The sequence below is a fragment of the Procambarus clarkii genome, unplaced genomic scaffold (genome assembly GCF_040958095.1).
Source record: "Procambarus clarkii isolate CNS0578487 unplaced genomic scaffold, FALCON_Pclarkii_2.0 HiC_scaffold_863, whole genome shotgun sequence".
In the NCBI taxonomy this organism is placed as follows: domain Eukaryota; kingdom Metazoa; phylum Arthropoda; class Malacostraca; order Decapoda; family Cambaridae; genus Procambarus; species Procambarus clarkii.
The window spans coordinates 1-72,089 of NW_027189895.1; the positions used below are offsets into that span (position 1 = coordinate 1).

The window sequence follows — 72,089 nt, forward strand, 5'->3', positions numbered from 1 at the left end:
TGCTGTAGCTCTCCTTCCTCCTGCGCTTCTTTTTCTTATCGCCCTTGGCAATGGCCTTCTGGGCCTTTCCGGCCTTCTTGGCAGCCTTTCCAGATGCCTTGGGTGGCATGATGATGCTCGTGCTGGCTGGCGTTGCAGTACAATAATGAACTTTTGCGCGAGTCGAGCTTTCCTTTTATATCCCGCTCGCGACTCAGCTCAGAGCGGGTCGCGTGGCGGAGCGCGCTGATTGGTCAGTGGCGGACTCCCTTGATCCTGAGCGGGGTATATAACACGAAGCTCGATCTGCGGGCCGGCATTAAAACACCACAAACCCACAACAGCAGCAGCAATGTCAGGACGCGGCAAGGGAGGCAAAGTGAAGGGCAAGTCAAAGTCTCGCTCCAGCAGGGCCGGACTTCAGTTCCCCGTGGGCAGAATTCACCGTCTGCTGCGTAAGGGCAACTACGCCGAACGCGTCGGTGCTGGCGCTCCTGTCTACCTGGCAGCCGTCATGGAATACCTCGCTGCCGAAGTTCTCGAGCTCGCCGGTAACGCCGCACGTGACAACAAGAAGACCCGTATCATCCCACGTCACTTGCAGTTGGCCATCCGCAACGACGAAGAACTCAACAAACTTCTGTCTGGCGTAACCATTGCACAGGGAGGTGTTCTTCCAAACATTCAGGCAGTTCTTTTGCCAAAGAAGACAGAGAAGAAGTAAGCACTTCTGCCACCCACCGCGACAAATACCATAACCAGGCTCCATCCGGAGCCACACACACTTTAATAGAGAGATTCAAGTAGACAATCAACTTTCAAACATTAATAATAACATTTATATTGATTTCATTTGGAATGTGTACATAACAAACAAACAAAACAAAATTATAGGGGATATTCAGCATCACTTGGAATATTAACCAATCATATAAATCCAATATATATTTTATATTTTACTTTAAGCGAGGAATTCATATTCTATCCATTTTAATCATACAAATGAACAAAAGCAATTCTTCACTAGACGTAATGAATGAATAAATGATCAAGGTTTTAATGTGTTTCATGAATATATATATATATATATATATATATATATATATATATATATATATATATATATATATATATATATATATATATATATATATATATATATATATATATATATATATATTAATACTTGTGAACCAGAATATGTTTGAGCAGCAGCGATCGTGCCTGCCATTGGCCGAAGTGCAACAATTCAAATAATTAAAGGGCCTGCTCGGGTATATAAGAGAGGCTGGGAGACTGGGGCCGGTGGTGGGTGATGGGTGATGAGTGATGGTGTGGTGTGGTGTGGTGTGGTGTGGTGTGGTGTTGTTAAGAGTTGATTTACGGCCAGCCAGCCAGCCAGCCAGCCAGCCAGCTGCAGCCAAGGCAGGGCAAGGCAAGGCAAGGCAAGGCAAGGCAGGCAGGCAGGCAGGCAGGCAGGCAGGCAGGCAGGCAGGCAGGCAGCCAGGCAGCCAGGCAGCCAGACAGGCAGGCAGGCAGGCAGGCAGGCAGGCAGGCAGGCAGGCAGGCAGGCAGGCAGGCAGCCAGGCAGGCAGGCAGGCAGGCAGGCAGGCAGGCAGGCAGGCAGGCAGCCAGGCAGCCAGGCAGGCAGGCAGGCAGGCAGGCAGGCAGCCAGCCAGCCAGCCAGCCAGCCAGCCAGCCAGCCAGCCAGCCAGCCAGCCAGCCAGCCAGCCAGCCAGCCAGCCAGCCAGCCAGCCAGCCAGCCAGCCAGCCAGCCAGCCAGCCACTCCCACTTTGTATTTATATGCATTCAATTTATATTCAAACATTATATATGTTAAGGGCCTTGTTTTAGTGTTTATTTTAAAAATGACAAACATCGAGTCATTTTACCAGTCCTTTAGCGTTAACGGTGATGCATTTTAAAACTGAACATAAATCGCCTTTTCTGGATATATCAAATATCGAATCCGCTTAATGTGCCTACAATTCAATCATTCAAAAAATACATAATTTACATCAAGCCTTTTCATAGAACAGACAATAAGATTTGTACATGCAAAATAAAAAAAAAAATCCTTTAAGTTATCAATACAATGTGAGAAAACTTTACTTTTATAACTAAAGTTGCACAATTATACCAACTCTATGGTGGCTGGGTTGTAAGGTGTGTGGCTGGTGTTTTGGAAGTCGCGAGTTCAAACGACCCAATGGGAATAATACTTTTTTTTTTTTGCCATACAATCTTCCTAATACTATTATGTAGGTTTGTGTGTGTGTTTTTTTTATTCATTCTTTGGTTTTATAGATGACATACATATTGACTCCTTTTACCGGTCCTTAATTAGGCTCTGGGGAAGCAATGGTGGTGGTGGTGGTGGTGGTGGTGGTGCATTTAAAACTAAACCAAAAATCACCAGTTCTGGACGCGTCAAATATCATATCCGCTTAATGTGTCTACAACCTAATTACTTAAAACTACACTATTTAATTCATTCATATCATGTGCATATTGGTCATTATGCTCATACAACCGACATCAAAATTTATTTTCATTATTAGAATCATACATTTCATCAAGTAATACAGATACAAAGAGATTTTCTTTCTGAGAAGACCGTTAGTATTGGCTTGCAGGCAGGCAGGCAGGCAGGCATTTGAGGGTTATTATTTCGCCTGTTGATTGGGGGGAGGGTTGATGTGTTAGGGGGTTTTCGGTTAGATGTGGTGGTGGTGATTGGTGGTGGTGGTGATTGGTGGTGATTGGTGGTGATTGGTGGTGGTGGTGGTGGTGGTAGTAGGTGGGAGTTGGGGGTGGGGGGGTGGGGGGGGGGGTGGGGAGGGAAGGGGAGGGGAATGATGGTCTGTGGATTCCTTCTCCGTACCCTTTACATATAAGCAAAAATATGCCTTCTTGTGGGTATAGAAACATTAACACAAATTATATCAGTAACTGATATTGTAGCCTTTTAAACAGAAAAGATTTGTACATACAAATACTTTTTAATTATCATTTATTTGTGGAAATGGCATTTACGTCATTAAATTGATACCTCAGCATCAAGCTAGTGTCCTGCAGCAGTGGTCCAGTGGTAAAGTGTATATAAGTGATGCGTATTCTTGGAGTTGCGAGTTCAAACCCGGATTAAGCTATATATATATATATATATATATATATACAACATGTTTTGTTTTGGTTGTTTGTTTTTGTATAAAGCCTCACACAATATCTATATTAAGCGAGTTTGTTTTAAACATGACATACATATTAATTCATTTTACCAGGCCTTATTCCACACAACTCCGTGAATTTCCCGTGGAGCCAGCCATTCAAACAAAAACAAACGAAACAAAACAAAACAAAACAAAAAACATTATTGCCAACAGCATTTGGTGTTCCCAGGCGGTCACCCATCCAAGTACTAACCAAACCCAACGTTGCTTAACTTCGCTGATCGGACGAGAAGCGGTGTTCTCAACGTGGTGTGGCCGTTGGCATGAGACTGCCTACACATTGTGGCTAATAACCAACTCTTTTAAGTCATCGCGGCAGGATACGGACCTGCTTGTGGTGTCTTAATGGTAATTGTATCCTAACATATTTTTGTCTCCTTGGCATGGATATTTAACATCGTTTATTCAGTCTTGGGTTTATGTTCTTTCGCCATTTACAGACATTTTACATCTACCTACTTCCTCAGCCTGCCCTGCCAATTTCTAATGAATTTGTGGATTTTCTTTTGTAATACAAACATGTGTGTGCTCATCTGCTCTTCAGTTTTTATGATATTTGTCTCATCTGTCCTGCTTTATGATACTTTTACAAAGAACATGAACAAATGCTTCTATTTTAGAGAAGATATGGGATCCAGGTTTCGGAGCCGTAAAACCAACCGTCGTGATTGGTGGACGAGTTGCCAGGTTGCAGCTTCTGTACCGTGCCGGCACATAAATAGGTTCGGCTCAAGCGGCGGCAGCATCATTCCCCCGTGACTGTCTGAGCGTCTCTCATCACCTTGGTTGGTTCATCATCATCATGGTAGAAGCAAAGCCTACCAAGAAGGCTGCGGCTGCTGCTGCTGCTGTGGTGGCCACCACCAGGAAACCTCGCGTCCAGGTTGCTCACCCGAAAACTAGTCAAATGGTTCTAGCCGCGGTCGCAGCACTCAAAGACCGTAAGGGCTCGTCTCTACAAGCAATCAAGAAGTACGTTGTTGCCAACAACAAAGTCGAGGCTGCCAAGATCGCCATTTACATCCGAAGATTTCTCAAGAAAGCAGTGGCTGACGGCATTCTTGTTCAGACCAAGGGAAGTGGAGCTAGTGGATCATTCAAGCTGGCCGTAGCAGAGAAGAGGGCCGTTCTAACTCCCAAGAAAGCCACCACAACCAAGAAACCATCTACAGCAGCAAAGAAGGCCGTGGTAACTCCCAAGAAAGCCGCCACAAGCAACAAACCACCTACAGCCTTGAAAAAGAAGCAGCAGCAGCAGCTTGTTGTTGGGAACAAAAAGCCCAAAATAAAGAGAGCTTCAAAATCTCCCAAACCACCCAAGGCAAAGAAAGCTGTCAAAAAAACAACAAAGGCAAAATAAACGACGACATGCAAGCAGCATGAATACACATGACAATAAACATCCAGGCCTCCCCCCCTCAGTGGAGGGGCCTCATATGATTCCAAAAAAGAGTTTAGTTTTGTAGACAAATAAATCATTACTTTTGGGGTAGATTTACTCTGTATATTATATATATATATATATATATATATATATATATATATATATATATATATATATATATATATATATATATATATATATATATATATATATATATATATATATATATATATATACATACATACATGGGTGAGGTGATATGGTACCAAAGTTTTGGGTAAGGTGATTGACATTTACACAAGATAAAACACGAACCAATGGGAATAAAAACATAAGAATGGAAGTAACTGCAGAAGGCCTATTGGCCCATAACACAAGCACTTCCTCTTGATGCTTCTATATTGGTTCAGAGTCTTGAAGCTATAATAATATATATATATATATATATATATATATATATATATATATATATATATATATATATATATATATATATATATATATATATATATATATACACACAAAACTAAATAGTCTTGTTAGACAAATTGCCCCTATTAGAGGCAAGTTGACTAACAAGCCGAATGACTGGCAATTGTTTTGAATTTGAGTTAAATCTAACATAGAAATGTAATCAAACCTAACCTAACCTATGCTAACCCAAGCTAAGCTAACCTAACCTAACCTAAGCTAACCCAAGCTAAGCTAAGCTAACCTAACCTAACCTAACCTAACCTAACCTAACCTAAGCTAATCTAACCTAACCTAACCCAGCAATTCATGATCTTAATATAATACTGTTAATTGGATAAACCAATTTGGAAAGAAATGTTCGAAAATAACAAAATTAACTGTGCTTGTTAGGAAAATTGGGCCTTGCATACTTGTCCCAATAGTGTGGTTCTCGCTTTTAGGTACGACATAAACGTATACCTAAGTTGAGAGAGAAAAAGATTCTCACTCAAACATGCATATCGATTGCCAGTCCTGAATTCTGGGTAAATATTCGTGTCCTCCCTTTTCATTTACCATCATTTGGATACTATCAAAACAGCTCTGAGAAGGATAAAATGAATAAAACGGGTAGCTCCCTCATGTAAAAAGGAAGAGTTGGGAAAGATCTCTCTCTCTCTCTCTCTCCCCCTCACACCCCCCCCCCCCCCCCACCAATGATCCTGCTCTGCTAGTATATAACGTAACAAACCTTCCCCCCCCCCCTCCCCAATCAGAGTCCCTTTAAGCATGCGAGGATAAAAAATAGATTTCATAAGACCCAATGTGCTAGCTGATATCAAAACAATTTATGTTATCGTCTATTAAGCCCTTCAGTAAAAAAGTATAGGGACCTAATTAGGTCCCGTTTTGAGGTGGTGGTGGGTGGAATCGATGGATTAGCCAAGCTCTTATCCGCCGAATCCGTAGAGGGTACGACCCTGGCGCTTCAGAGCGTACACCACGTCCATGGCAGTGACGGTCTTCCTCTTGGCGTGTTCCGTGTAGGTTACAGCATCACGGATGACGTTCTCGAGGAACACCTTCAGGACGCCACGGGTCTCTTCGTAGATGAGACCCGAAATACGCTTGACGCCGCCACGACGAGCTAAGCGACGAATAGCGGGCTTGGTGATGCCCTGGATGTTGTCACGTAGCACCTTACGATGACGCTTGGCGCCACCCTTTCCGAGTCCCTTGCCTCCCTTGCCGCGTCCAGTCATGGTGTTGTAGTTGTGTGAATCGAATTGATCGAATGCCCGCACGATTTCCCGACTATATCCCATCAAGCGGACGTACTAGTAGCATTGCAACTCCTGCCTGCCCTTACTTTACGCTTGTGGTCGAGTAGACACGGCTTTCTCACAACGCTTTCAAAACTGCAGTTGCCTACTCGTCTGTTTCACGTCCCTGTGAAATGACTTTTGCACAAATCCAAAAAATAGAGCAAAATCAGCGATAATAGTGATTGAGGTGAGCCGCCTGTTGGCTGCAGCCAGAGGAAGGAGGGGAGGGGCAACGGGGTGACGTAGGCGAGTCGAGCAGCCAATGGCGCTCGAGCAAGCGCCTCGAGACGGCGTATATAAGCAAAAATTTTTCGGCGCCGGCCATCACAAACCACAGTTGTTCACCATGGCTCGCACCAAGCAGACTGCTCGCAAGTCCACGGGAGGCAAGGCTCCTCGTAAGCAGCTGGCCACCAAGGCAGCACGCAAGTCTGCTCCTGCCACAGGGGGTGTGAAGAAGCCTCACCGTTACAGGCCCGGAACGGTCGCCCTGCGTGAGATCCGTCGTTACCAGAAGAGCACCGAGTTGCTCATCAGGAAACTTCCCTTCCAGCGTCTGGTGCGCGAGATTGCCCAGGACTTCAAGACCGATCTTCGCTTCCAGTCGTCTGCCGTCATGGCTTTACAGGAGGCATCCGAGGCTTACCTGGTCGGTCTCTTCGAGGACACTAACCTCTGTGCCATCCACGCCAAGCGTGTCACCATCATGCCAAAGGACATTCAGCTTGCTCGCCGTATCCGTGGAGAGCGTGCATAAGCTAAATCGACCACCCTAGTATACACCAAACTCGGCCCTTCTCAGGGCCAAAATATCCTTCTAAGGAGATTTCAGACATTCCTAGCATCAGTCATATGAATTAACCTTCATCTACACATATAATAAATAAATAAATAAATAAACAAATACACTAATTTAGGTGTCATACATACACGTGATATCAATAAATCAAGTCATTTGTAGTACAACCTGTTCTCTTACAAACAAAACGCCGTCGCTTTTCGCTCTTATGCACTGTCAAGGATCACCCACCCCCCCCCCCCCCCCCCCCCAAAATAAAAATTGTCATACTGTACTAGAAATAAAAGCAGCTTGTATAAGTGACATACTGTCCAGTCCTGTTTTATTCTGTTTTCGGTCCTCTGGCTTAATCTGTTAAGTTAGGAGATGACATTTTAAATTAACCGTTTTCTTGACATTTTCAAACCTAAGAGGGTGGCCTGCATAGTAATCCTAATGTGGAACATAACAATGAATCTCTAATCTCTAGAAAAAAGATACCGAGTGCTTATATGTGTTGAGAGAGAGAGAGAGAGAGAGAGAGAGAGAGAGAGAGAGAGAGAGAGAGAGAGAGAGAGAGAGAGAGAGAGAGAGAGAGAGAGAGAGAGAGAGACAGACAGACAGACAGACAGACAGACAGACAGACAGACAGACAGACAGACAGACAGACAGACAAGACAGACAGACAGACAGACAGACAGACAGACAGACAGACAGAGACTGAGAGAGAGAAACACACACAGACAGTTTCATAAATATTCTCATTTTATAGCTATTTGCTTTCAGTGACAGAGGTTTTTGTTATAATAGTATTGGTGTCTAACACTCACAATCTCTTTAGAAATTAAAGTGTGGCTCCAATGGAGCCGAGTTTGTTGGTTTGAGGCCAAGCCACCACCACAGGGCAGTAAGTAAGCCGTTTACTTGGAGGAGGTGTACTTGGTGACGGCCTTAGTGCCCTCAGAGACGGCGTGCTTGGCCAGTTCTCCGGGCAACAGGAGCCTTACAGCCGTCTGGATCTCCCGACTGGTAATGGTGGAACGCTTGTTGTAGTGGGCCAGGCGAGAAGCCTCGGCGGCGATGCGCTCAAAGATGTCGTTCACGAACGAGTTCATGATCGACATGGCTTTGGAAGAGATACCAGTGTCGGGGTGGACCTGCTTCAGCACTTTGTAGATGTAGATGCTGTAGCTCTCCTTCCTCCTGCGCTTCTTTTTCTTATCGCCCTTGGCAATGGCCTTCTGGGCCTTTCCGGCCTTCTTGGCAGCCTTTCCAGATGCCTTGGGTGGCATGATGATGCTCGTGCTGGCTGGCGTTGCAGTACAATAATGAACTTTTGCGCGAGTCGAGCTTTCCTTTTATATCCCGCTCGCGACTCAGCTCAGAGCGGGTCGCGTGGCGGAGCGCGCTGATTGGTCAGTGGCGGACTCCCTTGATCCTGAGCGGGGTATATAACACGAAGCTCGATCTGCGGGCCGGCATTAAAACACGACAAACCCACAACAGCAGCAGCAATGTCAGGACGCGGCAAGGGAGGCAAAGTGAAGGGCAAGTCAAAGTCTCGCTCCAGCAGGGCCGGACTTCAGTTCCCCGTGGGCAGAATTCACCGTCTGCTGCGTAAGGGCAACTACGCCGAACGCGTCGGTGCTGGCGCTCCTGTCTACCTGGCAGCCGTCATGGAATACCTCGCTGCCGAAGTTCTCGAGCTCGCCGGTAACGCCGCACGTGACAACAAGAAGACCCGTATCATCCCACGTCACTTGCAGTTGGCCATCCGCAACGACGAAGAACTCAACAAACTTCTGTCTGGCGTAACCATTGCACAGGGAGGTGTTCTTCCAAACATTCAGGCAGTTCTTTTGCCAAAGAAGACAGAGAAGAAGTAAGCACTTCTGCCACCCACCGCGACAAATACCATAACCAGGCTCCATCCGGAGCCACACACACTTTAATAGAGAGATTCAAGTAGACAATCAACTTTCAAACATTAATAATAACATTTATATTGATTTCATTTGGAATGTGTACATAACAAACAAACAAAACAAAATTATAGGGGATATTCAGCATCACTTGGAATATTAACCAATCATATAAATCCAATATATATTTTATATTTTACTTTAAGCGAGGAATTCATATTCTATCCATTTTTAATCATACAAATGAACAAAAGCAATTCTTCACTAGACGTAATGAATGAATAAATGATCAAGGTTTTAATGTGTTTCATGAATATATATATATATATATATATATATATATATATATATATATATATATATATATATATATATATATATATATATATATATATATATATATATATATTAATACTTGTGAACCAGAATATGTTTGAGCAGCAGCGATCGTGCCTGCCATTGGCCGAAGTGCAACAATTCAAATAATTTAAAGGGCCTGCTCGGGTATATAAGAGAGGCTGGGAGACTGGGGCCGGTGGTGGGTGATGGGTGATGAGTGATGGTGTGGTGTGGTGTGGTGTGGTGTGGTGTGGTGTTGTTAAGAGTTGATTTACGGCCAGCCAGCCAGCCAGCCAGCCAGCCAGCTGCAGCCAAGGCAGGGCAAGGCAAGGCAAGGCAAGGCAAGGCAGGCAGGCAGGCAGGCAGGCAGGCAGGCAGGCAGGCAGGCAGGCAGGCAGGCAGCCAGGCAGCCAGGCAGCCAGACAGGCAGGCAGGCAGGCAGGCAGGCAGGCAGGCAGGCAGGCAGGCAGGCAGGCAGGCAGCCAGGCAGGCAGGCAGGCAGGCAGGCAGGCAGGCAGGCAGGCAGGCAGGCAGCCAGGCAGGCAGGCAGGCAGGCAGGCAGGCAGCCAGCCAGCCAGCCAGCCAGCCAGCCAGCCAGCCAGCCAGCCAGCCAGCCAGCCAGCCAGCCAGCCAGCCAGCCCAACCTGTCCTCTTAAAAAGAACGTCAACATTTGCCGTTTGACTCTACGGCTGTTTTTGGACGTTATTTTGTGTTAAACTACGTCTATTTTCGCTTCCATGGACTATCTCTTGTTATACAATGAAATACCACACTCTTATTATTCTATAACTCACTGACTATGCTCTGATATTTGTTCTTCAAGTAAAAATATATATATTTTTGCCTTAATTAGGCCATAATCCAGAAAATTCCAGCCTATCGATCTTTATATTTAGGAAAACATCTAATAAATTTGGAAATGAATTTTTCGTTCGCCAACAGTTGCCTGTTACTATTTAACCCTCCATGCTTTAATGTCGCTGGTCATTGTGACTTTCCCAGGATTTATATATGTTTTGTAGTAGCATTTAGTCAAACTACAGTAATTTAACTAATGGGAAACCTCTATAGTTGTCGTAAATTAATAATAGTCATTTATCAAATAATAAATTAGCAAACATATGCAACATTTTATGTTACGACTTTTCGGGTAGGCCGTTCTGTTTGTTTACAACCCCAATGGTTCAAAATACACAATACTTTTAATATATAAGTGACTAAGTATGCTCTAATGTATGGTCCTCAATGAAAATTATCGTTTTTTTTTTGTTAATTTGTCCATAATGAATAAGATTCCTTACTGTTGATCTTTATATTAAGAAAAACATCTAAACAAATTGGTATTGTGTTTTCGTTCAGATAAAGTTTCCAGATACTATTTCCTAGTTATCAATTAATGTAGGTGGTTATTTTAATTCGCGGCTACCAGGGGCTTTCTCCCATTATACAATATAAATGTACTCACTAACTATTCTCTGGTATCTGTTCTTCAAGTAAAATTACCAATTTTTTTGTTTAATTAGTCCATAATTCATAAAATTCCTTCAGGTCGATCTTTAGTTTTAGAAAAACATCTAATCAATTTGGAATTTAATTTTTCGTTCACCTACAGTTACCAGCTACTATTTCATTGTTATATTTTATGTCGCTGGTCATTACGATTTTCCAAGAATTTAAACAGCTAAACAGCAAGTAGCATCTTGTTAGAGTACAGGAATTTACCTATGGAGAACCTCGATAGCTGCCGAAAATTATTAATGATTATATATGGAATTTAAAATAATGAATTATATACCATTTCTTATGTTACGTCTTTGGCGGGTAGGCGGTTCTGCGGGTTTACAACCGAATTGTTTAAAAATCACACTATTTTAAATGTATGAGTCACTAGTATGCTCTGATATATGTTCTGCAATGAAAATAAAGATTGTTTTGTTGTTAATTACTCCATAAATGTGTAATGTGTTAATTCAGTCTAAAATCTTTTTGCAACGTTTATATGCGATATACGTAGCTGGAAACTACCTAATATTTAAAAATAATAGTTACAACATTCTATTAATATATAATGTTGAAATAAATATCACACAAAGTCTGTATATCTGTTTTTAGATGTCTTATAATTTTTTTTTAAAATAGTATTAATGATTTTTATGAATCTTGCGTAAAAATTATGTTAATTATTATTAATCTAATTGTTATTATTTTAAGTAAAAGAATTGCAAGTATTCGAATAACCACGGGGTCTCTGTTTGTGTATGAATGCACGGATTTGTTTTTGTTATGAGATGGACGCCTTAGAAAGCATAGTGTAGGCCACCTGTGGCTCGCATCCGATCCCACGATCGTCGTCGCCCCTAAATCAACACAACAGGTATTTAGTATTTACGATTATAATAAGTAATATTTCTTTTATAATAATATTGCAGCAGGTGGTGTAGTGGTAAGACACTCGCCTAGCGTTCCGCGAGCGCTATGTCATGGGTTCGTATCCTGGCCGGGGAGGATTTACTGGGCGCAATTCCTTAACTGTAGCCTCTGTTTAACGCAACAGTAAAATGTGTACTTGGATGAAAAAACGACTCTTCGCGGCGGGGATCGTATTCCAGGGACCTGCCCGAAACGCTACGCGTAATAGTGGCTGTACAAGAATGTAACAACTCTTGTGTAGATCTCAGGTTAGGGGCTAGGCATTTACACTCTTAGGTCAGCAAACTAGCTAGAAGGTTAGACCATTAGACTCCACTCGTCAATCGGGGCCCTGCATGACACAGCTTATCCTAACCTAGCCCAGCTTAAACCATCTTAGCATAGTTCATTCTAGCTGTGCATAGTGTTTGCACAGCCTTGCTTATCCTAGTTTACCTCTTCCTAGCCTACCGTAGCCAAGCCTATCCCAGTATACCCTAACCTAGTCTTGCCTAGCCTAACCCTGCCTTGCTTTTAAACATGACCAGTCCTTCCTACCCTAGCCAAGCCCTGACCAGCTTAGCCAAGCCCTGACCAGCTTAGCCAAGCCAATCCCTGCCTAGATTTAGCATAGCCTTGCCTTTTTATTAATATATAGAGGGTACCACCTCTGGTTGAGTTTGTAGGAACCCTCCACTTATAGGGTTGAGGGTTCCATATATATATATATATATATATATATATATATATATATATATATATATATATATATATATATATATTGGTGTATACTGGCAGCAATATAATATATATATATATATATATATATATATATATATATATATATATATATATATATATATATATATATATATATATATATATATTGGTGTATACTGGCAGCAGGTTTTCTTTCAAACATGTTTCATTGAATATGACAGCATATTCTGTATGAATTATTTTCTGGTTTAGGGCTTCTATCCCTCTAACTATTTTCTTAGCATCAGGGCTTAATTGAAATAGGAGTTCTCCAAAACTCATTTTCGTACTTTTAAGGTGAAGAAAAGAAGTGATTTACTATAGAGTGTATTACACTTATTTGTATAATTTGCACGACGTTTCGAACCTCCATGGTTCATTCTCAAGTGAACAGATCTTGCAATACTAGTTGATTTTATACCCGCATTAGGTCAGGTGATAATACAATGAAGGTGAAAACGTGGGGGGATACATAAGGGATAAACATAGGGGCTGCAGAAGGCTTATTGGCCCATACGAGGCATCTCCTATCTAAACACAAAGATTAATCCAGTGTAATTGGCCTGTTATGTTGGACATTGTCTTCTGTGTTGGCATCGATATGTTCTTGTCTTGTCCTTACTCTCATGGTGGGTAGAGTAAATAGTTCCGTGATTTGGGTGTTCATGGTAGGTCGCTTAGAGGGATAGTTAGAGGGATAGAAGCCCTAAACCAGAAAATAATTAATACAGAATATGCTGTCATATTCAATGAAACATATATATATATATATATATATATATATATATATATATATATATATATATATATATATATATATATATATATACATATATATAAATAATATATATATATATACATATATATTTATATATACATATATATTTATAAATAATTATATATATATACATATATATAAACTGAAAACTCACACCCCAGAAGTGACTCGAACCCATACTCCCAGGAGCAACGCAACTGGTATGTACAAGACGCCTTAATCCACTTGACCATCACGACCGGACATAATGAGGTGATAGCCGAAGCTATTTGAACCACCCCACCGCCGGCACTCGGATAGTAATCTTGGGCATAGCATTTTACCAAATCACCTCATTCTTCGGGGCACACGTGAGGAACACAAATGCGAACAAGCCTGAATGGTCCCCAGGACAATATGCAACTGAAAACTCACACCCCAGAAGTGACTCGAACCCATACTCCCAGAAGCAACGCAACTGGTATGTACAAGACGCCTTAATCCACTTGACCATCACGACCGGACATAATGAGGTGATAGCCGAAGCTATTTGAACCACCCCACCGCCGGCACTCGGATAGTAATCTTGGGCATAGCATTTTACCAAATCACCTCATTCTTTGGGGCACACGTGAGGAACACAAATGCAAACAAGCCTGAATGGTCCCCAGGACAATATGCAACTGAAAACTCACACCCCAGAAGTGACTCGAACCCATACTCCCAGGAGTAACGTAACTGGTATGTGCAAGACGCCTTAATCCACTTGACCATCACGACCGGACATAATGAGGTGATAGCCGAAGCTATTTGAACCACCCTCCGCCGGCACTCGGATAGTAATCTTGGGCATAGCATTTTACCAAATCACCTCACGTGTGCCCCAAAGAATGAGGTGATTTGGTAAAATGCTATGCCCAAGATTACTATCCGAGTGCCGGCGGTGGGGTGGTTCAAATAGCTTCGGCTATCACCTCATTATGTCCGGTCGTGATGGTCAAGTGGATTAAGGCGTCTTGTACATACCAGTTGCGTTGCTCCTGGGAGTATGGGTTCGAGTCACTTCTGGGGTGTGAGTTTTCAGTTGCATATTGTCCTGGGGACCATTCAGGCTTGTTCGCATTTGTGTTCCTCACGTGTGCCCCAAAGAATGAGGTGATTTGGTAAAATTCTATGCCCAAGATTACTATCCGAGTGCCGCGGAGGGGTGGTTCAAATAGCTTCGGCTATCACCTCATTATGTCCGGTCGTGATGGTCAAGTGGATTAAGGCGTCTTGTACATACCAGTTGCGTTGCTCCTGGGAGTATGGGTTCGAGTCACTTCTGGGGTGTGAGTTTTCAGTTGCATATTGTCCTGGGGACCATTCAGGCTTGTTCGCACATATATATAAATAATGTGTGTGTGTAAACATGCCACGTGTGTGTAAATCACAAAAATTAACATTTGATGAAAAATGTGACAGTGTCAGACCACGGAGGAAGAATTGAAACAGGAATTTCCTTAAATACTTTCATATATTAATACATCTTCAGAAGGAATAATTTTTTATATAAATTAAATTAAAAAAAAAATCATTCCTCCATGGTCTGACACTCATATATATATATATGTATATATATATATATGTATATATATATATATATATATATATATATATATATATATATATTTATATATATATATATATATATATATATATATATATATATATATATATGCGAACAAGCCTGAATGGTCCCCAGGACATATGCAACTGAAAACTCACACCCCAGAAGTGACTCGAACCCATACTCCCAGAAGCAACGCAACTGGTATGTATAAGACGCCTTAATCCACTTGACCATCACGACCGGACATAATGAGGTGATAGCCGAGGCTATATGAACCACCCCACCGCCGGCACTCGGATAGTTATCTTGGGCATAGCATTTTACCAAATCACCTCATTCTTTGGGGCACACGTGAGGAACACAAATGCGAACAAGCCTGAATGGTCCCCAGGACATGTGCAACTGAAAACTCACACCCCAGAAGTGACTCGAACCCATACTCCCAGAAGCAACGCAACTGGTATGTACAAGACGCCTTAATCCACTTGACCATCACGACCGGACATAATGAGGTGATAGCCGAGGCTATATGAACCACCCCACCGCCGGCACTCGGATAGTTATCTTGGGCTAAGATATATATATATATATATATATATATATATATATATATATATATATATATATAATGTGTGTGTGTGTGTACTCACCTAGTTGTGCTTGCGGTGGTTGAGCTCTAGCTCTTTGTCCCGTATGTATGTATTCATATATATATATATATATATATATATATATATATATATATATATATATATATATATATATATATATATATATATATATATATATATATATACATATATATTATATATCCTGCCTGAAATGCTGCGTGTACTAGTGGCTTTACAAGATAGTTCTTATAAAGATAGCATTTTGTGGTTATTCTCTATATCTGGTTCACCTAACAGTAAATAAGTACCTGGGAGTTAGACAGCTGCTATGGGCTGCTTCCTAGGGATGTGTGTGTGTGTGTGTTTGTATTCATGTTGAATTTTACAAAGTAGGAAGAGATGTTTGTAAAAAAAAAAAATCAAATATTTTTTAAAGTATAAGTAGATTTGATATTTTTCTTTAATTGTTTATTTCTGCTGTCTCGCCTCCTTTATAAAATGGCATCATTTTTGCTGTTTTAAGGATATCAGGAAAAGTAAGGCACTCCAGAGATTTGTTAACTCCTTCCTAGTGTTGCCTAGCCCAGCCCAGCCTAGACAAGGCAGGCTGGGCATCCTAGCCTCACGCAGCTTAGCCGCAACCTACATGTAGCATCCCAGTCCATCCTAAGTGATCATTATCTTACTGGCTGTGTTTTCTCTTCAGCCCAGAATGTAATGTGGTGGAACATAAGCAGATACATATCAGGTCTTAGAGAATCTGTACTTCATACATTTCTTAATAATGTCTCACAAATATTTAAATAATTAAAAAAAATTGTATAATAACTTCATATTATTCTTGCAATTTATTTTTGCATTTTTTTTATACAAAATTTACATTTTAAAAGATTACCTCTATTTTTAGATTGATGACTTGAAGACTACAGTGCCATCCACAGCAAATCATGATCTTAAAATATCTCCTAGCAATGACGAGACCAATTTTCACAGAGATCAAATTTTTGCTAAGCAGTAGTCACAGGTAAATATATATTATATATATATAATTAACTACTTCATTGCTCAAAGCACCTTTAGACATTCTGAGAGTTGTGCTATTTTGTTAATTAATTAATTAGGCTATATTTTAATGTTTTGTAATGTTTTCATTACTTTTTTTGTTTTGAAATATAAATTGTTGAGTTTTGAAACATTTTGACATTAACTATACCTGAATATTTATAAACAAAAAAATACCAGAACTATGTCCTTGACAATTGCACTAAGAAGTCTTTGCCAAAATCAGGTGCTCAGTGCAGTAGTTAAAAACTTAAAAGTTGTACCACCTCTGGTGCAAGATTAGGGACCCATAGCCTCAGAGAAGAAAATAGAGAGTACGCAGAGAAGGCCTTGAATAATAGGCAGGCTGTTTGTGTGTGTTTCGACGGTAAGCTTGCTGACACCATATGTAATTACCTAAGTGTAGTTACAGGATTAGAGCTACGCTCGTGGTGTCCCGTCTACCCAGCACTCTTTGTCACATAATGCTTTGAAACTACTGACGGTCTTGGCCGCCACCACCTTCTCACTTAACTTTTTTTTTTTTTTTTTTTTTTTGAGATATATACAAGAGTTGTTACATTCTTGTACAGCCACTAGTACGCGTAGCGTTTCGGGCAAGTCCTTAATCCTATGGTCCCTGGAATACGATCCCCTGCCGCGAAGAATCGTTTTTTCATCCAAGTACACATTTTACTGTTGCGTTAAACAGAGGCTACAGTTAAGGAATTGCGCCCAGTAAATCCTCCCCGGCCAGGATACGAACCCATGACATAGCGCTCGCGGAACGCCAGGCGAGTGTCTTACCACTACACCACGGAGACAACTTGTTCCAACCGTGTACCACTCTGTATGCGAAAGGAAATTTTTGTATATTTCTTTGGCATCTTTGTTTAGTTAGTTTAAATCTATGACCTTTTGTTCTTGAAGTTCCAGGTCTCAGGAAATCTTCCCTATCGATTTTATCAATTCCTGTTACTATTTTGTACATAGTGATTTTATCACCTCTTTTTGTTGTCTTCTAGTTTTGGCATATTTAATGCCTCTGACCTCTCCACATAGCTCTTGCCCTTTAGTTCTGGGAGCCACTTAGTAGCATGTCTTTGCACCTTTTCCAGTTTGTTGATGTGCTTCTTAAGATATGGGCACCACACAACCGCTGCATATTCTAGCCTTGGCCGAACAAAACTCGTGAATAATTTCTTTAGTATTTCCCCATCCATGTATTTAAACGAAATTCTGAAGTTAGAAAGCGTGGCATAGGCTCCTCACACAACGTTCTTTATGTGGGCCTCAAGTGATAGTTTTCTATCTAGAATCAACCCTAGACCTCTTTCTTTTATCAGAATTATATAAAGATTTCTCACATAATTTGTAGGTTGTGTGGGATCTATGTTCTATTCCACATTCCATAACATGGCATTTATTCACATTAAATTTCATTTGCCAAGTGGTGCTCCATATACTTATTTTGTCCAGGTCTTCTTGAAGGGCATGACAATCATCTAAATTTCTTATCCATCCCATTATCTTCGCATCATCAGCAAACATGTTTATATAATTCTGTATTCCAACTGGTAGATCATTTATGTAGACAATGAACATTTCTGGTGCATGTACTGTGGTACTCCACTTGTGACACTTCTCCAGTCCGATTGCCTCTGATTACTGCCCTCATTTTTCTATCAGTCAGAAAATTTTTCATCCATGTTAGAAGCTTACCTGTCACCCATCCAAAATTTTCTAGTTTCCAGAACAACCTCTTATGTGGAACTCTGTCGAAAGCCTTTTTTATGTCTAGATAGATGCAGTCGACCCAACTACCTTTTTCCTTTAAAATCTCTGTGGCTCAATCATAGAAACTGAGTAAATTCGATACACAGGATCTTCCAGATCGAAAACAATACTGTCTGTGTGATATTATATAATTTCTCTCCAGGTGTTCTACCCATTTAGTTTTTATTATTTTTTTATTTTTCAATCTTTTCACTATTACACTTGTCAATGATTCAGGTCTATAATTGAGAGGGGTGGGGTCTTCCCTGTTGCCACTTTAGTAGATTGGAACTATGTTAGCCTTTTTCCACATGTTTGCTATGACTCCTGTACACAGGGATGCCTGAAAGATCAGGTGAAGTGGAAGGCTGAGCTCAGATGCACATTCTCTCAGAACCCATGGTGAAACTCCATCTGGACCAACTGCTTTGTTCTTACTTAGCTCCTTTAGCATATTTTCCACTTCATCTCTAGAGACCTCTATACGCTCTATGATGTTCTCAGAAATTCTTATTGTGTCTGGTTCTCTTAAGATTTCATTTTGTATAAACACACTTAGGAACTTTTGGTTTAATGTTTCACACATTGCATTATCATTTTCTGTGAATCTGTTTCCTATTTTCAACCTCTGGATATTATCCTTTACCTGCAATTTGTTGTTTATGAATTTGTAGAATAGGCCCAGTTCTGTTTTACATTTATCCATTATCCCTTTTTAAAAATATCTTTCTGCCTCTTCCCTTACTGCTGTATAATTGTTTCTCGCATCTTTGTATCGCTGGTATGATTGGGGGTTTGGCTTCTTTCTATATTGATACCTGCTTGATGGGGTTCTGCTCTTCTACTCCCCAAGCCCGGCCCGAGGCCAGGCTCGACTTGTGAGAGTTTGGTCCACCACGCTGTTGCTTGGAGCGGCCCGCAGGGCCACGTACCCACCACATCCCGGCTGATCCGGAACTTCTCTTAGAAAACAGTCCAGTTTTCTCCTGAAGATGTCCACGGTTGTTCCGGCAATATTTCTTATAGTCGCTGGGAGGACGTTGAACAACCGCGGACCTCTGATGTTTATACAGTGCTCTCTGATTGTGCCTGTGGCACCTCTGCTCTTCACTGGTTCAATCTTGCATTTTTTTCCCATATCGTTCACTCCAGTACGTTGTTATTTTACTGTGTAGATTTGGGACCTGGCCCTCCAGTATCTTCCATGTGTATATTATTTGGTATCTCTCTCGTCTCCTTTCTAGAGAGTACATTTGGAGAGCTTTGAGACGATCCCAATAATGTAGGTGTTTTATCTCGTCTATGCGTGCCGTATATGTTCTCTGTATTCCCTCTATTTCAGCAATCTCTCCTGCTCTGAAGAGGGAAGTGAATACTGAGCAGTACTCGAGACGGGACAACATAAGTGACTTGAAGAGTACAACCATTGTGATGGGATCCCTGGATTTGAAAGTTCTCATAATCCATCCGATCATTTTTCTGGCCGACGCAATATTTGCTTGTTTATGCTCCCTGAACATTAGATCGTCGGACATCATTATTCCCAAATCCTTGACATGCTGTTTTTCTACTATGGGAAGATTCGATTGTGTTTTGTACCTTGTATTATGTTTCAGATCCTCATTTTTGCCATACCTCAAATTTATCACTGTTAAACATCATGTTATTTTCTGCTGCCCAATCGAAAACTTTGTTGACATCTGCTTGTAGTTTTTCGGTCTTTCATTCCATTTTTGTGTCTTTTGGTCTGTGGCCCTCTCAATTTCTGTTGAACCAATCCTGTTTTCTGGCCCTGCATCTCTGTTTTGGTATGAATGTTTGTGTGCCTTCATTGTATATTTTGCAAAATTTGGCATACATTTAATTTACTTCCCTGTCTAGCAACAAGTCTGCCTAATTACTTATTAAAAAAATTTTGAAGTTCCCCATAGTGACCTCTCTCTCTCTTGAAATCAAGTTTATCAACTGTTTCAATGTCCCCATTTTCTGTGTGTGTGTGTTTGGAGGCTAAGCTTGCTGATACCATGTGTGTGTGTGTTTGGAGGCTAAGCTTGCTGATACCATGTGTGTGTGTGTTTGGAGGCTAAGCTTGCTGATACCATGTGTGTGTTTGGAGGCTAAGCTTACTGATACCATGTGTGTGTGTTTGGAGGCTAAGCTTGCTGATACCGTGTGTGTGTGTGTGTGTTTGGAGGCTAAGCTTGCTGATACCATTTGTGTGTGTGTGTTTAGAGGCTAAGCTTGCTGATACCGTTTGTGTGTGTGTGTGTGTGTTTAGAGGCTAAGCTTGCTGATACCATGTGTGTATTTGGAGGCTAAGCTTGCTGATACCATGTGTGTGTGTGTTTGGAGGCTAAGCTTGCTGATACCATGTGTGTGTGTGTGTTTGGAGGCTAAGCTTGCTGATACCATGTGTGTGTGTGTGTGTGTGTGTTTGGAGGCTAAGCTTGCTGATACCATGTGTGTGTGTGTGTGTGTGTGTGTGTTTGGAGGCTAAGCTTGCTGATACCGTTTGTGTGTGTGTGTGTGTGTGTTTGGAGGCTAAGCTTGCTGATACCATGTGTGTATTTGGAGGCTAAGCTTGCTGATACCATGTGTGTATTTGGAAGCTTAAGCTTGCTGATACCATGTGTGTGTGTGTTTGGAGGCTAAGCTTGCTGATACCATGTGTGTATTTAGAGGCTAAGCTTGCTGATACCATGTGTGTATTTGGAGGCTAAGCTTGCTGATACCATGTGTGTGTGTGTGTTTGGAGGCTAAGCTTGCTGATACCATGTGTGTGAGTGTGTTTGGAGGCTAAGCTTGCTGATACCATGTGTGTGTGTGTGTTTGGAGGCTAAGCTTGCTGATACCATGTGTGTGTGTGTGTTTGGAGGCTAAGCTTGCTGATACCATGTGTGTGTGTGTTTGGAGGTTAAGCTTGCTGATACCATGTGTGTGTGTTTGGAGGCTAAGCTTGCTGATACCATGTGTGTATTTGGAGGCTAAGCTTGCTGATACCATGTGTGTGTGTGTTTGGAGGCTAAGCTTGCTGATACCATGTGTGTGTGTGTATTTGGAGGCTAAGCTTGCTGATACCATGTGTGTTTGGAGGCTAAGCTTGCTGATACCATGTGTTTATTTGGAGGCTAAGCTTGCTGATACCGTGTGTGTGTGTTTGGAGGCTAAGTTTGCTGATACCATGTGTGTGTGTGTGTGTTTGGAGGCTAAGCTTGCTGATACCATGTGTGTGTGTGTGTTTGGAGGCTAAGTTTGCTGATACCATGTGTGTGTGTGTGTGTTTGGAGGCTAAGTTTGCTGATACCATGTGTGTGTGTGTGTTTGGAGGCTAAGTTTGCTGATACCATGTGTGTGTGTGTGTGTTTGGAGGCTAAGCTTGCTGATACCATGTGTGTGTGTGTGTTTGGAGGCTAAGTTTGCTGATACCATGTGTGTGTGTTTGGAGGCTAAGCTTGCTGATACCATGTGTGTGTGTGTGTTTGGAGGCTAAGCTTGCTGATACCATGTGTGTGTGTGTTTGGAGGCTAAGCTTGCTGATACCATGTGTGTGTGTGTTTGGAGGCTAAGCTTGCTGATACCATGTGTGTGTGTGTTTGGAGGCTAAGCTTGCTGATACCATGTGTGTGTGTGTGTTTGGAGGCTAAGTTTGCTGACACCGTATGTGTACTCACCTGTTTAAATAATAATAGGGGTGTGTACCACCTCTGGTGCAATTGTAGGGACCCACAGCCTTGAAGAAAATAAAGAGTATTCAGAGAAGACCTTGTGGATTCTCACTGAACACTAATCTTTTCTTCTCCTACCACCCCTCTTATTTTGTTTTATGCTGTATTCTATTATATATCATATAAATACATAGCCAAATGGCAATATTTATTATGTCTATACAAAAAGAAGACATCCACTTTATTTTTTTTCTCTCCTTTGTTTCTATGTGGATTTTGTTGTGACTAATGATTCTCCTCCTTTCCCATCAACAGGTCTTCCTCACTGGGCTTGCTCGGCTTTTGTGTTACTGTGAGGGTGCCATCATCGTTTACCCTTCAAGACTGACTCATGCTGGCATTGCATTTGTGGACTTCCCTTCACAGTAAACAGTCCTTCTCCATATGGTGATTGTCCAGGGCAAGCAGGGTGTGACTGCCATCTTGGAGAAGCAGGGTCTTTTAATATGAAGAATCTTCCGTCTTCTCTACTTACGCCAGCCTTGCATTCTTGTTACTTCATGGCCCTTGGGCCTTTTTTATTTATTTTATCTAATAAATTTTGTTATTAATACCCGTGTTTCACAAGAGATCCTTAACATTTTAAGCACCAATTGTATTGACTAATGTACGTCTTGTAACCTTTAAGACATAAACAAGACATAGATAAATGAGTGAATAATACTGAGTGACTAGGATAGGGCGAGGAACATAGTACAGTGTCTGACTTTGGAAGAATGCCTACTGTTTTAGAAACCTTATTGCCATGATCATAATCGTATGGGTTAAAAAGCATTTATTGTCACTCCTACACTGTGGCTTGTTGAACTTAAAACCTTTGCTCCTTGTTCGTGTTACATCTGACCTTTTGAAGAAATTGTATGAATCGATATCCTCCAAATTGTTCAGTATTTTAAAGGTTTCGCTCTATTACTCTCTCATTTGCATATATCTAAGCATATAGATTTAGATTAGATTTTTTATTCAGGTAAAGGTACATACATTGCAGATGAGTTACAAAGGGAAAGACAATGACTAGAGTTCACTAGCTCTATTGGAAGAGAAACGTCTGCAAGACAAGTGTGGGCAAAAATTAAGGTAGCTAAGGGGAGCAGAGCCCGGCCTGCGGCTCACAACGACCCCCAGGGTACGGCTGAAGAACTAATTCACAAGTGGAGTGATGCAGCATCATCCTCCTCCCTCCCTGCAGAAGTAAGCAGGGAACAGCTCCTCCGACATAATGACAGAAGGATTACGATAAAAAGAGCACAATCTAGTTATGACGAGTATGGGGAACCAATTACAGCCAAGGAAGTAAAGGGGGCTATGAAAAGGGTAAAAGTACAGCACCTGGTGAAGATGGCATCACCTACGACATACTCAATGCACTGTGTGAAGTGTCTGGCAATCCACTACTCCACCTGTTTAACAAGTCATTCCTATGTGGAGTGTTGCCCACACAATGGAAACATGCAATAATGGTCCCAATACCGAAACCCAATGACCCTGGCAATTACAGACCTATCAGTCTCATGTAATGCACTTGGAAGATGCTTGAAAGGATCATCCTAAACCGACTATTGCACAAAATAGGCAGGTTAGGGGAGGGGTCAATGGATTTGTTAAAGGACGGAGCACAGCAAACTATAGTTAATTACCTTGCTAAGGATACAGCTAAGTACTCCCAATAAACTCGCTCCTCGGGGCAAAATTTTAAAATTTAAAATACAATACCTAAAGCCACTAATACGCATAGCGTTTCGGGCAAGTATATACGAAGTAAAACCCAAACAAAGAACTGACTCCGTAGGACCCAAAAAAGATGAGACTAACAATTTTAAGTTGTATGATAAAAGGGCGGCAAACACTCTCAATGAATACCTAACATCAGTGTTCACACTAGAAAGCTTGAATGACATCCCATCACCAACACAAATGTTTGTCGGAGGTAAGGAGAATGAATTAAGAGAAATACCAATTACACGCGACACAATCAGGAAGAGCATTGACAAACTAAAAGACTCAGAAGCCCAAAGTGTAAATGGATTTAAGTCCCAAGTCGTAAAGGAACTGGCAAATTAATTGGGTGGTTGTAGGTAGGAGCTGCCTCGTATGGGCCGGTGGGCCTTCTGCAGTTGCCTTTGTTCTTGTGTTCTTGTGTTGAGTAGCAACATTTGCAAATTTGCAGATGATACAAAAATAGGTAGGGAAATTAACACGGAAGAAGACTCACTATCACTTCAAGTTGATCTTAATAGGGTTTTGAAATGGTCAAAAGATTGATAGATGCAGTTTAATGCTGATAAATGTAAAGTTTTGAGACTAGGTAATGATGATAGTTACAAGATACGAGCTAGATGGTGTTGAGATTGCGAAGTCGGATTGTGAAAGGGATCTGGGAGTTATGATAAGTAAGAATTTAAAACAAAAGGATCAATGCATGAATGCTCGTATTAAGGCAAATAGGACACTGGGATTTATTAATCGAAGTGTTAGTAACAAGACACCTGGTGTGGTTCTTCAGCTATATCTTGCTCTGGTTAGGCCCCATTTACATTATGTAGTTCAGTTTTGGTCGCCATATTATAGAATGGATATAAATTCACTTGAACGTGTCTAGAGTAGGATGACTAAGTTAATTCCCAAAAATAGAAATCTTTTATATGAAGAAAGATTAACAAAGCTTAAATTGCATTCACTGGAAAAGCGAAGAGTTAGGGGTGATATGATAGAGGTTTAAAAGTGGATGAATGGACATAACAAAGGGGATATTAGTAGGGTATTAAAAGTATCAACACAAGACAGAACACAAAACAATGAGTATAAATTGGATAAGTTTAGATTTAGGAAAGGACACCATCTGGTCACCACTTGGTCTGGGAGACATCTCCCGTCACGCAGGGTGCAGTCGCGCCTCCACAGATCTCCAGTATCAGCTCTTGATACTGGTAATGGCTCAAAAGGGCCACCACTTACGGGCTATTCATGCCCGTGCCACCTCTTGGGTGGCTTAATCTTCATCAATCAATCTTCATCAAGAAGATATGCCACACTTGGTCCGGGAGACATCTCCTGTCACGCAGGGTGCAGTTGCGCCTCCACAGATCTCCAGTATCATCTTTTGATACTGGTAATGGCTCGAAAGGGCCACCACTTACGGGCTATTCATGCCCGTGCCACCTCTTGGGTGGCTTAATCTTCATCAATCATTTAGGAAAGACTTGGGTAAATACTGGTTTGGCAACAGGGTTGTTGATTTGTGGAACCAATTACCGCGTAACGTGGTGGAGGTGGGGACCTCGATTGTCTCAAGCGTGGGTTGGACATGTATATGAGTGGGTTTGGGTGGTTATAGATAGGAGCTGCCTCGTATGGGCCAATAGGCCTTCTGCAGTTACCTTTATTCTTATGCTCTCAATTCACTATGCTTGCCAGTGAAACTCCTTTTCAGAAAATCGCTGGACCATGGAATAGTTCCCCTAGTAATAGTTGAAGGTGATGTAGTGATCGAGTAATCCTTATACTCCATTATCTCATCATCATAATGGCATAACTAATTACACAAGCATTAATCCTATCCCTATTTACAGGTAACGGTTTTCCACCCTTCTATATCTTACTGTGAGGTGTCATCACCGTACATAAGCAAGCGACTTGAGAATAGCACACACGGGAGGCATCTCCCGTCACGCAGGGTGCAGTCGCACCTCCACAGATCTCCAGTATCATCTATTGATACTGGTAATGGCTCAAAAGGGCCACCACTTACGGGCTATTCATGCCCGTTGACCAGACCACACACTGGAAATTGAAGAGACGACGACGTTTCGGTCCGTCCTGGACCATTCTCAAGTCGATTGTTGATGCCCGTGCCACCTTTTGGGTGGCTTAATCTTTATCAATCAGTCGAATAGCACATTACGGGCTATTCATGCCCGTGCCACCTCTTGGGTGGCTTAATCTTTATAAATAAATCAGAATAGCACACACCATTTGGTCCGGGAGCCATCTCCCGTCACGCAGGGTGCAGTTGCGCCTCCACAGATCTCCAGTATCATCTTTTGATACTGGTAATGGCTCAAAAGGGCCACCACTTACGGGGTATTCATGCCCGTGTCACCTCTTGGGTGGCTTAATCTTCATCAATCAATCGAATAGCACACAGTACAATCTCCAGTCAAGAATGTAGCACTCGGCGTGTACAGTTCTAATCGACCCAAGACGCTACAGCCTCGACACAGAGCAGACAGCAGACTACGACCGTTGTTCAGGTCCAAGTAAACTACATCTACCCGAAGTCCTTCGTCTGAATAGCCAGTTACCAGTTACAGGAGATACTTTTTCACCCACAGAGTTATTAACTCATGGAACCGCCTACTCACCGAAGCGGTACGTGGCAAAACTATGCTGATTTTCAAAATATACCTGGAAAAGATCATTCCTCCCTACACCTGGGGGGTACCTTCGTTAAAGTAAAAAGGTATACAGAAATAACAAAGAAAATAGATACGAATACTATTACCTTCGATGTTAGTAGTAGTTGTGCAAGTGAGGAGAAAGAAAAAATATTACGGAGTTGGAAGGAAGTTTCTAAGGTACTCTCGTATCTCATGGAATGTGACGGACAGGGCAAAGGTAGTTTTATTATTAATCATGGATGAAAGTAGATTGATAATATTATCTTGGAACGTTAATGGATTAAAAACTAGAGCGGTGGATGTACACTATTATACTCTTAGAGAATATTAACATAGTAGCACTCCAGGAAACTGGGGATAGGGATGGTAACATTCTGAACATGAAGATGCACATGTTGAACATGAAGATGTTCAACTGCTGGGCGAGCCCTCTCCTACTCATCTGAGGGGAGGGAGATTAGATTATGCTTGTTTGATAAATGCTGAGGGCATAGAGGAGAATTGTCTTACTGTGGATGAAATGCTAAGAGATTTTGCATTACAAATACAGCTTAAACTAGATAAAAAGCATGCCTGCCTTCAGAGGAAAAGCTTAAAGTTTAATAAGGGAGAATTAAGGGGTCTTGTTGGTCATATTAAGTCTTGGTATGATACTTATAAGCCAGTTTCGGCAGAAGCATTTTATTAAGATTTAATTAAGGAGGTAGATGTATTTAATGCAACATTAAACTGGAAAACATCTGGTATAGAAAAGCATCCCCCCATAAAAGTGTGCGGAGAAGAGAAAGGAAATTTGGAGCAAGTATTGGCAGGAGTTTGCAGAGAAAGTTAGGAGTAACAAACTTGAAGGAAATCTGGCAAGACATAAATGAAATAAGGGGTAAAAAGCATAATTTTGTTGCACATCCTGACCCGAAAGGAATTGCAAATGGGCTCGTAAATTAATGGGCGGAAGCTGCCAAACTTAGTTCATTTAATTACCCGCTGTAACGAGAGTCATTAGATTCTTGGAAAGATCTAAGAAAGGATTTTATACTTACAGCAGGTAACAGTGGTGATGTCACTTGCACAGGTATTACCAGAGAAGAACTAATAACGGCGATTAAAGTTGGGAAATCTACCGCCCCCTGGGGAGGATGGAGTAACTTATGAAATACTTAATGAACTTGCCATTATGACGAAAAGCCCACTTTTAGACCTCTTTAATATTAGTTATAAAGAGGGCAGAATTCCAAGTAAATGAAAAAGAACTATGATCATCCTTATCCCTAAAGCCAATGGAGAGTACAGACCTGTGTCTTTAACCTCGTGTTTTTGTAAAATGATGGAGAGGATCATTTTAAATAAACTTTTGTATATAATAGGTGATCAGCTGTCTAATAATTTTTCGGGTTCCTCAGAGGAAAAAGTACCTCTGACTGTATTATTAAATGTCTAGCTAATGGTAATGATTATTATACAATTTTTATTGATTTATAAGGAGCTTTTGATAAAGCCAACAAAGAGGTTATTTTATATGAATTAGCTGGTCTTGGTGTTGAAGGGAGATTATTGCGCTGGATAGGGGATTATCTTCAGGAAAGGAAGGCTCAGGTGTGGTATCAAGGTTGTATGGTTCAAGGTATCAAGGTCAAGAACTCTGCACACCTCAGGGAGGAGTGTTGAGTCTCACCCTGTTTAATGTACTAATGAATAAGATAGCATCTGAGAAATACTCAAATTGGATAACTCCAATCATATATGCCGATGATATTTTGTTTCAGGGCAGAGATATTTCAAAGGTTCAAACAGTGTTGGACAATTTCGGAAACCAGTGTCACCACATGGGACTAGTGGTTAATGAAGACAAAACTAAAGTTTGAATGTAGAAGTCGGAGGCCCATTATATTGGAAATAAACGGTAAAAATATAGAGAGAGTTAATATATATAAATATTTAGGCATATATGTTGGATATACCCATGAGAGTTTGGAAACTGAGATGAACAGACTGTTGAGTCAATGTCGGAAGAGATTACAACCTCTGAAGGCCTTGGCATGCTGTGGAAAGGAGTGGGAGTCCAAGTGCTACGTATGATGTACTTGAGTACTGTGAGATTTCTTATTGATTATGCTGCACCTGTCATTTCTTGTTTTGGTAAAGGTAGGATGGGCAAGTTGGAGAAGATACAAAATGAAGCCGTTGGGGGTCGTTGTGAGCCGCTGCTACCTTAATTTTTGCCCACACTTGTCTTGCAGACGTTTCTCTTCCAATAGAGCTAGTGAACTCTAGTCATTGTCTTTCCCTTTGTAACTCATCTGCAATGTATGTACCTTAACCTGAATAAAAAATCTAATCTAAATCTATATGCTTAGATATATGCAAATGAGAGAGTAATAGAGCGAAACCTTTAAAATACTGAACAATTTGGAGGATATTGATTCATACAATTTCTTCAAAAGGTCAGATGTAACACGAACAAGGAGCAAAGGTTTTAAGCTCAACAAGCCACAGTGTAGGAGTGACAATAAATGCTTTTTAACCCATACGATTATGATCATGGCAATAAGGTTTCTAAAACAGTAGGCATTCTTCCAAAGTCAGACACTGTACTATGTTCCTCGCCCTATCCTAGTCACTCAGTATTATTCACTCATTTATCTATGTCTTGTCTATGTCTTAAAGGTTACAAGACGTACATTAGTCAATACAATTGGTGCTTAAAATGTTAAGGATCTCTTGTGAAACACGGGTATTAATAACAAAATTTATTAGGTAAAATAAATAAAAAAGGCCCAAGGGCCATGAAGTAACAAGAATGCAAGGCTGGCGTAAGTAGAGAAGACGGAAGATTCTTCATATTAAAAGACCCTGCTTCTCCAAGGTGGCAGTCACACCCTGCTTGCCCTGGACAATCACCATATGGAGAAGGACTGTTTACTGTGAAGGGAAGTCCACAAATGCAATGCCAGCATGAGTCAGTCTTGAAGGGTAAACGATGATGGCACCCTCACAGTAACACAAAAGCCGAGCAAGCCCAGTGAGGAAGACCTGTTGATGGGAAAGGAGGAGAATCATTAGTCACAACAAAATCCATATAGAAACAAAGAAGAGAAAAAAATAAAGTGGATGTCTGCTTTTTGTATAGACATAATAAATATTGCCATTTGGCTATGTATTTATATGATATATAATAGAATACAGCATAAAACAAAATAAGAGGGGTGGTAGGAGAAGAAAAGATTAGTGTTCAGTGAGAATCCACAAGGTCTTCTCTGAATACTCTTTATTTTCTTCAAGGCTGTGGGTCCCTACAATTGCACCAGAGGTGGTACACACCCCTATTATTATTTAAACAGGTGAGTAAAAATAGGTGAGTACACATACGGTGTCAGCAAACTTAGCCTCCAAACACACACACACACATGGTATCAGCAAGCTTAGCCTCCAAACACACACACACATGGTATCAGCATGCTTAGCCTCCAAACACACACACACATGGTATCAGCAAGCTTAGCCTCCAAACACACACACACACATGGTATCAGCAAGCTTAGCCTCCAAACACACACACACACATGGTATCAGCAAGCTTAGCCTCCAAACACACACACACACATGGTATCAGCAAGCTTAGCCTCCAAACACACACACACATGGTATCAGCAAGCTTAGCCTCCAAACACACACATGGTATCAGCAAGCTTAGCCTCCAAACACACACACACACATGGTATCAGCAAACTTAGCCTCCAAACACACACACACACATGGTATCAGCAAGCTTAGCCTCCAAACACACACACACACACATGGTATCAGCAAACTTAGCCTCCAAACACACACACACACATGGTATCAGCAAGCTTAGCCTCCAAATACACACATGGTATCAGCAAGCTTAGCCTCCAAACACACACACATGGTATCAGCAAGCTTAACCTCCAAACACACACACACATGGTATCAGCAAGCTTAGCCTCCAAACACACATGGTATCAGCAAGCTTAGCCTCCAAACACACACACACATGGTATCAGCAAGCTTAGCCTCCAAATACACACATGGTATCAGCAAGCTTAGCCTCCAAATACACACATGGTATCAGCAAGCTTAGCCTCCAAACACACACACACATGGTATCAGCAAGCTTAGCCTCCAAACACACACACACACATGGTATCAGCAAGCTTAGCCTCCAAATACACACATGGTATCAGCAAGCTTAGCCTCCAAACACACACATGGTATCAGCAAGCTTAGCCTCTAAACACACACACACACACACACAAACGGTATCAGCAAGCTTAGCCTCCAAACACACACACACACACACACACACACACACACACACACACACATGGTATCAGCAAGCTTAGCCTCCAAACACACACACACACACACACACACATGGTATCAGCAAGCTTAGCCTCCAAACACACACACACACATGGTATCAGCAAGCTTAGCCTCCAAACACACACACACACATGGTATCAGCAAGCTTAGCCTCCAAACACACACACACATGGTATCAGCAAGCTTAGCCTCCAAATACACACATGGTATCAGCAAGCTTAGCCTCTAAACACACACACACACACACAAACGGTATCAGCAAGCTTAGCCTCTAAACACACACACACAAATGGTATCAGCAAGCTTAGCCTCCAAACACACACACACACACACGGTATCAGCAAGCTTAGCCTCCAAACACACACACACACATGGTATCAGTAAGCTTAGCCTCCAAACACACACACACACACACACATGGTATCAGCAAGCTTAGCCTCCAAACACACACACACATGGTATCAGCAAGCTTAGCCTCCAAACACACACACACATGGTATCAGCAAGCTTAGCTTCCAAACACACACACACAGAAAATGGGGACATTGAAACAGTTGATAAACTTGATTTCAAGAGAGAGAGAGGTCACTATGGGGAACTTCATATTTTTTTTAATAAGTAATTAGGCAAACTTGTTGCTAGACAGGGAAGTAAATTAAATGTATGCCAAATTTTGCAAAATATACAATGAAGGCACACAAACATTCATACCAAAACAGAGATGCAGGGCCAGAAAACAGGATTGGTTCAACAGAAATTGAGAGGGCCACAGACCAAAAGACACAAAAATGGAATGAAAGACCGAAAAACTACAAGCAGATGTCAACAAAGTTTTCGATTGGGCAGCAGAAAATAACATGATGTTTAACAGTGATAAATTTGAGGTATGGCAAAAATGAGGATCTGAAACATAATACAGGGTACAAAACACAATCGAATCTTCCCATAGTAGAAAAACAGCATGTCAAGGATTTGGGAATAATGATGTCCGACGATCTAATGTTCAGGGAGCATAACCAAGTAAATATTGCGTCGGCCAGAAAAATGATCGGATGGATTATGAGAACTTTCAAATCCAGGGATCCCATCACAATGGTTGTACTCTTCAAGTCACTTATGTTGTCCCGTCTCGAGTACTGCTCAGTATTCACTTCCCTCTTCAGAGCAGGAGAGATTGCTGAAATAGAGGGAATACAGAGAACATATACGGCACGCATAGATGAGATAAAACACCTAAATTATTCGGATCGTCTCAAAGCTCTCCAAATGTACTCTCTAGAAAGGAGACGAGAGAGATACCAAATAATATACACATGGAAGATACTGGAGGGCCAGGTCCCAAATCTACACAGTAAAATAACAACGTACTGGAGTGAACGATATGGGAAAAAAATGCAAGATTGAACCAGTGAAGAGCAGAGGTGCCACAGGCACAATCAGAGAGCACTGTATAAACATCAGAGGTCCGCGGTTGTTCAACGTCCTCCCAGCGACTATAAGAAATATTGCCGGAACAACCGTGGACATCTTCAGGAGAAAACTGGACTGTTTTCTAAGAGAAGTTCCGGATCAGCCGGGATGTGGTGGGTACGTGGCCCTGCGGGCCGCTCCAAGCAACAGCGTGGTGGACCAAACTCTCACAAGTCGAGCCTGGCCTCGGGCCGGGCTTGGGGAGTAGAAGAGCAGAACCCCATCAAGCAGGTATCAATATAGAAAGAAGCCAAACCCCCAATCATACCAGCGATACAAAGATGCGAGAAACAATTATACAGCAGTAAGGGAAGAGGCAGAAAGATATTTTTAAAAAGGGATAATGGATAAATGTAAAACAGAACTGGGCCTATTCTACAAATTCATAAACAACAAATTGCAGGTAAAGGATAATATCCAGAGGTTGAAAATAGGAAACAGATTCACAGAAAATGATAATGCAATGTGTGAAACATTAAACAAAAAGTTCCTAAGTGTGTTTATACAAAATGAAATCTTAAGAGAACCAGACACAATAAGAATTTCTGAGAACATCATAGAGCGTATAGAGGTGTCTAGAGATGAAGTGGAAAATATGCTAAAGGAGCTAAGTAAGAACAAAGCAGTTGGTCCAGATGGAGTTTCACCATGGGTTCTGAGAGAATGTGCATCTGAGCTCAGCCTTCCACTTCACCTGATCTTTCAGGCATCCCTGTGTACAGGAGTCATAGCAAACATGTGGAAAAAGGCTAACATAGTTCCAATCTACAAAAGTGGCAACAGGGAAGACCCCACCCCTCTCAGTTATAGACCTGAATCATTGACAAGTGAAATAGTGAAAAGATTGAAAAATAAAAAAATAATAAAAACTAAATGGGTAGAACACCTGGAGAGAAATTATATAATATCACACAGACAGTATTGTTTTCGATCTGGAAGATCCTGTGTATCGAATTTACTCAGTTTCTATGATTGAGCCACAGAGATTTTAAAGGAAAAATGTAGTTGGGTCGACTGCATCTATCTAGACATAAAAAAGGCTTTCGACAGAGTTCCACATAAGAGGTTGTTCTGGAAACTAGAAAATTTTGGATGGGTGACAGGTAAGCTTCTAACATGGATGAAAAATTTTCTGACTGATAGAAAAATGAGGGCAGTAATCAGAGGCAATCGGACTGGAGAAGTGTCACAAGTGGAGTACCACAGTACATGCACCAGAAATGTTCATTGTCTACATAAATGATCTACCAGTTGGAATACAGAATTATATAAACATGTTTGCTGATGATGCTAAGATAATGGGATGGATAAGAAATTTAGATGATTGTCATGCCCTTCAAGAAGACCTGGACAAAATAAGTATATGGAGCACCACTTGGCAAATGAAATTTAATGTGAATAAATGCCATGTAATGGAATGTGGAATAGAACATAGATCCCACACAACCTACAAATTATGTGAGAAATCTTTATATAATTCTGATAAAAGAAAGAGGTCTAGGGTTGATTCTAGATAGAAAACTATCACTTGAGGCCCACATAAAGAACGTTGTGAGAGGAGCCTATGCCACGCTTTCTAACTTCAGAATTTCGTTTAAATTCATGGATGGGGAAATACTAAAGAAATTGTTCACGAGTTTTGTTCGGCCAAGGCTAGAATATGCAGCGGTTGTGTGGTGCCCATATCTTAAGAAGCACATCAACAAACTGGAAAAGGTGCAAAGACATGCTACTAAGTGGCTCCAGAACTAAAGGGCAAGAGCTATGTGGAGAGGTCAGAGGCATTAAATATGCCAAAACTAGAAGACAACAAAAAGAGGTGATAAAATCACTATGTACAAAATAGTAACAGGAATTGATAAAATCGATAGGGAAGATTTCCTGAGACCTGGAACTTCAAGAACAAAAGGTCATAGATTTAAACTAACTAAACAAAGATGCCAAAGAAATATACAAAAATTTCCTTTCGCATACAGAGTGGTACACGGTTGGAACAAGTTAAGTGAGAAGGTGGTGGCGGCCAAGACCGTCAGTAGTTTCAAAGCATTATGTGACAAAGAGTGCTGGGTAGACGGGACACCACGAGCGTAGCTCTAATCCTGTAACTACACTTAGGTAATTACATATGGTGTCAGCAAGCTTACCGTCGAAACACACACAAACAGCCTGCCTATTATTCAAGGCCTTCTCTGAGTACTCTCTATTTTCTTCTCTGAGGCTATGGGTCCCTAATCTTGCACCAGAGGTGGTACAACTTTTAAGTTTTTAACTACTGCACTGAGCACCTGATTTTGGCAAAGACTTCTTAGTGCAATTGTCAAGGACATAGTTCTGGTATTTTTTTGTTTATAAATATTCAGGTATAGTTAATGTCAAAATGTTTCAAAACTCAACAATTTATATTTCAAAACAAAAAAAGTAATGAAAACATTACAAAACATTAAAATATAGCCTAATTAATTAATTAACAAAATATCACAACTCTCAGAATGTCTAAAGGTGCTTTGAGCAATGAAGTAGTTAATTTTATATATATAATATATATTTACCTGTGACTACTGCTTAGCAAAAATTTGATCTCTGTGAAAATTGGTCTCGTCATTGCTAGGAGATATTTTAAGACCATGATTTGCTGTGGATGGCACTGTAGTCTTCAAGTCATCAATCTAAAAATAGAGGTAATCTTTTAAAATGTAAATTTTGTATAAAAAAAATGCAAAAATAAATTGCAAGAATAATATGAAGTTATTATACAATTTTTTTTAATTATTTAAATATTTGTGAGACATTATTAAGAAATGTATGAAGTACAGATTCTCTAAGACCTGATATGTATCTGATTATGTTCCACCACATTACATTCAGGGCTGAAGAGAAAACACAGCCAGTAAGATAATGATCACTTAGGATGGACTGGGATGCTACATGTAGGTTGCGGCTAAGCTGCGTGAGGCTAGGATGCCCAGCCTGCCTTGTCTAGGCTGGGCTGGGCTAGGCAACACTAGGAAGGAGTTAACAAATCTCTGGAGTGCCTTACTTTTCCTGATATCCTTAAAACAGCAAAAATGATGCCATTTTATAAAGGAGGCGAGACAGCAGAAATAAATAATTAAAGAAAAATATCAAATCTACTTATACTTTCAAAAATATTTGATTTTTTTTTTTTACAAACATCTCTTCCTACTTTGTAAAATTCAACATGAATACAAACACACACACACACACATCCCTAGGAAGCAGCCCATAGCAGCTGTCTAACTCCCAGGTACTTATTTACTGTTAGGTGAACCAGATATAGAGAATAACCACAAAATGCTATCTTTATAAGAACTATCTTGTAAAGCCACTAGTACACGCAGCATTTCAGGCAGGATATATAATATATATATATATATATATATATATATATATATATATATATATATATATATATATATATATATATGTATATATATATATGAATACATACATACGGGACAAAGAGCCAGAGCTCAACCACCGCAAGCACAACTAGGTAAGTACACACACACACACACATTATATATATATATATATATATATATATATATATATATATATATATATATATATATATATATATATATATATATATATATATACATATATATATATACATATATATATATATATATATATATATATATATATATATATATATATATACATATATATATACATATATATATATATATATATATATATATATATATATATATATATATATATATATATATATATATATATATATATGGAACCCTCAACCCTATAAGTGGAGGGTTCCTACAAACTCAACCAGAGGTGGTACCCTCTATATATTAATAAAAAGGCAAGGCTATGCTAAATCTAGGCAGGGATTGGCTTGGCTAAGCTGGTCAGGGCTTGGCTAGGGTAGGAAGGACTGGTCATGTTTAAAAGCAAGGCAGGGTTAGGCTAGGCAAGACTAGGTAAGGGTATACTGGGATAGGCTTGGCTACGGTAGGCTAGGAAGAGGTAAACTAGGATAAGCAAGGCTGTGCAAGCACTATGCACAGCTAGAATGAACTATGCTAAGATGGTTTAAGCTGGGCTAGGTTAGGATAAGCTGTGTCATGCAGGGCCCCGATTGACGAGTGGAGTCTAATGGTCTAACCTTCTAGCTAGTTTGCTGACCTAAGAGTGTAAATGCCTAGCCCCTAACCTGAGATCTACACAAGAGTTGTTACATTCTTGTACAGCCACTAGTACGCGTAGCGTTTCGGGCAGGTCCCTGGAATACGATCCCCGCCGCGAAGAATCGTTTTTTCATCCAAGTACACATTTTACTGTTGCGTTAAACAGAGGCTACAGTTAAGGAATTGCGCCCAGTAAATCCTCCCCGGCCAGGATACGAACCCATGACATAGCGCTCGCGGAACGCTAGGCGAGTGTCTTACCACTACACCACCTGCTGCAATATTATTATAAAAGAAATATTACTTATTATAATCGTAAATACTAAATACCTGTTGTGTTGATTTAGGGGCGACGACGATCGTGGGATCGGATGCGAGCCACAGGTGGCCTACACCATGCTTTCTAAGGCGTCCATCTCATAACAAAAACAAATCCGTGCATTCATACACAAACAGAGACCCCGTGGTTATTCGAATACTTGCAATTCTTTTACTTAAAATAATAACAATTAGATTAATAATAATTAACATAATTTTTACGCAAGATTCATAAAAATCATTAATACTATTTTAAAAAAAATTATAAGACATCTAAAAACAGATATACAGACTTTGTGTGATATTTATTTCAACATTATATATTAATAGAATGTTGTAACTATTATTTTTAAATATTAGGTAGTTTCCAGCTACGTATATCGCATATAAACGTTGCAAAAAGATTTTAGACTGAATTAACACATTACACATTTATGGAGTAATTAACAACAAAACAATCTTTATTTTCATTGCAGAACATATATCAGAGCATACTAGTGACTCATACATTTAAAATAGTGTGATTTTTAAACAATTCGGTTGTAAACCCGCAGAACCGCCTACCCGCCAAAGACGTAACATAAGAAATGGTATATAATTCATTATTTTAAATTCCATATATAATCATTAATAATTTTCGGCAGCTATCGAGGTTCTCCATAGGTAAATTCCTGTACTCTAACAAGATGCTACTTGCTGTTTAGCTGTTTAAATTCTTGGAAAATCGTAATGACCAGCGACATAAAATATAACAATGAAATAGTAGCTGGTAACTGTAGGTGAACGAAAAATTAAATTCCAAATTGATTAGATGTTTTTCTAAAACTAAAGATCGACCTGAAGGAATTTTATGAATTATGGACTAATTAAACAAAAAAATTGGTAATTTTACTTGAAGAACAGATACCAGAGAATAGTTAGTGAGTACATTTATATTGTATAATGGGAGAAAGCCCCTGGTAGCCGCGAATTAAAATAACCACCTACATTAATTGATAACTAGGAAATAGTATCTGGAAACTTTATCTGAACGAAAACACAATACCAATTTGTTTAGATGTTTTTCTTCATATAAAGATCAACAGTAAGGAAACTTATTCATTATGGACAAATTAAAAAAAAAAACGATAATTTTCACTGAGGACCATACATTAGAGCATACTTAGTCACTTACATATTAAAAGTATTGTGTATTTTGAACCATTGGGGTTGTAAACAAACAGAACGGCCTACCCGAAAAGTCGTAACATAAAATGTTGCATATGTTTGCTAATTTATTATTTGATAAATGACTATTATTAATTTACGACAACTATAGAGGTTTCCCATTAGTTAAATTACTGTAGTTTGACTAAATGCTACTACAAAACATATATAAATCCTGGGAAAGTCACAATGACCAGCGACATTAAAGCATGGAGGGTTAAATAGTAACAGGCAACTGTTGGCGAACGAAAAATTCATTTCCAAATTTATTAGATGTTTTCCTAAATATAAAGATCGATAGGCTGGAATTTTCTGGATTATGGCCTAATTAAGGCAAAAATATATATATTTTTACTTGAAGAACAAATATCAGAGCATAGTCAGTGAGTTATAGAATAATAAGAGTGTGGTATTTCATTGTATAACAAGAGATAGTCCATGGAAGCGATAATAGACGTAGTTTTACACAAAATAACGTCCAAAAACAGCCGTAGAGTCAAACGGCAAATGTTGACGTTCTTTTTAAGAGGACAGGTTGGCCAGCCAGCCAGCCAGCCAGCCAGCCAGCCAGCCAGCCAGCCAGCCAGCCAGCCAGCCACTCCCACTTTGTATTTATATGCATTCAATTTATATTCAAACATTATATATGTTAAGGGCCTTGTTTTAGTGTTTATTTTAAAAATGACAAACATCGAGTCATTTTACCAGTCCTTTAGCGTTAACGGTGATGCATTTTAAAACTGAACATAAATCGCCTTTTCTGGATATATCAAATATCGAATCCGCTTAATGTGCCTACAATTCAATCATTCAAAAAATACATAATTTACATCAAGCCTTTTCATAGAACAGACAATAAGATTTGTACATGCAAAATAAAAAAAAAAATCCTTTAAGTTATCAATACAATGTGAGAAAACTTTACTTTTATAACTAAAGTTGCACAATTATACCAACTCTATGGTGGCTGGGTTGTAAGGTGTGTGGCTGGTGTTTTGGAAGTCGCGAGTTCAAACGACCCAATGGGAATAATACTTTTTTTTTTTTGCCATACAATCTTCCTAATACTATTATGTAGGTTTGTGTGTGTGTTTTTTTTATTCATTCTTTGGTTTTATAGATGACATACATATTGACTCCTTTTACCGGTCCTTAATTAGGCTCTGGGGAAGCAATGGTGGTGGTGGTGGTGGTGGTGGTGGTGCATTTAAAACTAAACCAAAAATCACCAGTTCTGGACGCGTCAAATATCATATCCGCTTAATGTGTCTACAACCTAATTACTTAAAACTACACTATTTAATTCATTCATATCATGTGCATATTGGTCATTATGCTCATACAACCGACATCAAAATTTATTTTCATTATTAGAATCATACATTTCATCAAGTAATACAGATACAAAGAGATTTTCTTTCTGAGAAGACCGTTAGTATTGGCTTGCAGGCAGGCAGGCAGGCAGGCATTTGAGGGTTATTATTTCGCCTGTTGATTGGGGGGAGGGTTGATGTGTTAGGGGGTTTTCGGTTAGATGTGGTGGTGGTGATTGGTGGTGGTGGTGATTGGTGGTGATTGGTGGTGATTGGTGGTGGTGGTGGTGGTGGTAGTAGGTGGGAGTTGGGGGTGGGGGGGTGGGGGGGGGGGGGGGGGGGGGTGGGGAGGGAAGGGGAGGGGAATGATGGTCTGTGGATTCCTTCTCCGTACCCTTTACATATAAGCAAAAATATGCCTTCTTGTGGGTATAGAAACATTAACACAAATTATATCAGTAACTGATATTGTAGCCTTTTAAACAGAAAAGATTTGTACATACAAATACTTTTTAATTATCATTTATTTGTGGAAATGGCATTTACGTCATTAAATTGATACCTCAGCATCAAGCTAGTGTCCTGCAGCAGTGGTCCAGTGGTAAAGTGTATATAAGTGATGCGTATTCTTGGAGTTGCGAGTTCAAACCCGGATTAAGCTATATATATATATATATATATATACAACATGTTTTGTTTTGGTTGTTTGTTTTTGTATAAAGCCTCACACAATATCTATATTAAGCGAGTTTGTTTTAAACATGACATACATATTAATTCATTTTACCAGGCCTTATTCCACACAACTCCGTGAATTTCCCGTGGAGCCAGCCATTCAAACAAAAACAAACGAAACAAAACAAAACAAAACAAAAAACATTATTGCCAACAGCATTTGGTGTTCCCAGGCGGTCACCCATCCAAGTACTAACCAAACCCAACGTTGCTTAACTTCGCTGATCGGACGAGAAGCGGTGTTCTCAACGTGGTGTGGCCGTTGGCATGAGACTGCCTACACATTGTGGCTAATAACCAACTCTTTTAAGTCATCGCGGCAGGATACGGACCTGCTTGTGGTGTCTTAATGGTAATTGTATCCTAACATATTTTTGTCTCCTTGGCATGGATATTTAACATCGTTTATTCAGTCTTGGGTTTATGTTCTTTCGCCATTTACAGACATTTTACATCTACCTACTTCCTCAGCCTGCCCTGCCAATTTCTAATGAATTTGTGGATTTTCTTTTGTAATACAAACATGTGTGTGCTCATCTGCTCTTCAGTTTTTATGATATTTGTCTCATCTGTCCTGCTTTATGATACTTTTACAAAGAACATGAACAAATGCTTCTATTTTAGAGAAGATATGGGATCCAGGTTTCGGAGCCGTAAAACCAACCGTCGTGATTGGTGGACGAGTTGCCAGGTTGCAGCTTCTGTACCGTGCCGGCACATAAATAGGTTCGGCTCAAGCGGCGGCAGCATCATTCCCCCGTGACTGTCTGAGCGTCTCTCATCACCTTGGTTGGTTCATCATCATCATGGTAGAAGCAAAGCCTACCAAGAAGGCTGCGGCTGCTGCTGCTGCTGCTGTGGTGGCCACCACCAGGAAACCTCGCGTCCAGGTTGCTCACCCGAAAACTAGTCAAATGGTTCTAGCCGCGGTCGCAGCACTCAAAGACCGTAAGGGCTCGTCTCTACAAGCAATCAAGAAGTACGTTGTTGCCAACAACAAAGTCGAGGCTGCCAAGATCGCCATTTACATCCGAAGATTTCTCAAGAAAGCAGTGGCTGACGGCATTCTTGTTCAGACCAAGGGAAGTGGAGCTAGTGGATCATTCAAGCTGGCCGTAGCAGAGAAGAGGGCCGTTCTAACTCCCAAGAAAGCCACCACAACCAAGAAACCATCTACAGCAGCAAAGAAGGCCGTGGTAACTCCCAAGAAAGCCGCCACAAGCAACAAACCACCTACAGCCTTGAAAAAGAAGCAGCAGCAGCAGCTTGTTGTTGGGAACAAAAAGCCCAAAATAAAGAGAGCTTCAAAATCTCCCAAACCACCCAAGGCAAAGAAAGCTGTCAAAAAAACAACAAAGGCAAAATAAACGACGACATGCAAGCAGCATGAATACACATGACAATAAACATCCAGGCCTCCCCCCCTCAGTGGAGGGGCCTCATATGATTCCAAAAAAGAGTTTAGTTTTGTAGACAAATAAATCATTACTTTTGGGGTAGATTTACTCTGTATATTATATATATATATATATATATATATATATATATATATATATATATATATATATATATATATATATATATATATATATATATATATATATACATACATACATGGGTGAGGTGATATGGTACCAAAGTTTTGGGTAAGGTGATTGACATTTACACAAGATAAAACACGAACCAATGGGAATAAAAACATAAGAATGGAAGTAACTGCAGAAGGCCTATTGGCCCATAACACAAGCACTTCCTCTTGATGCTTCTATATTGGTTCAGAGTCTTGAAGCTATAATAATATATATATATATATATATATATATATATATATATATATATATATATATATATATATATATATATATATATATATATATATATATATATACACACAAAACTAAATAGTCTTGTTAGACAAATTGCCCCTATTAGAGGCAAGTTGACTAACAAGCCGAATGACTGGCAATTGTTTTGAATTTGAGTTAAATCTAACATAGAAATGTAATCAAACCTAACCTAACCTATGCTAACCCAAGCTAAGCTAACCTAACCTAACCTAAGCTAACCCAAGCTAAGCTAAGCTAACCTAACCTAACCTAACCTAACCTAACCTAACCTAAGCTAATCTAACCTAACCTAACCCAGCAATTCATGATCTTAATATAATACTGTTAATTGGATAAACCAATTTGGAAAGAAATGTTCGAAAATAACAAAATTAACTGTGCTTGTTAGGAAAATTGGGCCTTGCATACTTGTCCCAATAGTGTGGTTCTCGCTTTTAGGTACGACATAAACGTATACCTAAGTTGAGAGAGAAAAAGATTCTCACTCAAACATGCATATCGATTGCCAGTCCTGAATTCTGGGTAAATATTCGTGTCCTCCCTTTTCATTTACCATCATTTGGATACTATCAAAACAGCTCTGAGAAGGATAAAATGAATAAAACGGGTAGCTCCCTCATGTAAAAAGGAAGAGTTGGGAAAGATCTCTCTCTCTCTCTCTCTCCCCCTCACACCCCCCCCCCCCCCACCAATGATCCTGCTCTGCTAGTATATAACGTAACAAACCTTCCCCCCCCCCCTCCCCAATCAGAGTCCCTTTAAGCATGCGAGGATAAAAAATAGATTTCATAAGACCCAATGTGCTAGCTGATATCAAAACAATTTATGTTATCGTCTATTAAGCCCTTCAGTAAAAAAGTATAGGGACCTAATTAGGTCCCGTTTTGAGGTGGTGGTGGGTGGAATCGATGGATTAGCCAAGCTCTTATCCGCCGAATCCGTAGAGGGTACGACCCTGGCGCTTCAGAGCGTACACCACGTCCATGGCAGTGACGGTCTTCCTCTTGGCGTGTTCCGTGTAGGTTACAGCATCACGGATGACGTTCTCGAGGAACACCTTCAGGACGCCACGGGTCTCTTCGTAGATGAGACCCGAAATACGCTTGACGCCGCCACGACGAGCTAAGCGACGAATAGCGGGCTTGGTGATGCCCTGGATGTTGTCACGTAGCACCTTACGATGACGCTTGGCGCCACCCTTTCCGAGTCCCTTGCCTCCCTTGCCGCGTCCAGTCATGGTGTTGTAGTTGTGTGAATCGAATTGATCGAATGCCCGCACGATTTCCCGACTATATCCCATCAAGCGGACGTACTAGTAGCATTGCAACTCCTGCCTGCCCTTACTTTACGCTTGTGGTCGAGTAGACACGGCTTTCTCACAACGCTTTCAAAACTGCAGTTGCCTACTCGTCTGTTTCACGTCCCTGTGAAATGACTTTTGCACAAATCCAAAAAATAGAGCAAAATCAGCGATAATAGTGATTGAGGTGAGCCGCCTGTTGGCTGCAGCCAGAGGAAGGAGGGGAGGGGCAACGGGGTGACGTAGGCGAGTCGAGCAGCCAATGGCGCTCGAGCAAGCGCCTCGAGACGGCGTATATAAGCAAAAATTTTTCGGCGCCGGCCATCACAAACCACAGTTGTTCACCATGGCTCGCACCAAGCAGACTGCTCGCAAGTCCACGGGAGGCAAGGCTCCTCGTAAGCAGCTGGCCACCAAGGCAGCACGCAAGTCTGCTCCTGCCACAGGGGGTGTGAAGAAGCCTCACCGTTACAGGCCCGGAACGGTCGCCCTGCGTGAGATCCGTCGTTACCAGAAGAGCACCGAGTTGCTCATCAGGAAACTTCCCTTCCAGCGTCTGGTGCGCGAGATTGCCCAGGACTTCAAGACCGATCTTCGCTTCCAGTCGTCTGCCGTCATGGCTTTACAGGAGGCATCCGAGGCTTACCTGGTCGGTCTCTTCGAGGACACTAACCTCTGTGCCATCCACGCCAAGCGTGTCACCATCATGCCAAAGGACATTCAGCTTGCTCGCCGTATCCGTGGAGAGCGTGCATAAGCTAAATCGACCACCCTAGTATACACCAAACTCGGCCCTTCTCAGGGCCAAAATATCCTTCTAAGGAGATTTCAGACATTCCTAGCATCAGTCATATGAATTAACCTTCATCTACACATATAATAAATAAATAAATAAATAAACAAATACACTAATTTAGGTGTCATACATACACGTGATATCAATAAATCAAGTCATTTGTAGTACAACCTGTTCTCTTACAAACAAAACGCCGTCGCTTTTCGCTCTTATGCACTGTCAAGGATCACCCACCCCCCCCCCCCCCCCCAAAATAAAAATTGTCATACTGTACTAGAAATAAAAGCAGCTTGTATAAGTGACATACTGTCCAGTCCTGTTTTATTCTGTTTTCGGTCCTCTGGCTTAATCTGTTAAGTTAGGAGATGACATTTTAAATTAACCGTTTTCTTGACATTTTCAAACCTAAGAGGGTGGCCTGCATAGTAATCCTAATGTGGAACATAACAATGAATCTCTAATCTCTAGAAAAAAGATACCGAGTGCTTATATGTGTTGAGAGAGAGAGAGAGAGAGAGAGAGAGAGAGAGAGAGAGAGAGAGAGAGAGAGAGAGAGAGAGAGAGAGAGAGAGAGAGAGAGAGAGAGAGAGAGACAGACAGACAGACAGACAGACAGACAGACAGACAGACAGACAGACAGACAGACAGACAGACAGACAGACAGACAGACAGACAGACAGACAGACAGACAGACAGACAGAGACTGAGAGAGAGAAACACACACAGACAGTTTCATAAATATTCTCATTTTATAGCTATTTGCTTTCAGTGACAGAGGTTTTTGTTATAATAGTATTGGTGTCTAACACTCACAATCTCTTTAGAAATTAAAGTGTGGCTCCAATGGAGCCGAGTTTGTTGGTTTGAGGCCAAGCCACCACCACAGGGCAGTAAGTAAGCCGTTTACTTGGAGGAGGTGTACTTGGTGACGGCCTTAGTGCCCTCAGAGACGGCGTGCTTGGCCAGTTCTCCGGGCAACAGGAGCCTTACAGCCGTCTGGATCTCCCGACTGGTAATGGTGGAACGCTTGTTGTAGTGGGCCAGGCGAGAAGCCTCGGCGGCGATGCGCTCGAAAGATGTCGTTCACGAACGAGTTCATGATCGACATGGCTTTGGAAGAGATACCAGTGTCGGGGTGGACCTGCTTCAGCACTTTGTAGATGTAGATGCTGTAGCTCTCCTTCCTCCTGCGCTTCTTTTTCTTATCGCCCTTGGCAATGGCCTTCTGGGCCTTTCCGGCCTTCTTGGCAGCCTTTCCAGATGCCTTGGGTGGCATGATGATGCTCGTGCTGGCTGGCGTTGCAGTACAATAATGAACTTTTGCGCGAGTCGAGCTTTCCTTTTATATCCCGCTCGCGACTCAGCTCAGAGCGGGTCGCGTGGCGGAGCGCGCTGATTGGTCAGTGGCGGACTCCCTTGATCCTGAGCGGGGTATATAACACGAAGCTCGATCTGCGGGCCGGCATTAAAACACCACAAACCCACAACAGCAGCAGCAATGTCAGGACGCGGCAAGGGAGGCAAAGTGAAGGGCAAGTCAAAGTCTCGCTCCAGCAGGGCCGGACTTCAGTTCCCCGTGGGCAGAATTCACCGTCTGCTGCGTAAGGGCAACTACGCCGAACGCGTCGGTGCTGGCGCTCCTGTCTACCTAGGCAGCCGTCATGGAATACCTCGCTGCCGAAGTTCTCGAGCTCGCCGGTAACGCCGCACGTGACAACAAGAAGACCCGTATCATCCCACGTCACTTGCAGTTGGCCATCCGCAACGACGAAGAACTCAACAAACTTCTGTCTGGCGTAACCATTGCACAGGGAGGTGTTCTTCCAAACATTCAGGCAGTTCTTTTGCCAAAGAAGACAGAGAAGAAGTAAGCACTTCTGCCACCCACCAGCGACAAATACCATAACCAGGCTCCATCCGGAGCCACACACACTTTAATAGAGAGATTCAAGTAGACAATCAACTTTCAAACATTAATAATAACATTTATATTGATTTCATTTGGAATGTGTACATAACAAACAAACAAAACAAAATTATAGGGGATATTCAGCATCACTTGGAATATTAACCAATCATATAAATCCAATATATATTTTATATTTTACTTTAAGCGAGGAATTCATATTCTATCCATTTTTAATCATACAAATGAACAAAAGCAATTCTTCACTAGACGTAATGAATGAATAAATGATCAAGGTTTTAATGTGTTTCATGAATATATATATATATATATATATATATATATATATATATATATATATATATATATATATATATATATATATATATATATATATATATATATATATATATATATATTAATACTTGTGAACCAGAATATGTTTGAGCAGCAGCGATCGTGCCTGCCATTGGCCGAAGTGCAACAATTCAAATAATTTAAAGGGCCTGCTCGGGTATATAAGAGAGGCTGGGAGACTGGGGCCGGTGGTGGGTGATGGGTGATGAGTGATGGTGTGGTGTGGTGTGGTGTTGTTAAGAGTTGATTTACGGCCAGCCAGCCAGCCAGCCAGCCAGCCAGCTGCAGCCAAGGCAGGGCAAGGCAAGGCAAGGCAAGGCAAGGCAAGGCAGGCAGGCAGGCAGGCAGGCAGGCAGGCAGGCAGGCAGGCAGGCAGGCAGGCAGCCAGGCAGCCAGGCAGCCAGACAGGCAGGCAGGCAGGCAGGCAGGCAGGCAGGCAGGCAGGCAGGCAGCCAGGCAGGCAGGCAGGCAGGCAGGCAGGCAGGCAGGCAGGCAGGCAGCCAGGCAGCCAGGCAGGCAGGCAGGCAGGCAGGCAGCCAGCCAGCCAGCCAGCCAGCCAGCCAGCCAGCCAGCCAGCCAGCCAGCCAGCCAGCCAGCCAGCCAGCCAGCCAGCCAGCCAGCCAGCCACTCCCACTTTGTATTTATATGCATTCAATTTATATTCAAACATTATATATGTTAAGGGCCTTGTTTTAGTGTTTATTTTAAAAATGACAAACATCGAGTCATTTTACCAGTCCTTTAGCGTTAACGGTGATGCATTTTAAAACTGAACATAAATCGCCTTTTCTGGATATATCAAATATCGAATCCGCTTAATGTGCCTACAATTCAATCATTCAAAAAATACATAATTTACATCAAGCCTTTTCATAGAACAGACAATAAGATTTGTAGATGCAAATAAAAAAAAAAATCCTTTAAGTTATCAATACAATGTGAGAAAACTTTACTTTTATAACTAAAGTTGCACAATTATACCAATTCTATGGTGGCTGGGTGGTAAGGTGTGTGGCTGGTGTTTTGGAAGTCGCGAGTTCAAACGACCCAATGGGAATAATACTTTTTTTTTTTGCCATACAATCTTCCTAATACTATTATGTAGGTTTGTGTGTGTGTTTTTTTTATTCATTCTTTGGTTTTATAGATGACATACATATTGACTCCTTTTACCGGTCCTTAATTAGGCTCTGGGGAAGCAATGGTGGTGGTGGTGGTGGTGGTGGTGCATTTAAAACTAAACCAAAAATCACCAGTTCTGGACGCGTCAAATATCATATCCGCTTAATGTGTCTACAACCTAATTACTTAAAACTACACTATTTAATTCATTCATATCATGTGCATATTGGTCATTATGCTCATACAACCGACATCAAAATTTATTTTCATTATTAGAATCATACATTTCATCAAGTAATACAGATACAAAGAGATTTTCTTTCTGAGAAGACCGTTAGTATTGGCTTGGCAGGCAGGCAGGCAGGCAGGCATTTGAGGGTTATTATTTCGCCTGTTGATTGGGGGGAGGGTTGATGTGTTAGGGGGTTTTCGGTTAGGATGTGGTGGTGGTGATTGTGTGGTGGTGATTGGTGGTGATTGGTGGTGAGTGGTGGTGGTGGTGGTGGTGGTAGTAGGTGGGAGTTGGGGGTGGGGGGGTGGGGGGGGGGATGGGGAGGGAAGGGGAGGGGAATGATGGTCTGTGGATTCCTTCTCCGTACCCTTTACATATAAGCAAAAATATGCCTTCTTGTGGGTATAGAAACATTAACACAAATTATATCAGTAACTGATATTGTAGCCTTTTAAACAGAAAAGATTTGTACATACAAATACTTTTTAATTATCATTTATTTGTGGAAATGGCATTTACGTCATTAAATTGATACCTCAGCATCAAGCTAGTGTCCTGCAGCAGTGGTCCAGTGGTAAAGTGTATATAAGTGATGCGTATTCTTGGAGTTGCGAGTTCAAACCCGGATTAAGCTATATATATATATATATATATACAACATGTTTTGTTTTGGTTGTTTGTTTTTGTATAAAGCCTCACACAATATCTATATTAAGCGAGTTTGTTTTAAACATGACATACATATTAATTCATTTTACCAGGCCTTATTCCACACAACTCCGTGAATTTCCCGTGGAGCCAGCCATTCAAACAAAAACAAACGAAACAAAACAAAACAAAACAAAAAACATTATTGCCAACAGCATTTGGTGTTCCCAGGCGGTCACCCATCCAAGTACTAACCAAACCCAACGTTGCTTAACTTCGCTGATCGGACGAGAAGCGGTGTTCTCAACGTGGTATGGCCGTTGGCATGAGACTGCCTACACATTGTGGCTAATAACCAACTCTTTTTAAGTCATCGCGGCAGGATACGGACCTGCTTGTGGTGTCTTAATGGTAATTGTATCCTAACATATTTTTGTCTCCTTGGCATGGATATTTAACATCGTTTATTCAGTCTTGGGTTTATGTTCTTTCGCCATTTACAGACATTTTACATCTACCTACTTCCTCAGCCTGCCCTGCCAATTTCTAATGAATTTGTGGATTTTCTTTTGTAATACAAACATGTGTGTGCTCATCTGCTCTTCAGTTTTTATGATATTTGTCTCATCTGTCCTGCTTTATGATACTTTTACAAAGAACATGAACAAATGCTTCTATTTTAGAGAAGATATGGGATCCAGGTTTCGGAGCCGTAAAACCAACCGTCGTGATTGGTGGACGAGTTGCCAGGTTGCAGCTTCTGTACCGTGCCGGCACATAAATAGGTTCGGCTCAAGCGGCGGCAGCATCATTCCCCCGTGACTGTCTGAGCGTCTCTCATCACCTTGGTTGGTTCATCATCATCATGGTAGAAGCAAAGCCTACCAAGAAGGCTGCGGCTGCTGCTGCTGCTGCTGCTGTGGTGGCCACCACCAGGAAACCTCGCGTCCAGGTTGCTCACCCGAAAACTAGTCAAATGGTTCTAGCCGCGGTCGCAGCACTCAAAGACCGTAAGGGCTCGTCTCTACAAGCAATCAAGAAGTACGTTGTTGCCAACAACAAAGTCGAGGCTGCCAAGATCGCCATTTACATCCGAAGATTTCTCAAGAAAGCAGTGGCTGACGGCATTCTTGTTCAGACCAAGGGAAGTGGAGCTAGTGGATCATTCAAGCTGGCCGTAGCAGAGAAGAGGGCCGTTCTAACTCCCAAGAAAGCCACCACAACCAAGAAACCATCTACAGCAGCAAAGAAGGCCGTGGTAACTCCCAAGAAAGCCGCCACAAGCAACAAACCACCTACAGCCTTGAAAAAGAAGCAGCAGCAGCAGCTTGTTGTTGGGAACAAAAAGCCCAAAATAAAGAGAGCTTCAAAATCTCCCAAACCACCCAAGGCAAAGAAAGCTGTCAAGAAAACAACAAAGGCAAAATAAACGACGACATGCAAGCAGCATGAATACACATGACAATAAACATCCAGGCCTCCCCCCTCAGTGGAGGGGCCTCATATGATTCCAAAAAAGAGTTTAGTTTTGTAGACAAATAAATCATTACTTTTGGGGTAGATTTACTCTGTATATTATATATATATATATATATATATATATATATATATATATATATATATATATATATATATATATATATATATATATATATATATATATACATGGGTGAGGTGATATGGTACCAAAGTTTTGGGTAAGGTGATTGACATTTACACAAGATAAAACACGAACCAATGGGAATAAAAACATAAGAATGGAAGTAACTGCAGAAGGCCTATTGGCCCATAACACAAGCACTTCCTCTTGATGCTTCTATATTGGTTCGGAGTCTTGAAGCTATAATATATATATATATATATATATATATATATATATATATATATATATATATATATATATATATATATATATATATATATATATATATATATATATATATATGCACACAAAACTAAATAGTCTTGTTAGACAAATTGCCCCTATTAGAGGCAAGTTGACTAACAAGCCGAATGACTGGCAATTGTTTTGAATTTGAGTTAAATCTAACATAGAAATGTAATCAAACCTAACCTAACCTATGCTAACCCAAGCTAAGCTAACCTAACCTAACCTAAGCTAACCCAAGCTAAGCTAAGCTAACCTAACCTAACCTAACCTAACCTAACCTAAGCTAATCTAACCTAACCTAACCCAGCAATTCATGATCTTAATATAATACTGTTAATTGGATAAACCAATTTGGAAAGAAATGTTCGAAAATAACAAAATTAACTGTGCTTGTTAGGAAAATTGGGCCTTGCATACTTGTCCCAATAGTGTGGTTCTCGCTTTTAGGTACGACATAAACGTATACCTAAGTTGAGAGAGAAAAAGATTCTCACTCAAACATGCATATCGATTGCCAGTCCTGAATTCTGGGTAAATATTCGTGTCCTCCCTTTTCATTTACCATCATTTGGATACTATCAAAACAGCTCTGAGAAGGATAAAATGAATAAAACGGGTAGCTCACTCATGTAAAAAGGAAGAGTTGGGAAAGATCTCTCTCTCTCTCTCTCTCCCTCCCTCACCCCCCCCCCCTCCCCACCAATGATCCTGCTCTGCTAGTATATAACGTAACAAACCTTCCCCCCCCCCCCTCCCCAATCAGAGTCCCTTTAAGCATGCGAGGATAAAAAATAGATTTCATAAGACCCAATGTGCTAGCTGATATCAAAACAATTTATGTTATCGTCTATTAAGCCCTTCAGTAAAAAAGTATAGGGACCTAATTAGGTCCCGTTTTGAGGTGGTGGTGGGTGGAATCGATGGATTAGCCAAGCTCTTATCCGCCGAATCCGTAGAGGGTACGACCCTGGCGCTTCAGAGCGTACACCACGTCCATGGCAGTGACGGTCTTCCTCTTGGCGTGTTCCGTGTAGGTTACAGCATCACGGATGACGTTCTCGAGGAACACCTTCAGGACGCCACGGGTCTCTTCGTAGATGAGACCCGAAATACGCTTGACGCCGCCACGACGAGCTAAGCGACGAATAGCGGGCTTGGTGATGCCCTGGATGTTGTCACGTAGCACCTTACGATGACGCTTGGCGCCACCCTTTCCGAGTCCCTTGCCTCCCTTGCCGCGTCCAGTCATGGTGTTGTAGTTGTGTGAATCGAATTGATCGAATGCCCGCACGATTTCCCGACTATATCCCATCAAGCGGACGTACTAGTAGCATTGCAACTCCTGCCTGCCCTTACTTTACGCTTGTGGTCGAGTAGACACGGCTTTCTCACAACGCTTTCAAAACTGCAGTTGCCTACTCGTCTGTTTCACGTCCCTGTGAAATGACTTTTGCACAAATCCAAAAAATAGAGCAAAATCAGCGATAATAGTGATTGAGGTGAGCCGCCTGTTGGCTGCAGCCAGAGGAAGGAGGGGAGGGGCAACGGGGTGACGTAGGCGAGTCGAGCAGCCAATGGCGCTCGAGCAAGCGCCTCGAGACGGCGTATATAAGCAAAAATTTTTCGGCGCCGGCCATCACAAACCACAGTTGTTCACCATGGCTCGCACCAAGCAGACTGCTCGCAAGTCCACGGGAGGCAAGGCTCCTCGTAAGCAGCTGGCCACCAAGGCAGCACGCAAGTCTGCTCCTGCCACAGGGGGTGTGAAGAAGCCTCACCGTTACAGGCCCGGAACGGTCGCCCTGCGTGAGATCCGTCGTTACCAGAAGAGCACCGAGTTGCTCATCAGGAAACTTCCCTTCCAGCGTCTGGTGCGCGAGATTGCCCAGGACTTCAAGACAGATCTTCGCTTCCAGTCGTCTGCCGTCATGGCTTTACAGGAGGCATCCGAGGCTTACCTGGTCGGTCTCTTCGAGGACACTAACCTCTGTGCCATCCACGCCAAGCGTGTCACCATCATGCCAAAGGACATTCAGCTTGCTCGCCGTATCCGTGGAGAGCGTGCATAAGCTAAATCGACCACCCTAGTATACACCAAACTCGGCCCTTCTCAGGGCCAAAATATCCTTCTAAGGAGATTTCAGACATTCCTAGCATCAGTCATATGAATTAACCTTCATCTACACATATAATAAATAAATAAATAAATAAACAAATACACTAATTTAGGTGTCATACATACACGTGATATCAATAAATCAAGTCATTTGTAGTACAACCTGTTCTCTTACAAACAAAACGCCGTCGCTTTTCGCTCTTATGCACTGTCAAGGATCACCCACCCCCCCCCCCCCCCCCAAAATAAAAATTGTCATACTGTACTAGAAATAAAAGCAGCTTGTATAAGTGACATACTGTCCAGTCCTGTTTTATTCTGTTTTCGGTCCTCTGGCTTAATCTGTTAAGTTAGGAGATGACATTTTAAATTAACCGTTTTCTTGACATTTTCAAACCTAAGAGGGTGGCCTGCATAGTAATCCTAATGTGGAACATAACAATGAATCTCTAATCTCTAGAAAAAAGATACCGAGTGCTTATATGTGTTGAGAGAGAGAGAGAGAGAGAGAGAGAGAGAGAGAGAGAGAGAGAGAGAGAGAGAGAGAGAGAGAGAGAGAGAGAGAGAGAGAGAGAGAGAGAGAGAGACAGACAGACAGACAGACAGACAGACAGACAGACAGACAGACAGACAGACAGACAGACAGACAAGACAGACAGACAGACAGACAGACAGACAGACAGACAGACAGACAGAGACTGAGAGAGAGAAACACACACAGACAGTTTCATAAATATTCTCATTTTATAGCTATTTGCTTTCAGTGACAGAGGTTTTTGTTATAATAGTATTGGTGTCTAACACTCACAATCTCTTTAGAAATTAAAGTGTGGCTCCAATGGAGCCGAGTTTGTTGGTTTGAGGCCAAGCCACCACCACAGGGCAGTAAGTAAGCCGTTTACTTGGAGGAGGTGTACTTGGTGACGGCCTTAGTGCCCTCAGAGACGGCGTGCTTGGCCAGTTCTCCGGGCAACAGGAGCCTTACAGCCGTCTGGATCTCCCGACTGGTAATGGTGGAACGCTTGTTGTAGTGGGCCAGGCGAGAAGCCTCGGCGGCGATGCGCTCAAAGATGTCGTTCACGAACGAGTTCATGATCGACATGGCTTTGGAAGAGATACCAGTGTCGGGGTGGACCTGCTTCAGCACTTTGTAGATGTAGATGCTGTAGCTCTCCTTCCTCCTGCGCTTCTTTTTCTTATCGCCCTTGGCAATGGCCTTCTGGGCCTTTCCGGCCTTCTTGGCAGCCTTTCCAGATGCCTTGGGTGGCATGATGATGCTCGTGCTGGCTGGCGTTGCAGTACAATAATGAACTTTTGCGCGAGTCGAGCTTTCCTTTTATATCCCGCTCGCGACTCAGCTCAGAGCGGGTCGCGTGGCGGAGCGCGCTGATTGGTCAGTGGCGGACTCCCTTGATCCTGAGCGGGGTATATAACACGAAGCTCGATCTGCGGGCCGGCATTAAAACACCACAAACCCACAACAGCAGCAGCAATGTCAGGACGCGGCAAGGGAGGCAAAGTGAAGGGCAAGTCAAAGTCTCGCTCCAGCAGGGCCGGACTTCAGTTCCCCGTGGGCAGAATTCACCGTCTGCTGCGTAAGGGCAACTACGCCGAACGCGTCGGTGCTGGCGCTCCTGTCTACCTGGCAGCCGTCATGGAATACCTCGCTGCCGAAGTTCTCGAGCTCGCCGGTAACGCCGCACGTGACAACAAGAAGACCCGTATCATCCCACGTCACTTGCAGTTGGCCATCCGCAACGACGAAGAACTCAACAAACTTCTGTCTGGCGTAACCATTGCACAGGGAGGTGTTCTTCCAAACATTCAGGCAGTTCTTTTGCCAAAGAAGACAGAGAAGAAGTAAGCACTTCTGCCACCCACCGCGACAAATACCATAACCAGGCTCCATCCGGAGCCACACACACTTTAATAGAGAGATTCAAGTAGACAATCAACTTTCAAACATTAATAATAACATTTATATTGATTTCATTTGGAATGTGTACATAACAAACAAACAAAACAAAATTATAGGGGATATTCAGCATCACTTGGAATATTAACCAATCATATAAATCCAATATATATTTTATATTTTACTTTAAGCGAGGAATTCATATTCTATCCATTTTTAATCATACAAATGAACAAAAGCAATTCTTCACTAGACGTAATGAATGAATAAATGATCAAGGTTTTAATGTGTTTCATGAATATATATATATATATATATATATATATATATATATATATATATATATATATATATATATATATATATATATATATATATATATATATATATATATATATATATATATATATATTAATACTTGTGAACCAGAATATGTTTGAGCAGCAGCGATCGTGCCTGCCATTGGCCGAAGTGCAACAATTCAAATAATTTAAAGGGCCTGCTCGGGTATATAAGAGAGGCTGGGAGACTGGGGCCGGTGGTGGGTGATGGGTGATGAGTGATGGTGTGGTGTGGTGTGGTGTGGTGTGGTGTGGTGTTGTTAAGAGTTGATTTACGGCCAGCCAGCCAGCCAGCCAGCCAGCCAGCTGCAGCCAAGGCAGGGCAAGGCAAGGCAAGGCAAGGCAAGGCAAGGCAGGCAGGCAGGCAGGCAGGCAGGCAGGCAGGCAGGCAGGCAGGCAGGCAGGCAGCCAGGCAGCCAGGCAGCCAGACAGGCAGGCAGGCAGGCAGGCAGGCAGGCAGGCAGGCAGGCAGGCAGGCAGGCAGGCAGGCAGGCAGGCAGGCAGCCAGGCAGGCAGGCAGGCAGGCAGGCAGGCAGGCAGGCAGGCAGGCAGCCAGGCAGCCAGGCAGGCAGGCAGGCAGGCAGGCAGGCAGCCAGCCAGCCAGCCAGCCAGCCAGCCAGCCAGCCAGCCAGCCAGCCAGCCAGCCAGCCAGCCAGCCAGCCAGCCAGCCAGCCAGCCAGCCAGCCAGCCAGCCAGCCAGCCACTCCCACTTTGTATTTATATGCATTCAATTTATATTCAAACATTATATATGTTAAGGGCCTTGTTTTAGTGTTTATTTTAAAAATGACAAACATCGAGTCATTTTACCAGTCCTTTAGCGTTAACGGTGATGCATTTTAAAACTGAACATAAATCGCCTTTTCTGGATATATCAAATATCGAATCCGCTTAATGTGCCTACAATTCAATCATTCAAAAAATACATAATTTACATCAAGCCTTTTCATAGAACAGACAATAAGATTTGTACATGCAAAATAAAAAAAAAAATCCTTTAAGTTATCAATACAATGTGAGAAAACTTTACTTTTATAACTAAAGTTGCACAATTATACCAACTCTATGGTGGCTGGGTTGTAAGGTGTGTGGCTGGTGTTTTGGAAGTCGCGAGTTCAAACGACCCAATGGGAATAATACTTTTTTTTTTTTGCCATACAATCTTCCTAATACTATTATGTAGGTTTGTGTGTGTGTTTTTTTTATTCATTCTTTGGTTTTATAGATGACATACATATTGACTCCTTTTACCGGTCCTTAATTAGGCTCTGGGGAAGCAATGGTGGTGGTGGTGGTGGTGGTGGTGGTGCATTTAAAACTAAACCAAAAATCACCAGTTCTGGACGCGTCAAATATCATATCCGCTTAATGTGTCTACAACCTAATTACTTAAAACTACACTATTTAATTCATTCATATCATGTGCATATTGGTCATTATGCTCATACAACCGACATCAAAATTTATTTTCATTATTAGAATCATACATTTCATCAAGTAATACAGATACAAAGAGATTTTCTTTCTGAGAAGACCGTTAGTATTGGCTTGCAGGCAGGCAGGCAGGCAGGCATTTGAGGGTTATTATTTCGCCTGTTGATTGGGGGGAGGGTTGATGTGTTAGGGGGTTTTCGGTTAGATGTGGTGGTGGTGATTGGTGGTGGTGGTGATTGGTGGTGATTGGTGGTGATTGGTGGTGGTGGTGGTGGTGGTAGTAGGTGGGAGTTGGGGGTGGGGGGGGGTGGGGGGGGGGGGGTGGGGAGGGAAGGGGAGGGGAATGATGGTCTGTGGATTCCTTCTCCGTACCCTTTACATATAAGCAAAAATATGCCTTCTTGTGGGTATAGAAACATTAACACAAATTATATCAGTAACTGATATTGTAGCCTTTTAAACAGAAAAGATTTGTACATACAAATACTTTTTAATTATCATTTATTTGTGGAAATGGCATTTACGTCATTAAATTGATACCTCAGCATCAAGCTAGTGTCCTGCAGCAGTGGTCCAGTGGTAAAGTGTATATAAGTGATGCGTATTCTTGGAGTTGCGAGTTCAAACCCGGATTAAGCTATATATATATATATATATATATATACAACATGTTTTGTTTTGGTTGTTTGTTTTTGTATAAAGCCTCACACAATATCTATATTAAGCGAGTTTGTTTTAAACATGACATACATATTAATTCATTTTACCAGGCCTTATTCCACACAACTCCGTGAATTTCCCGTGGAGCCAGCCATTCAAACAAAAACAAACGAAACAAAACAAAACAAAACAAAAAACATTATTGCCAACAGCATTTGGTGTTCCCAGGCGGTCACCCATCCAAGTACTAACCAAACCCAACGTTGCTTAACTTCGCTGATCGGACGAGAAGCGGTGTTCTCAACGTGGTGTGGCCGTTGGCATGAGACTGCCTACACATTGTGGCTAATAACCAACTCTTTTAAGTCATCGCGGCAGGATACGGACCTGCTTGTGGTGTCTTAATGGTAATTGTATCCTAACATATTTTTGTCTCCTTGGCATGGATATTTAACATCGTTTATTCAGTCTTGGGTTTATGTTCTTTCGCCATTTACAGACATTTTACATCTACCTACTTCCTCAGCCTGCCCTGCCAATTTCTAATGAATTTGTGGATTTTCTTTTGTAATACAAACATGTGTGTGCTCATCTGCTCTTCAGTTTTTATGATATTTGTCTCATCTGTCCTGCTTTATGATACTTTTACAAAGAACATGAACAAATGCTTCTATTTTAGAGAAGATATGGGATCCAGGTTTCGGAGCCGTAAAACCAACCGTCGTGATTGGTGGACGAGTTGCCAGGTTGCAGCTTCTGTACCGTGCCGGCACATAAATAGGTTCGGCTCAAGCGGCGGCAGCATCATTCCCCCGTGACTGTCTGAGCGTCTCTCATCACCTTGGTTGGTTCATCATCATCATGGTAGAAGCAAAGCCTACCAAGAAGGCTGCGGCTGCTGCTGCTGCTGTGGTGGCCACCACCAGGAAACCTCGCGTCCAGGTTGCTCACCCGAAAACTAGTCAAATGGTTCTAGCCGCGGTCGCAGCACTCAAAGACCGTAAGGGCTCGTCTCTACAAGCAATCAAGAAGTACGTTGTTGCCAACAACAAAGTCGAGGCTGCCAAGATCGCCATTTACATCCGAAGATTTCTCAAGAAAGCAGTGGCTGACGGCATTCTTGTTCAGACCAAGGGAAGTGGAGCTAGTGGATCATTCAAGCTGGCCGTAGCAGAGAAGAGGGCCGTTCTAACTCCCAAGAAAGCCACCACAACCAAGAAACCATCTACAGCAGCAAAGAAGGCCGTGGTAACTCCCAAGAAAGCCGCCACAAGCAACAAACCACCTACAGCCTTGAAAAAGAAGCAGCAGCAGCAGCTTGTTGTTGGGAACAAAAAGCCCAAAATAAAGAGAGCTTCAAAATCTCCCAAACCACCCAAGGCAAAGAAAGCTGTCAAAAAAACAACAAAGGCAAAATAAACGACGACATGCAAGCAGCATGAATACACATGACAATAAACATCCAGGCCTCCCCCCCTCAGTGGAGGGGCCTCATATGATTCCAAAAAAGAGTTTAGTTTTGTAGACAAATAAATCATTACTTTTGGGGTAGATTTACTCTGTATATTATATATATATATATATATATATATATATATATATATATATATATATATATATATATATATATATATATATATATATATATATATATATATATATATACATACATACATGGGTGAGGTGATATGGTACCAAAGTTTTGGGTAAGGTGATTGACATTTACACAAGATAAAACACGAACCAATGGGAATAAAAACATAAGAATGGAAGTAACTGCAGAAGGCCTATTGGCCCATAACACAAGCACTTCCTCTTGATGCTTCTATATTGGTTCAGAGTCTTGAAGCTATAATAATATATATATATATATATATATATATATATATATATATATATATATATATATATATATATATATATATATATATATATATATATATATATATATACACACAAAACTAAATAGTCTTGTTAGACAAATTGCCCCTATTAGAGGCAAGTTGACTAACAAGCCGAATGACTGGCAATTGTTTTGAATTTGAGTTAAATCTAACATAGAAATGTAATCAAACCTAACCTAACCTATGCTAACCCAAGCTAAGCTAACCTAACCTAACCTAAGCTAACCCAAGCTAAGCTAAGCTAACCTAACCTAACCTAACCTAACCTAACCTAACCTAAGCTAATCTAACCTAACCTAACCCAGCAATTCATGATCTTAATATAATACTGTTAATTGGATAAACCAATTTGGAAAGAAATGTTCGAAAATAACAAAATTAACTGTGCTTGTTAGGAAAATTGGGCCTTGCATACTTGTCCCAATAGTGTGGTTCTCGCTTTTAGGTACGACATAAACGTATACCTAAGTTGAGAGAGAAAAAGATTCTCACTCAAACATGCATATCGATTGCCAGTCCTGAATTCTGGGTAAATATTCGTGTCCTCCCTTTTCATTTACCATCATTTGGATACTATCAAAACAGCTCTGAGAAGGATAAAATGAATAAAACGGGTAGCTCCCTCATGTAAAAAGGAAGAGTTGGGAAAGATCTCTCTCTCTCTCTCTCTCCCCCTCACACCCCCCCCCCCCCCCACCAATGATCCTGCTCTGCTAGTATATAACGTAACAAACCTTCCCCCCCCCCCCCTCCCCAATCAGAGTCCCTTTAAGCATGCGAGGATAAAAAATAGATTTCATAAGACCCAATGTGCTAGCTGATATCAAAACAATTTATGTTATCGTCTATTAAGCCCTTCAGTAAAAAAGTATAGGGACCTAATTAGGTCCCGTTTTGAGGTGGTGGTGGGTGGAATCGATGGATTAGCCAAGCTCTTATCCGCCGAATCCGTAGAGGGTACGACCCTGGCGCTTCAGAGCGTACACCACGTCCATGGCAGTGACGGTCTTCCTCTTGGCGTGTTCCGTGTAGGTTACAGCATCACGGATGACGTTCTCGAGGAACACCTTCAGGACGCCACGGGTCTCTTCGTAGATGAGACCCGAAATACGCTTGACGCCGCCACGACGAGCTAAGCGACGAATAGCGGGCTTGGTGATGCCCTGGATGTTGTCACGTAGCACCTTACGATGACGCTTGGCGCCACCCTTTCCGAGTCCCTTGCCTCCCTTGCCGCGTCCAGTCATGGTGTTGTAGTTGTGTGAATCGAATTGATCGAATGCCCGCACGATTTCCCGACTATATCCCATCAAGCGGACGTACTAGTAGCATTGCAACTCCTGCCTGCCCTTACTTTACGCTTGTGGTCGAGTAGACACGGCTTTCTCACAACGCTTTCAAAACTGCAGTTGCCTACTCGTCTGTTTCACGTCCCTGTGAAATGACTTTTGCACAAATCCAAAAAATAGAGCAAAATCAGCGATAATAGTGATTGAGGTGAGCCGCCTGTTGGCTGCAGCCAGAGGAAGGAGGGGAGGGGCAACGGGGTGACGTAGGCGAGTCGAGCAGCCAATGGCGCTCGAGCAAGCGCCTCGAGACGGCGTATATAAGCAAAAATTCCAGCGTGTCAACACCCCTGCTCCTCACTCATCTGATGAATCGGATGAGGACGTATCTGTCGGTACACCATCACCCCCAAGGAAAGATCACCTTCAAGCATCAACACGGACCACCAAGACCGACAAGCCCAAAAAAAAGAACAACGATCAAAGTTTGGTGAAATCAACAAGAAAGAAGACTCCTAACGAACTGACTTAACATCATCCGACATCAAACCTCCACTGCCAGCTGCTTGCGTTCCCGGCCTCTGTGTGTATTGCAAATGACACCCCACTCAATTCTACTTTCATCTGATCAAGCTCAAATCCACGGTGGTTGGGCCACCGATCTTTCATCTCCCCTCTTCACCTCATCTCCAGATCCTTGCTCAAGATTTCTGCAACCTCGCCCCGTTCTTCCATCCCCTGCTTGCCAGCTCTATGGACTTTTTAATCCGTTTAATCCGGCCATCACAAACCACAGTTGTTCACCATGGCTCGCACCAAGCAGACTGCTCGCAAGTCCACGGGAGGCAAGGCTCCTCGTAAGCAGCTGGCCACCAAGGCAGCACGCAAGTCTGCTCCTGCCACAGGGGGTGTGAAGAAGCCTCACCGTTACAGGCCCGGAACGGTCGCCCTGCGTGAGATCCGTCGTTACCAGAAGAGCACCGAGTTGCTCATCAGGAAACTTCCCTTCCAGCGTCTGGTGCGCGAGATTGCCCAGGACTTCAAGACCGATCTTCGCTTCCAGTCGTCTGCCGTCATGGCTTTACAGGAGGCATCCGAGGCTTACCTGGTCGGTCTCTTCGAGGACACTAACCTCTGTGCCATCCACGCCAAGCGTGTCACCATCATGCCAAAGGACATTCAGCTTGCTCGCCGTATCCGTGGAGAGCGTGCATAAGCTAAATCGACCACCCTAGTATACACCAAACTCGGCCCTTCTCAGGGCCAAAATATCCTTCTAAGGAGATTTCAGACATTCCTAGCATCAGTCATATGAATTAACCTTCATCTACACATATAATAAATAAATAAATAAATAAACAAATACACTAATTTAGGTGTCATACATACACGTGATATCAATAAATCAAGTCATTTGTAGTACAACCTGTTCTCTTACAAACAAAACGCCGTCGCTTTTCGCTCTTATGCACTGTCAAGGATCACCCACCCCCCCCCCCCCAAAATAAAAATTGTCATACTGTACTAGAAATAAAAGCAGCTTGTATAAGTGACATACTGTCCAGTCCTGTTTTATTCTGTTTTCGGTCCTCTGGCTTAATCTGTTAAGTTAGGAGATGACATTTTAAATTAACCGTTTTCTTGACATTTTCAAACCTAAGAGGGTGGCCTGCATAGTAATCCTAATGTGGAACATAACAATGAATCTCTAATCTCTAGAAAAAAGATACCGAGTGCTTATATGTGTTGAGAGAGAGAGAGAGAGAGAGAGAGAGAGAGAGAGAGAGAGAGAGAGAGAGAGAGAGAGAGAGAGAGAGAGAGAGAGAGAGAGAGAGGAGAGAGAGAGAGAGACAGACAGACAGACAGACAGACAGACAGACAGACAGACAGACAGACAGACAGACAGACAGACAGACAAGACAGACAGACAGACAGACAGACAGACAGACAGACAGACAGACAGAGACTGAGAGAGAGAAACACACACAGACAGTTTCATAAATATTCTCATTTTATAGCTATTTGCTTTCAGTGACAGAGGTTTTTGTTATAATAGTATTGGTGTCTAACACTCACAATCTCTTTAGAAATTAAAGTGTGGCTCCAATGGAGCCGAGTTTGTTGGTTTGAGGCCAAGCCACCACCACAGGGCAGTAAGTAAGCCGTTTACTTGGAGGAGGTGTACTTGGTGACGGCCTTAGTGCCCTCAGAGACGGCGTGCTTGGCCAGTTCTCCGGGCAACAGGAGCCTTACAGCCGTCTGGATCTCCCGACTGGTAATGGTGGAACGCTTGTTGTAGTGGGCCAGGCGAGAAGCCTCGGCGGCGATGCGCTCAAAGATGTCGTTCACGAACGAGTTCATGATCGACATGGCTTTGGAAGAGATACCAGTGTCGGGGTGGACCTGCTTCAGCACTTTGTAGATGTAGATGCTGTAGCTCTCCTTCCTCCTGCGCTTCTTTTTCTTATCGCCCTTGGCAATGGCCTTCTGGGCCTTTCCGGCCTTCTTGGCAGCCTTTCCAGATGCCTTGGGTGGCATGATGATGCTCGTGCTGGCTGGCGTTGCAGTACAATAATGAACTTTTGCGCGAGTCGAGCTTTCCTTTTATATCCCGCTCGCGACTCAGCTCAGAGCGGGTCGCGTGGCGGAGCGCGCTGATTGGTCAGTGGCGGACTCCCTTGATCCTGAGCGGGGTATATAACACGAAGCTCGATCTGCGGGCCGGCATAAAAGGCATAAAAGATAAAGATAAAGCTCGCCAGCCAGCAGCCGCCGTGAGCAGACGTGCTCCCAGGAGCTCCCGCCACCTACAGGAGAAACTGAGCGTTGGCTCCGCCCACCTCACTCAGGATTGGTGCGCCAGCGAGCCAATCACAGCCGGCCGGCCGCGTAGCAGCCAGCCACACTCACTGCCAGTCGACTACTAGCTCTCTCGGCGTCAAGACACGCCGGGGCACCTGTACTGTGTCTCAACCTAGCTCTACTGACGCTTACAGCAGTATGATGTCCTAATAAAATAACTACCCATCCTCATCCTTCATCCCACACCCCCTCCCCCCCCCATTCCCCACCCTCTCCTCCCCATTCTCTCCCTGCCTGTACCAAGACACACCACACACACACTCACACAATACACAATGCATAACCTACTAATCATAGAATTAAGGAGTGAATAAGGCTGTCTTTCTAAACTGTTTCTACCTCTTGTATTTCGCCATTCCAAACGATCATTCCCGAGCGGTAGCCAAAACCGGGTTCTTGAAATTCTTGCGAAGGTTTGATCGGGCATCTAACAGCCTTGTAGCAGGCTTAGGCTATCGATAGGTTCAATTACCACCTTGTCTAGTAGCTCTAGTTGCCTAGCAACTAGAAGTTAGAGGCCTCGGCCTAACTAACACCCACCATCCACTTAGTCTACCTGGACACTTCACAGCACCCACCATAGTATAGATTAGATTAGGCTGCCTGGCCCACCAAGCTATGGCGACCAAAGTCAGATTCACAGACGAATCTGGCCGGGGTCGTACCCCAGCCCAACTACTTGAGGTGATCTACGAGGTCACCCAGATTACCTACAAAAATGTGTACAAAATAACGAATGGAGCCATCTTGTTGGTACCCAATGCAAACCTCCCAGACCTCCTTTCGTCAGACACCATGAACAAACTAAGGGAGAAGAATATCACTGTCTACCCCCCTGCCGAATTCCAAGCCCAGCGCACCATCTTTGTACATAGGATCCATGACATCATCATGGACCACTCAAATGATGAAATAATTGCAGAAATAGAGAGGAAAAACAGGGATGTCAAAATACTTCAGGCCCACAGATTCACAACCCAACGCAACAACCAAGTACTGAAACTTACTCTGGCTTCACCGGAGCAAGCAACGCAAGTCTGCACACAAGGCCTTTCTGCATTTGGCATCATGGCTGAACCTGACAAAATCCACCCACAGAGGTTTTACAAGCTCAAGCAATGCTTCAAATGCTTTCAGTATGACCACTATTCCAATGCATGTAACAATGGAACCCCAAGTGCAGCAGGTGCACAGGGGAACACAGCTACAGGGAATGCACAAACCCAACACCCAAATGTGCTCTATGCAATGGTCCACACATTGCAATCTCGCATCTTTGTCCCCGCAGGCAAGAGGCAATCAAGCAATTGCATGAAACAGAGACAGCAGCCCGCCAACAGGCAGCTATTACCATCCCTGCCCCTCCTCCACCAGTAAATGCCTGGGGCATCCCTAACCAACAACAGGCCCAGTCGGTGGCCCAAGTGGGCCACCAAAGCACCCAACAACCCCATAACCCCACGGTTATACCAGAGCAAACCCAGAATCAAACACAACAGGCCCCAACACCTAACTCTCTTGCACCAAACCCCGATCCCAAGCCCAGCTTAGGGGCCGAACTCCTAACATTTGCTCAAATCCAATTTCCAGACAACCCAGTGAAGCTCCTAGGTTTCTGGAACTCACTTAGGAAAGACAATGGCCTACCCCCTGTCCATATGTCCGAGGACTCGCTTGCCTACTTGACTCCTAACATCACAACAACCGCCGGCCAGGCCCAAGCACAACCCAACAACCCCAACCCTAGTACTCCTCGCCCCCTGGCTTCAACCAACGCCCAGGAGACTCCAAACTCCCTGAACAACCCCGGCCCCTCCACCCCGACATTCTGGGAAACACCTATGTCCACCCTTCCTGAAACACTCCCACATCAGATCGTCCTCAAAGCTATCACAAACTCCCTTGCCATACGGAACCCCATCCGCCCTAGGAAATTTCGCTTCAAACATCGCAGCCCCACAGCAATATATTCCACACAACGCTGCACCAAGAGGCCTAGGCCGAACAGCCGAACCCCATCCCCTGTGGACGGAGCAAGGGCAAGCAACCCCCACAACCCTTCACCAGAGAGCGACTCTAGCACCACGGATGTCGACATCATGAACAGCAGTGACACCGAGGACCCCCCAATGGCACAGCAACGTATGGTAAACCCCAAACCCAACCAATCCCCGACCGGAACCAGGAACAAGACACCTGGCTCAACAGCTTTACCCCCCTCCTCCACAAACAGAAGCGACCAAACCGAATGTAACAACATTGGCACTACAGCCAAACAAACACTGCCGTCTCATAGTCAATAATGGGGATCACAATCCTTCAGGTGAACATCAGACACTTCTTCAACAACAGATACCTTCTCACTCTGGAAGTAGCCAGACTTAACCCAGATGTAATCTTACTCAATGAAACAGCGGCCAGACAGGACCAGCACATCTCCATCTGGGGATATTCCACCAGGGAAGTCAACAGGGGTAGGTTCAGTGGGGTGGCAATACTAATAAGAAGAGGACTCTCCTACCGCCCCATCCTCGTAGAAGACGACAACTTTCTTGCAATAGAACTCACCACTTCACACGGCCCCCTCATCGTCTGCACCGCATATCTACCACCTAGACTGGCCTACCTCCCCTCCATCCCTCTGAACAAGCTGCTCGACAGGAATCTCCCCACTATCATCGCAGGAGACCTGAATGCCCACCATCAGGCCTTATTCAACGCACCTGCCAGGCCAGACCTCAAGGGCAGGCAGCTCTTCAATCTAATGCAAAACCGGGACCTCTCCTTCCAAGGCCCCCACTTTAAGACGTTCTTTGCGGGCAACCAGAGGGGCACCCCGGACATAGTGCTGACCAACAGAGATTGTGACCTGTTCCACTGCAGAGTAACCCCAGGCAAGAACGTGGGGTCGGACCACATCCCTGTGGTCACATCCCTCCAAGCAGCCCCCTTCAGATATGTGGCACCACCCAGGCCCAGACTGGGAACCATACGTGCCCGTGAATATGACACCTTCCTTGCTGACGACCCCATCATTGAGTTCGAGAACCTCCCAACCCAAACAATCGACCAAGCAGTAAACACCATCCACAACCGGATCCAGCTTGCAACCGAGGCCACTTGTGAAATATCCACCACAAGGACTTACCACCAATATAAGCCGACCCGAGAAATCAGAGGCAAAATGAATGAGTACCAGCGAGCCTGCCAAAGCCACTACCAAACTGGCCAGCCACCAGCGTTGACCCTACAAACACTCAGAAGGGAAACCATAGACCTTACGCTGACCCACAAGAGCCACATTTGGGGAACCCTGGTGAGACAGGCCAACCAGTACAAAAGGGAGCCGGCTACTTTCTGGCGCAAGATCAGACAGCTCCTGGGATCAGTTAACCCCAGCCTCACCCACCTTGTACACACATTCCTTGACGAAGATGAAGAGGAGCAGCAAGAAAAAATAGAAGACCCACAGGATCAGGCTGACCTCATGGGCGCAGTCTGGAAAAAGACACTCACAGCTTCAAACAGCAGAGCCTTCAACAACACTCACTTTGAACGTGTCAACCAATGGACAACAGAAAATGCCGCCTCCCTTAACAGCACCCCTCTGATTGACCTGACAACCCTAGAAGACGACCACCCTCTAACAAGACCCATAACTATGCTAGAGATGAGAGGAGTCATCAAAAGCACCAGAGATAAGGCCCCTGGACCATCAGGGATCAAAGCGCTGCAGATCAAACTTCTACCAGGCAATCTTATGCAATCCATACTCAACCTATTCAACGCTATGCTGGCATCGGGTCACATTCCTGTAGCATTCAAGTCAGCCAAGATGATATTCATTCCCAAACCCAAGAAAGACCCCCACCAACCTGGCAACTACCGACCAATCTCCCTCTTAGACACGATAGGCAAGTGCTTTGAAAAAATCATGTCAAACCGTCTTAACTACTACATGGAGTACAACAACCTCTTCACAGAAAAGCAGTTTGGCTTTCGAGCACATAGATCAACCCAGCACGCAATTAACATCATCTACGACGCCGTAAGCTCAATTCGAAAGCAAAAACAGGTAGCTTTGATTGCAACGAGGGACGTACACAAGGCCTTCGACAGCCTGTGGCACGATGGTCTTGTGTACAAATTAGCAGACTTACCAGCGCAAAACTGGACCCTCCTCAGGCTGATCAGAAATTTCCTTAAGAATAGGCAAGTTACCCCCAGCTTCAAGGCAAAAGAGGCCGCAGCCTTCACCCCAACAGCTGGAGTCCCCCAAGGATCATGCTTGAGCCCGGTTCTCTTCAACATCTTTGTAAATGACCTACCCCAACCAGAGTATAGGGACACCATTATCGTACAATTTGCGGACGACGTAACACACGTAATAACATCTAACCCTAGCATCCAAGCGGCCAAGCATGCAACTGTAACCCGTAAGGCAAACGTAGAACTAGCAAGGACTGCTAACTGGGAAAGGAAATGGAGGATCACCACTAACCCAGAAAAGATCCAATTAAGCACTGTCGGCTGTATGGCCTTCTCTATTGAAAATGAGGGGGGAATAAGAATCAGGGGTGATCCCATAGCCATCTCAAACTCCAACACAGTGCTCGGTTACAACTTCAACAGGCTACTCAACTCCTCCCAGTACGTATCCCAGAAGACAGCGATGGCCCGGGGCTCACTGGAGAGGCTCTTCCGTTTCAACCAAGCCCCATCCCACATCAAGCTCCACCTGTACAGAATGATCATAAGGCCTAGCTTGGAATACCCCTACGTTCCCCTGAACCTCACCAACAAATCCAACATGTTGAAGATTCAACGAGTACAAAACAAAGCACTTCGCTTTGCAGAGGGCCTGACTCTGAGGGACAGGGTAAGAACTGACCTGATCCATGAGACGCTCAACATGAAGCCAATGAACATTAGGCTCAGCTACCTGGCCAGAAGACAGCTGTACCGTATGAAGAACATGTATGTCCCAGACCCAGAAGATCCCTTCGTAGCAGAAAACACCACCAGCGACTACGAGATCCACGATCCACCACACAGAACCAGAAGAATCACTCTCCAACAAAAAGTGATCAGACATATCCATGATGAGGCCTTCCCAAGCCCTCAGATACTAAGCGGTCTGCCAGACGATCCAGATGAGTGGCCCATCCCGGACCCAATCTACACCAAATGAAGAATAAAGAAAGAAAAAAAAAATAACAAAATAAAAAAATAAAAATAAAAAAAAAAAAAAAATAAATAAATAAATTAAAAAAAAAAAAAAAAATAATAAAAAAAAAAAAAAAAAAAAAAAAATATATAAATAAATAAAACACCTACAAAAAAATATAAAACCAAAAAACCATTTGTCGTGGCGGCAGAAGTGTAACTACCCTGATGTTTCTAAGATTAGCCTCCTTCAGCCAACTCCACCGGCTCTAGTGCTTTAGGACACCAACAAGGTCACAAACACTAGCCCCCCCAGCCAATGTACTGACAACCCAACATAACACATACGCAAACAAACAACACATACAAAAATGTCAACCCATGGTGGACAGGCCACCGAACTTTCAAACCTCCTCTCTCTCTACACCCGCATCCTCTTCCTGAATTTCATCTCCCCATCCCTCTACCTCCCCCATCCTTTCCATTCCCTATGGACATCAATCCAATCCGGCATTAAAACACCACAAACCCACAACAGCAGCAGCAATGTCAGGACGCGGCAAGGGAGGCAAAGTGAAGGGCAAGTCAAAGTCTCGCTCCAGCAGGGCCGGACTTCAGTTCCCCGTGGGCAGAATTCACCGTCTGCTGCGTAAGGGCAACTACGCCGAACGCGTCGGTGCTGGCGCTCCTGTCTACCTGGCAGCCGTCATGGAATACCTCGCTGCCGAAGTTCTCGAGCTCGCCGGTAACGCCGCACGTGACAACAAGAAGACCCGTATCATCCCACGTCACTTGCAGTTGGCCATCCGCAACGACGAAGAACTCAACAAACTTCTGTCTGGCGTAACCATTGCACAGGGAGGTGTTCTTCCAAACATTCAGGCAGTTTCTTTTGCCAAAGAAGACAGAGAAGAAGTAAGCACTTCTGCCACCCACCGCGACAAATACCATAACCAGGCTCCATCCGGAGCCACACACACTTTAATAGAGAGATTCAAGTAGACAATCAACTTTCAAACATTAATAATAACATTTATATTGATTTCATTTGGAATGTGTACATAACAAACAAACAAAAACAAAATTATAGGGGATATTCAGCATCACTTGGAATATTAACCAATCATATAAATCCAATATATATTTTATATTTTACTTTAAGCGAGGAATTCATATTCTATCCATTTTTAATCATACAAATGAACAAAGCAATTCTTCACTAGACGTAATGAATGAATAAATGATCAAGGTTTTAATGTGTTTCATGAATATATATATATATATATATATATATATATATATATATATATATATATATATATATATATATATATATATATATATATATATATATATATATATATATAATATATATATATATATATATATATATATATTAATACTTGTGAACCAGAATATGTTTGAGCAGCAGCGATCGTGCCTGCCATTGGCCGAAGTGCAACAATTCAAATAATTTAAAGGGCCTGCTCGGGTATATAAGAGAGGCTGGAGACTGGGCCGGTGGTGGGTGATGGGTGATGAGTGATGGTGTGGTGTGGGTGTGGTGTGGTGTGGTGTGGTGTTGTTAAGAGTTGATTTACGGCCAGCCAGCCAGCCAGCTGCAGCCAAGGCAGGGCAAGGCAAGGCAAGGCAAGGCAAGGCAAGGCAGGCAGGCAGGCAGGCAGGCAGGCAGGCAGGCAGGCAGGCAGGCAGGCAGCCAGGCAGCCAGGCAGCCAGACAGGCAGGCAGGCAGGCAGGCAGGCAGGCAGGCAGGCAGGCAGGCAGGCAGGCAGGCAGCCAGGCAGGCAGGCAGGCAGGCAGGCAGGCAGGCAGGCAGGCAGCCAGGCAGCCAGGCAGGCAGGCAGGCAGGCAGGCAGCCAGCCAGCCAGCCAGCCAGCCAGCCAGCCAGCCAGCCAGCCAGCCAGCCAGCCAGCCAGCCAGCCAGCCAGCCACTCCCACTTTGTATTTATATGCATTCAATTTATATTCAAACATTATATATGTTAAGGGCCTTGTTTTAGTGTTTATTTTAAAAATGACAAACATCGAGTCATTTTACCAGTCCTTTAGCGTTAACGGTGATGCATTTTAAAACTGAACATAAATCGCCTTTTCTGGATATATCAATATCGAATCCGCTTAATGTGCCTACAATTCAATCATTCAAAAAATACATAATTTACATCAAGCCTTTTCATAGAACAGACAATAAGATTTGTACATGCAAAATAAAAAAAAAATCCTTTAAGTTATCAATACAATGTGAGAAAACTTTACTTTTATAACTAAAGTTGCACAATTATACCAACTCTATGGTGGCTGGGTTGTAAGGTGTGGGGCTGGTGTTTTGGAAGTCGCGAGTTCAAACGACCCAATGGGAATAATACTTTTTTTTTTTTGCCATACAATCTTCCTAATACTATTATGTAGGTTTGTGTGTGTGTTTTTTTATTCATTCTTTGGTTTTATAGATGACATACATATTGACTCCTTTTACCGGTCCTTAATTAGGCTCTGGGGAAGCAATGGTGGTGGTGGTGTGGGGTGTGGTGGTGCATTTAAAACTAAACCAAAAATCACCAGTTCTGGACGCGTCAATATCATATCCGCTTAATGTGTCTACAACCTAATTACTTAAAACTACACTATTTAATTCATTCATATCATGTGCATATTGGTCATTATGCTCATACAACCGACATCAAAAATTTATTTTCATTATTAGAATCATACATTTCATCAAGTAATACAGATACAAAGAGATTTTCTTTCTGAGAAGACCGTTAGTATTGGCTTGGCAGGCAGGCAGGCAGGCAGGCATTTGAGGGTTATTATTTCGCCTGTTGATTGGGGGGAGGGTTGATGTGTTAGGGGGTTTTCGGTTAGATGTGTGGTGGTGATTGGTGGTGGTGGTGGATTGGTGATGGTGGTGATTGTGGTGGTTGGTGTGGTAGTAGTAGGTGGTGAGTTGGGTGGTGGGGGGGTGTGGGGGGGGGGGGGGGGGAGGGAAGGGGAAGGGGAATGATGGTCTGTGGATTCCTTCTCCGTACCCTTTACATATAAGCAAAAATATGCCTTCTGTGGGTATAGAAACATTAACACAAATTATATCAGTAACTGATATTGTAGCCTTTAAACAGAAAAGATTTGTACATACAAATACTTTTAAATTATCATTTATTTGTGGAAATGGCATTTACGTCATTAAATTGATACCTCAGCATCAAGCTAGTGTCCTGCAGCAGTGGTCCAGTGGTAAAGTGTATATAAGTGATGCGTATTCTTGGAGTTGCGAGTTCAAACCCGGATTAAGCTATATATATATATATATATATATATACATGTTTTGTTTTGGTTGTTTGTTTTTGTATAAAGCCTCACACAATATCTATATTAAGCGAGTTTGTTTTAAACATGACATACATATTAATTCATTTTACCAGGCCTTATTCCACACAACTCCGTGAATTTCCCGTGGAGCCAGCCATTCAAACAAAAACAAACGAAACAAAACAAAACAAAACAAAAAACATTATTGCCAACAGCATTTGGTGTTCCCAGGCGGTCACCCATCCAAGTACTAACCAAACCCAACGTTGCTTAACTTCGCTGATCGGACGAGAAGCGGTGTTCTCAACGTGGTATGGCCGTTGGCATGAGACTGCCTACACATTGTGGCTAATAACCAACTCTTTTAAGTCATCGCGGCAGGATACGGACCTGCTTGTGGTGTCTTAATGGTAATTGTATCCTAACATATTTTTGTCTCCTTGGCATGGATATTTAACATCGTTTATTCAGTCTTGGGTTTATGTTCTTTCGCCATTTACAGACATTTTACATCTACCTACTTCCTCAGCCTGCCCTGCCAATTTCTAATGAATTTGTGGATTTTCTTTTGTAATACAAACATGTGTGTGCTCATCTGCTCTTCAGTTTTTATGATATTTGTCTCATCTGTCCTGCTTTATGATACTTTTACAAAGAACATGAACAAATGCTTCTATTTTAGAGAAGATATGGGATCCAGGTTTCGGAGCCGTAAAACCAACCGTCGTGATTGGTGGACGAGTTGCCAGGTTGCAGCTTCTGTACCGTGCCGGCACATAAATAGGTTCGGCTCAAGCGGCGGCAGCATCATTCCCCCGTGACTGTCTGAGCGTCTCTCATCACCTTGGTTGGTTCATCATCATCATGGTAGAAGCAAAGCCTACCAAGAAGGCTGCGGCTGCTGCTGCTGCTGTGGTGG

General features: G+C 42.5%; 2 long non-coding RNA genes and 5 other non-coding genes across 7 annotated transcripts; 1 reads left to right on the plus strand and 6 right to left on the minus strand.

Annotated features, from left to right (window-relative positions):
* Positions 1-3,357: 3,357 nt before the first annotated feature.
* On the minus strand, positions 3,358-3,476 carry LOC138361836 (5S ribosomal RNA). The gene has a single exon (XR_011227213.1). It is a non-coding gene; the product is annotated as a 5S ribosomal RNA (ribosomal RNA).
* An 8,238-nt stretch (positions 3,477-11,714) lies between these two features.
* On the plus strand, positions 11,715-22,656 carry LOC138361833 (uncharacterized). Its single transcript, XR_011227210.1, has 3 exons — positions 11,715-11,789; positions 16,471-16,587; positions 22,361-22,656. It is a non-coding gene; the product is annotated as an uncharacterized lncRNA (long non-coding RNA).
* Positions 22,657-29,312: 6,656 nt separating this feature from the next.
* On the minus strand, positions 29,313-36,950 carry LOC138361832 (uncharacterized). Its single transcript, XR_011227208.1, has 3 exons — positions 36,816-36,950; positions 34,863-34,979; positions 29,313-29,532 (listed from the first exon to the last, which is right to left on the minus strand). It is a non-coding gene; the product is annotated as an uncharacterized lncRNA (long non-coding RNA).
* Positions 36,951-40,205: 3,255 nt separating this feature from the next.
* Positions 40,206-40,324, minus strand: LOC138361837 (5S ribosomal RNA). Its single transcript, XR_011227214.1, has one exon. It is a non-coding gene; the product is annotated as a 5S ribosomal RNA (ribosomal RNA).
* An 8,147-nt stretch (positions 40,325-48,471) lies between these two features.
* On the minus strand, positions 48,472-48,590 carry LOC138361834 (5S ribosomal RNA). Its single transcript, XR_011227211.1, has one exon. It is a non-coding gene; the product is annotated as a 5S ribosomal RNA (ribosomal RNA).
* Positions 48,591-56,825: 8,235 nt separating this feature from the next.
* On the minus strand, positions 56,826-56,944 carry LOC138361838 (5S ribosomal RNA). The gene has a single exon (XR_011227215.1). It is a non-coding gene; the product is annotated as a 5S ribosomal RNA (ribosomal RNA).
* Positions 56,945-71,376: 14,432 nt separating this feature from the next.
* Positions 71,377-71,495, minus strand: LOC138361835 (5S ribosomal RNA). The gene has a single exon (XR_011227212.1). It is a non-coding gene; the product is annotated as a 5S ribosomal RNA (ribosomal RNA).
* Between the last annotated feature and the right edge of the window lie 594 nt (positions 71,496-72,089).